The sequence below is a fragment of the Arachis hypogaea genome, chromosome 16 (assembly GCF_003086295.3).
Source record: "Arachis hypogaea cultivar Tifrunner chromosome 16, arahy.Tifrunner.gnm2.J5K5, whole genome shotgun sequence".
NCBI classification, from domain to species: domain Eukaryota; kingdom Viridiplantae; phylum Streptophyta; class Magnoliopsida; order Fabales; family Fabaceae; genus Arachis; species Arachis hypogaea.
The window spans coordinates 141,585,528-141,639,614 of record NC_092051.1 but is presented as its reverse complement, the minus strand read 5'-3'; the positions used below and the strand labels follow the sequence as shown (position 1 = coordinate 141,639,614).

General features: G+C 34.6%; 4 protein-coding genes across 13 annotated transcripts in view; 3 read left to right on the top strand and 1 right to left on the bottom strand.

Moving 5' to 3' along the window:
* The window catches only part of LOC112755399 (uncharacterized), a 6,978-nt gene extending 2,860 nt beyond the window's left edge, over window positions 1–4,118 (top strand). For 2 of the 6 annotated variants that reach the window (XM_025803466.3, XM_072221361.1), the window contains exons 8-13: window positions 103–310; window positions 1,436–1,549; window positions 2,543–2,674; window positions 2,877–2,957; window positions 3,179–3,295; window positions 3,456–4,118. In XM_025803466.3, the coding sequence (XP_025659251.1) occupies window positions 103–310; window positions 1,436–1,549; window positions 2,543–2,674; window positions 2,877–2,957; window positions 3,179–3,295; window positions 3,456–3,482 (679 nt within the window). In that variant the 3' untranslated portion in view covers window positions 3,483–4,118. Of the gene's footprint in view, window positions 1–102; window positions 311–1,435; window positions 1,550–2,542; window positions 2,675–2,876; window positions 2,958–3,060; window positions 3,296–3,430 lie in introns of all 6 variants that reach the window. The other 4 variants (XM_025803464.3, XM_072221360.1, XR_011874607.1 and 1 more) reach the window with 3 other exon arrangements.
* Window positions 4,119–7,003: 2,885 nt separating this feature from the next.
* Window positions 7,004–7,405, bottom strand: LOC112757727 (uncharacterized). The gene has a single exon (XM_025806283.1). The coding sequence runs from the start codon at window positions 7,403–7,405 to the stop codon at window positions 7,004–7,006; it is 402 nt and encodes a 133-aa protein (XP_025662068.1).
* Window positions 7,406–37,511: 30,106 nt separating this feature from the next.
* Window positions 37,512–38,359, top strand: LOC114925524 (protein FAR1-RELATED SEQUENCE 5-like). Its single transcript, XM_029293895.1, has 2 exons — window positions 37,512–37,864; window positions 37,951–38,359. Exons 1-2 carry the CDS (start codon window positions 37,512–37,514, stop codon window positions 38,357–38,359), a joined length of 762 nt encoding a protein of 253 aa, XP_029149728.1.
* A 7,357-nt stretch (window positions 38,360–45,716) lies between these two features.
* On the top strand, window positions 45,717–51,017 carry LOC112755397 (polyadenylate-binding protein-interacting protein 12). 5 transcript variants are annotated; one of them, XR_003178987.3, is made up of 13 exons: window positions 45,734–45,926; window positions 46,086–46,134; window positions 46,297–46,974; window positions 47,097–47,210; window positions 47,325–47,369; window positions 47,462–47,534; window positions 47,617–47,729; window positions 47,878–47,937; window positions 48,048–48,095; window positions 48,180–48,248; window positions 49,029–49,140; window positions 50,476–50,537; window positions 50,626–51,017. XR_003178987.3 is itself a non-coding variant. In XM_025803459.3 (12 exons), the coding sequence occupies exons 3-12, from the start codon at window positions 46,417–46,419 to the stop codon at window positions 50,681–50,683; spliced, it is 1,200 nt and encodes a 399-aa protein (XP_025659244.1). In that variant the 5' UTR covers window positions 45,717–45,926; window positions 46,086–46,134; window positions 46,297–46,416; the 3' UTR covers window positions 50,684–51,017. The 5 variants fall into 5 exon arrangements, 3 of the variants coding, with proteins under 3 accessions (XP_025659244.1, XP_025659246.1, XP_072077460.1); XM_025803459.3 differs by lacking the exon at window positions 49,029–49,140 and having other exon boundaries at window positions 45,717–45,926; XR_011874605.1 differs by lacking the exon at window positions 49,029–49,140 and having other exon boundaries at window positions 49,650–50,537.
* The last annotated feature ends 3,070 nt before the right edge of the window (window positions 51,018–54,087 follow it).

The window sequence follows — 54,087 nt, the reverse complement described above, 5'->3', positions numbered from 1 at the left end:
AAGTATTTTTCAAGGTAAATTGTTTTTCTTTTAGAAAAATGTATAGTGCAAGGCAACACGAATATAAGATCATAATTAGATATTCATTTGGATTTAATATAGAGAATCTGATTCCAACCATGAAAATGGAGCCGATGAGAAGAGTGAAGATACTGTTAGAGCTTCTCCAAAGTCATCTACTTCTTTAGTGAGACTTCAAATTTGGCCTATATTTGATGGATTGTGGCTTATACTATCATCAACTTACCTGTTGCATGTATCATTGTTCATCTGGCTGAGTGCAGTTATCTCTTCATTCTTCTACTTTCAGGTAATGTAATTTTGCACCTGTGATACAATCCTTGGTATTCAATTTCATTAACAGCAATTCTATCATAGCTGAATGGTAAATCTATATTGCTATGTTTAAATTCTACTGTCGTTGTTTTCTCCTTGTAGTTCTCTAAGATTCAAGTTTTCTAAAATTCAAGTTCTCTAGAGGACATAATAAAGAAATAGAAAAATCTGAAAGATGACTTAAAGAAGCAAACTATTATATATACTGAATGCTTGAGTAACAACATAATATTTGTTATTGGTTTTTATTATTGCCTTGTTAGTTTTCAACTGTTTTGCTGTTTAGTGTCATTTCAAAAATCATATATGTTGGGGATCTGGATTTCATGGAAGAGACTAGAGAGTATCAAAATTGTTTATAGAGTTCTAATAAATAACTAGTGGTTTCTACTATAGTGGGCTAAGCTAGTTTAGACTAGTTCACACCTATGTCAGCTAGGATAACTGCCACAGTTGGCAGTAACTGAATTATGTTGGGATTCCCTAAACTATCCCTAGAATAGTTATATGCATATTTTCAATCTCTGCATTTAAATACATGATTTTATATTTCTCATTCAGTTGATTCAATAACATCTCAGATTAAGAACGAACTCTTCTTGCAGATTCTCTCTACTCTGTCAATTTTGTCAGTTGTTTCGATCAATGTCAGTTCTGTCATGTGGTTACCACATTTTCCTGCTGCTTGGTTTGATTTAGATCTGAATTGTCTATTTTAGACTCTGATCAAATAGACTGTTGTTAACTGGATATGTCATTATTTGGCCTGGTCTTTTTGTAAGGAGCTGAAAGCTCAATCACCTCCAGCTTGACAGGGACATTTGAAATTTTTGCACTTGGATTGAGAAGCTGCAATGATATTGATTAGGCGTTTCTTAGCTTTTACTGGTTGATAACTCCATTTATCTGCTGCAAACATCCTACAAGAATATGAATGTCAATCTACACAATTCTCTCACTCATTTAAACTGAATAACTGTTAGTTTTTTTTATGTATGGGCCCTCCAAAACAGTAATTTTTGCTACATGTTTAAGGATGACTTTTTGAAAGCCATACAATCTATACTTGCTGCTGAAGTTTTCCCATCTGTGATTGCAGAAAGTAAGTGTGATTGCCACTACAGTTACAAGCTCTCTGGGAAGAAGAAAAATGTTTGCAGAGATAAATAGCTTTATTGCTACTTTTATCCTTGTTGGGCAGCTGTCCATGACGGTAAGCTGTTTCGAAAATGTCTGCTGATTTTCTGCTGGGTCTTTATTTAAACTTTCTCTTGAGTGGAGTTTGAAGCTTTTCCTAATAAAAATATGAATAATAACTTTGTTGCAATGCACCGTTTATCCTGCTGTTTTTTGTATTTATTAGGAGTGCAATTCTCATATCTTTGTGACTTAATTTCCAAAGTAGTATATTTTGTGGAATAAGATTAGAGATGGGCCCTATTTGGTTTAAAGCACATATGTGTATGATCTTCTAAAGGTCATTTATCTCTAGATATGTTAAGAGAGGGGGGAGTTTTCTATTTTGGATAGATTTCTTCTCCTAGGTAAAAACTGCTCAAACTGTGTCACCACAAGTTCAATAAACTAATATTTTAAAAATATATTATATGATAGGATAGGCTGTGCCAATTTCTAATATTCTATCAATAAGTAGCCTGTTAGAACAGTTTGATATTTAACTCAAGTGATACTTGGGCCCTCCTAGTTACATCTAGGAGACTCAAAACAACATGATGTTTACTTGATGAAAAATCACAATAACTCAGAAAAACTCAAGGAAAACTAAAGGAGTATAACATGTTAAGTCTATGTAATCTCAACCACATCACACAAGGTGATCGCAACTATTGCTTAGGCAAACTCCCATTTATTCTCTTAATCTTTAACTCTTCAATTCCAGTTCTCCTTCATTCTTCATCTTCAGAAATATAAAACTCCACCAACAGCCTTGTCTTTGACCATTCTTCTACACTTCTCATTTTCCTTTGCTAGTTCACCAAAATCAGATCATCATCGGAGTCTTGCTCAACAAAATCCTGGACTCCTGGTTCTAGTTAAACACTCTAACAGACTCATCCATGCACTCAGTCCAGTGATTCGCTTAATTGTTCATTTTTTGAATTATTTGTTTGTCTTGTTATAATGTCAGTATTTCGGTTGCATTTCTGCTCATTTTAAAAGTACATATATTTTTATTGTAATACAGGGGCGCATTCTTACTGTTGCTGGGGTGACTATAGCTATATGCTCTGCACCTTTTATTGGCCTTTTAAATTTAGTTGCTCTAGCTGTTTGGCCGGACTGGCTGGTTGTTGCCACTTGTGAAACATTAAGAAAGGTTATCCTCTGCAACTTTGAAGTATTTTTCATTACTTTAAGAGCAGAAATAAGAGTTGGAAATGCTTTGTTTCTTAGATTCATCTTGATATCTTGCAACGAAATACATAACTGCAACCTGTTACTCTATGGCAGCACATTGTTGATTAACTGTCATCTTTAAGATTATGTGAATTTTCTGTTCATATTCTATGACTCTGCAGGTTGTTACATATGTTGTGACAAGGCCTGGAAGAGAACTTTTATTTACTGTTGTTTCACAGGATGAGAAGTACAAAGCCAAAGTATGCTCTTCTCTTTTCTGTCATCTTCCCTTCTCTCCTGATTGTCTTGTTTATGCTTGTAGAATCACATTCAAATAGTCAAGTTCCATATTTTTCACTTTAGGTTCAACCAATGGTTTCCCTGCAATACCATTACAATTTACACAAAATTCAATTGGCCAACAATTGACTGAATGAATTTTGTCAAGACAAAACACTCAACTGACTATATCCTGATGCAGATATGCATCGATGTGTTGGTTCAAAGACTTGGAGATGCTGCAGCAGCTGGAATGTACAAAATACTTTTTGGTACTCTCAAGGGGAAACCATCAACCGTTTCCCTTTATGCTTTGCCTGTATGTCTAAACTTGTGATTCTTCATGTCTCTGTCTAAAATATTACTCAACTGTTTCGCAAATGCCCTTTTTCGTGTTTTATATTTCGTGTATGTAGGCAAGATTCGATGAACATTATTTCTTTCTCTAAACCAGGTTTGTATGTTGTGGATAATCACAGCATTCTATTTGGGTCGCCGGCAAGTAGAACTTTCAAAGCACCATCAGATTGCTTCCAGTTGATATAAGATTGAAAGTATAGTGAATTATATTTAAGGAACAGAGGGATAGATATGTTCAGAATGGGTAAATCAAAAACCTCATTGCACTGGAATTATTTATGGTGCTTTAATTTTGCGGAATTGATGAGTAGCAGTGTGAATAGTTGAAGCCAGTGCAGCATGCGAGCAAGTATAGAGAAAAAATTCAGGAAAGGGAAGAAAGAAGAATCCAAGAAGAGAGAATATAGGCATCGTTCTCACCAAATACATGCTAACCACTCCACACAGTCTCTTTTGATGGATTTACAAAAAGAGGACTGATTAATCATCTTAAGAGATGTGTTTTGTTATCTAACATTTTTTGAAAGTTTGTACCTTTTACTTCATGTAGTAAGGAGGATATTTAAGAAGCTTTTTGAGTTTATATTATGCTCTTTTCAACATAATGGAGATATGTAAGAAGTTCCACAGAATCTTAAAGGATGCTTCTGATGAATACCAAGAGCTGGGAAGGATGAGAAGATAGATAGCAGAGCTGGGACACGTCTCTCTTAAGGAAATCTGGGAATTAAGAACAAATTTCGTCTCGTGATATAATTAAAGCATTCATAACATTGCTCTCATGATATTTTTTAGTTAAGTCCGATTTTGTTCTTTAAGGTATAGGCTGAAATTTTTTTTCGTCTCCGACTTTTTTTTTGCATACAAAATCGTCCCTAAAGCTCAACATAGTTTTAAAATCGTCTTTTGGACCAAAATATCTTTCATCACATCATTTTTTTGAAATGAAGAAAGAAAGAAATGAGAGATTGAGAAGAGAAGGAGAATGTGGGGAAGAGAGGGAAAGAGACATAGAGAGTGCACGAGCTTGTTGGAACCGCCGCGTTGCCGCCGTTGCCTCTGTACTCTGAAATCGCCACCAAAGAAGGGAAGAAGAGGAGATTTAAAACCGTTCGTGGAGGAGCAAGTCCATGAGTGGGCGTGGTGGAAACGACATCGTGGAGAAGACAGAGTCGCTATTATCGCTACTTTTCGCTGTCATCACTGTTCCTCGCGTGTTCGACGCTATTTCACGCTCGTCGTCGTTGTTTCTGCTTCTGTTTCTTCTGTTTTTACTTCTGATTCTATTATTGTTGTTAATGCTGTGATGAAGAAGAGATGTTATTCTTGAATTTGAATACTATGTTGTTGAATATTGTGTGTTTTTGTTGTTGGTGTTTCATTAATAGTTTTTTTGTAGTTTTTTTTTTCATTAACGACTTCTATGTTCTTTTTTTTTTTAATTTTATAATTTTTTGTTAGGTATAATTTAATCCAAAATTTTAAGCAAAAGGACAATTTTAAAATTATGTTGAATTTTAGGAACGAAAAAAAGTTAGAAACAAACAAAATTTTCAATTTATATTTTAGGACCAAAATTGTATTTAATCTTTTTTTTTTATTATATTACATTCATAACAGTGCTCTCATGATATTTTTTATATAAAAAAAAAAAAAAAAAAAACAAACTGACTAACTAAAACTAAACATATGCCATCGAGGGAAATAATAAAAAAAAAGGCTAAGAGGCATTTAGACGACTCAATACACGAGAGACATGAGCTTGCCAATCCAAAGCTAAGAGACCCTGAATTAATAAAAGGCTGATTGTGTGGGGGACAATTATTAATCAAAGAGACAACAGCTCAAGACAAAATAAAAATAGGCAACTACTTCAATAAAGATGCCTTAAAAAATGTAACTTATTTGTTTGATTATATTTTAAATAAAAATAATATTTTTATAATATATAAAAATCAAGTCTTACAATTTATTATTTAATGGTCAAAATAAAATATTTTCACATGATGATAATGATAAAATTTTTATTGGAGTAGCCACCAATATAAACAATAGAAATATTTATTTGGTGATAAACTAAAACAAATTATAAAAATCTAATTTATTTTAATTTTTTAGTCAAAAAATTTAAAAAATATATAATAATAAAAAGTATAGTTATAAAAAATTAATAAAATAATAAAAAATAAAAAATAAATTGTGTCTCTCGTTAGTGTCTCAGTATTTTTTTTCTCAAGATAGAAACAAAATATACTAATTCAATGTCTTTGACACAATATCTCTATTTATTTATGTCCCTATTTATGTCTTTGGATACAAAACTACTAAATTAATTATTATAATATTATTTTTTATATACTTTAATGTATATTTTATATTTTATATAAATAATTAATTTTTAATGTATTCATAATCTGGTAGACCAAACTTATGAGAAGACCATGATAAGCACCCGAATTCAGTGACATTGTCAATGAGAAGGCTACTGATACAGTGATACCTATCCTTAAAACAATTATAAATAATACTCCATGTTTTATTTGTTTAAAATGATAAAAGAATCTCATATGTTCTTGAATTTTAATATTTTACTCTTCATCCATCTAACCTCAACATATCTGTTTTCTTCTTTCCTTTTCTTTTATTATGCTTAGCAAGGGCTTGTGAAAAGCAAAGTTCAAAACCAAGCTTGGTGATATAAAAAAAATTCAACACAACAAAATAAAACATAGAAATAAGAAAAATAGAATACCAACACAAAACTAAATACAATGAAATTTAGATATTAAAAAATATCAGCAAATTAGACCATAATTTCTTTTTCATTAGTCACCTCTTTATTTTTTATTCCTAAGTGCATTTTTTATATCAAATTTTTTTTAAAATGAAAAAATTGATAAAGCAAAAATTTGAGAGTCTAAACTCTTAAATCAATATAGTAAGATTTAATTTAAAATAATAAAATCTTTAAATGATAAAAATTATAAATTTAGTAGTGATTAATTTTTTACTTTATTATTTTATTAATTTTTTATTTTAAAAATTTTAAATTCAATAGAACTCACAAATAATAAAAATTATAAATTCAACTCTAATTAATACTTTATTTTATTATTTTATAAATCTCTTCATTTTATAAGATTGTTTTCTCACTTCCTTAATTATGAGTTAATAGTCAAAATCGTCCCTGAAATATACCTCGATCTCCATTTTCGTCCCCGAAAGATAAAATTAATCAAATTCATCCCGAAAGATACTCTACCTGGTCACGTTCGTCCTTCCATCATGTCCATAGCTGAGTTAGCAAACGTCCGCTGATGTGGGCCGTTAACTGCCAAGGTGGCAAATGCCAAGCTATACCATGTTGCTGACCAGATAAGTCTTGTTTTAGGCGTCAAATTAGTCCTTGAAGTGGATAAACCCTAATCCCAAATTCAACGATAAAGATCAGAGCTCAGATTAGTTCCGAATCTTTCATGGCTGATATGATGAAAAAACCAGGGCTATCCAGAACAAAATTCGAAGGAAATTTCAACTTTCAGCATTTCATACATAGCCTTCAGTTAAAGTAGGTTTCTTCTCTTCTTCTTCACAGTTTTTCTTCTTATTCTTCTTTGCATCATCTTCAATTCCCAAGCCTTGCAATTCATCAATGCAAGGTTCTTCTTCACCTTCTCCACAATTTAGCTCCTTCTCCAACCACAATTTCGTCCACAACCTCCTCCACTTCGCAGCTGCTACCACCAGAGACCTTCACCTCGTCGCCACCTTCTTCGCATCCTTTCTCGACGGCACATGCTCCGGGCAGCTCGTTCTCCGGCTCGATCCCAATCACAGCATCGGAGGTTCCCTCGGCTGCGGCTGGCCACGGGTCGTTGACGCAATCTCCGGCGGTCTCATCATCGTCATCGGAGAAAATCGCGGCGGCGGACTTCACGGCAGCGGTTGCTTTAAGGAATGCTTGTTGGATGGATTCAGGCGGAAGAGCACAATCTTCGAGGCCTGCATCTTCAAGGCGCGGGGGTAGGATCTGGTGCAGTAATCCGTGTTGTTCTTTGGTTGACTCCATTGGAAAATCAGGTTCCAATTCCCAATTAGATTTCTTGTGATTTTTAAATTTTGTGAAATAAAACCCTATTTGCTAAATCTCAAGGAGAAAGTTGTGCTATATTAGGCTCCGAAATGTGGTGGTGACTTGAACCTCACTGTCTTTGGTCTAATGGCAGAAACTGTTGCCTGAAAAGATTCAATTTGGGGTGATGAACCATTAATGGCACCTGCAAGAAGCTCAGAGAAAGATATAAAAGTAGAACAATTAGGCCTTGAAGCAACTGATTTTGCCATAACTACTCTCTTAGTTTCATCAATATCCATTTTCAGTCAGTACTTTTTACAAATAGACAGTCTGCAACTTCCACTCTTCCTCAGAAATAGCAGGAATTCCTCTTGATGATGGCTTCAACTCATCCTAAGATAAGGATCACCAACCTGGAACACCTAACATTATGCCAAGTTTTAATATTAGTTCTTAATACAGAAAGAAATTTCACTATCATGATTATAAGTCTCACTCATGCTACTGTGCCTGGTAAAGATGGCCAATGTAAACAAAAGAGAAGACAAAACGGGGGTAAAGTTTGCAACGTTTGAATCTCTCTTCTGAAGACAAAACGACGACGTTTCAAGGCTAGGAGAGCCTTCTACCAAAACGGAATCGTTTTGGTTGCCACATTGGCAGTTAACGGTCCACGTCAGTGGCCGTTTGCCAACTCAGCTACGGAGATGACGGAAGGACGAACGTGACCAAGTAAGATATCTTTGGAGGACGAATTTGATTAATTTTATCTTTCGGGGACGAAAATAGAGATCGAGGTATCTTTTAGGGACGGTTTTGACTATTAACTCATTTATATTCAATCGTCCAACTGAAATTTCCAATACCATCTCTTCAACGAATTCCTTTTTTAAACTATCCACCCGATTTGGGTCCATGTTTCTCCACTGAAATCACATATTTCATCACTCAAATTCTATAATAATGCATCTTATGTTTTTATTAAGATCTATTATGTTTAATTCTTCCACATCAATATTATATGAGAATCTTCTCAATTTTTTTAAATTAAAAACATAAAATGTGATATTTAATTTTTTAATATTTTTTATATTTTATTTATGAAATATATAATAAAAAAGCATACTTTATTCCATCAAATAAAAATAAAAAAAATTGGAAAGTTTCAATCTCGTATGTAACAAAGTTTTGAAGTTATGTTCATTACTAACAATTAGTTTTTGAATACAATAATGCTCTGTATCTATGTAATTTTCCTAATCAAGTTCAACCAAGTTATTTTTCTTCACGCGCTGCGCCACCTTTCAGTGTAAATTTTTTCTCTCATACTTTCATAATAGACTTTTAACATAAACATCAACGTAAAGTTTCATCTTCAACGTAAAACTTATCTTCTTCTTTGATTTTCTTCTTCATTTTCTTCTTCGTTTTTTTAACGTAAAACCTCATTTATTTGTTTTCATTGTTTTTAGATTTCGATCTGTATTTGAATAGCGTATCAAAACAATGAATGATTCAAGTTCAAATCAGTTAAATAAGAGCGATTTGGATTATTCTTCTAAATTGAATCAAGTGGACAAGATTTGGATTATTCAATTTTGAATTGAATGGAATAAAATGCAATTGCTAAATCCAGTGTTGTTTATGAACACGGATTTTCGGTTCATTTAGTATTATACAATAGTTTTGTTTTGTTAATATTTTTGGTTCATTCAAGAACGCATGTATTTCTGAATTTGAATTTATATAATGGATAATTTTTTGTTCATTTGTTATTACACAATGGTCTTCTTATGATAGTATTTCGGTTCATTCTTCAACAATTTTGAATTGAATGGAATGGAATGCAATTGAATAAAGCGATAATGAATAGAATTTGGATAGAATGCAAGAGTTTCTGAATTTACAGAATGTACATGTTTCAGTTCATTGGTTCTTACACAATGGTCTTATTATGACAATATTTTTCAGTTCATTTTATACTCCAAGTGTGTTGTTGATGAACAATTTGTCCCAAATATTGGGTGACTTTCAAGACACTTGAAGAAGCTGGAAAGTTCTACAAAGATTATTCCAAACTTGCTAGTTTTTCTACGAAAATAAGGAACACAACTCGAAAGGAAGATGAAATTAAGAATAAACTAATTACATGTAATACAGAGGAGAAGTGGAAATTCAAGATATTTCCAACTCTGAAGACAAACCCCTAAGCAGGAATAAACTGTCCAGCCAGGATTTATGTATATATATTGAAGGACGTTGGTCTTTGGATAATTTCTAAAGTTGTTATGAATCATTTACACCCTTGTTGTCCATATCGAGTAGAGATGCTTAAATAACATAGGGAAATGAGCATGTTTGTTTGTCGTACCATTGAAAATAACGAGGAAGTCGAAATCAGACTGAGTAAAACATATCAGTCATTTGTAGCAGCAGCGGGCGGTCATCACAAACTAAGTTTTCTTGAAAAAATGTGAGGAATTTCATTACAAGGGAAGTACAGAATGTTTTCGAACAAGATGATGCCAAAGAATTTGGCAAGTACTTATTAAGAATGAAGAGAAGAATCAAAATTTCTTTTTTGAGCTTAACCTTGAAGTTGATCACTCTATCAAAAATGCATTTTGGGCCGATGCAAGAAGCAGGGATGCATATGAGTATTTTAGATATGTTGTTTCATTTGATACCACTTACAACACAAACAGGTATTCGGTTCACTGTGATAGATATAGTATTCGGTTCATAAGGCTAACAAATTTTGGTTCATAACTGTTGGTGTCCATTTTGCAGATACAATTTGGTTTTTGGTTCTTTTGTCGGTGTGAATCACCACGGTCAGTCGACACTTCTCGGATGTGCTTTGATGAAAAATGAGGATATCCAGTTATTCAAATGGTTATTCGAATGTTGGCTTCGTTGCATGGGAGGAAAGGCATAAAAATGGATTCTTACGGATCAATACGCATCAATGTAAAGGGCTATTAAGACCTGTATGCCAACAATAATTCATCAGTGGTGTATTTGGCATATCATGAAAAAGATCCCAAGAAAATTAAATAGCTACAAGCGACATGAAGAAATTGAACAAGAGATGAGTTATGTTATTTGGAACTCATTTACAAAAGATGCATTTGACAGAAATTGGAATGATTTTCTCACGAAGTATGGTGTTGGAGGCAATAAGTGACTTTCAGGTAACCGCGGTTTCATTCAAATTAATTGATATTGTTATTTTTCGGTTCGAATGGGGTATAACTATCGATTCATTTTCACGTTTGATTTTTGAATTGTGTCCCATTTTGCAGAGCTATACGAAGATCGTCATTTATGGATTTCAGTTTATCTCGATCACCACTTTTAGGCCGGGATGAGAATCACACAAAGGAACGAGAGCATGCATATTTTTTTAACAAGTTTATCACACGCAATAGCTCCTTGATTCAATTTATGAAGCAATATTATAATTTCCTAGGAAGCAGAGAGCAAAGAGAGAGAGAATTTGATGCTGTAGATTTTCACACCGTGATACCATGTGCAACAAAATCACCAATAGAGGCTCAATTTTAGTACGTGTATACTCACGAAAAGTTAAGGAAAGTTCAAGCACAATTCAAAGAAAAGGTGAATTGCATCACAAGATCAATGCATTCCACTCTAAGTTTTACGGCATATGAAGTTGTAGAGCAGGTTTCTAACTTAACATTTGACAAGTTTGTTGTTGCACAACGCAATATCATGCAAAGTAAAGTGCCAGTGCTTGTTATTTGAGTCAAGGGGTATATTGTGTCGTCATTCTCTGAGTGCCTTAAGCTTTAAGCGAGTAGATAAAGTGGCACCGAAATATATATTAGAACGCTGGAGTAAGAAGTAAAGAGGATGCATACACATATCAAGAGCAGCCAAGACAAGCCTCTATTGGAGCCAAGAAACAAGAGGTTTGACGATTTGATGTTTCAGTCGCACAATATTTATGAATTTGAGTCATAATCTAAGGAGTTGATTGAAATTCTGCACCGAACTTTTGATAATGTCATGGCTGAAATGCAAGAATATCAAGCGAAAAGTAAAGGTAAATGTTCGTTATCTCACGAAGATGCTACGTTGAATGATGTTAACGACCTTCAAAGCCCCCATGTGTTAGAACAAGAGGACATCCCAAGAATAGACTGTGATCAAATATGGAAAAAAAAGATCACCAAATGCAATCAAGAAAAAGAAAAAACCAGCTCTAAACAAGGTAACATTGATTTGCTTTTGATAAGTGAAAAATATGTTGTACATTTTGCTAATATATGATTTATTTTCTTTTTTTAGTTGAACCTTTTAGATGGTGGATCAATGATTCAGTCAAGCTCCAGTCTTTATCATGCACGGGATATAAATTATCCCGAAGAGGATTATAGAAGTTTTGGTGTTTATTAGAATACATTTCGATTCATGTATGACTAAATTTCGATTCATTTGAGTTATAGTCATATAATGAGAGTTAATTTTTTATTTATGTTATGCTTTATTGAATAGTCACTTTTTGGTTTTTCTTATTAGCTTCTGCAATTGTGTTATGGCAAATAGTTTAGGTGTTTTTGAAATTGAATAGTCATATAATGAGGGTTCATTTTTCGGTTCATTTTGTGTAAAAAATTTTGTTCATTTGTGTTTTTTGTCAATCTTGAGGTTTGATAAATACATTCAACCTATTCAGTGTGAATCTAGATTCATTGAAATTAATGTGATCTCAATACAGTGGGGGCATTTCTAACAAATGAATCAAAAGGAATTTAAGAAAAGATTTTCAAATATATATATTACATTTACAACGAGTCAAAGAAGTGTTTGCCTCTTTACAATTTCTTACAAATTAGTGTTAATTAAAATTTCTTACGACGAGTCAAAGATTGAACCTATTTACTTTCTATATCCCAGATGAGAATTTACAAAAAGGACTTGAGAGGGCAGCGGATGACTTTGAGATTCTTATTGCTTTAGATGCCTCAATGACTTTGTCTTAATTTATTTACCTTGTCCAAGAGAATGATTAGACCATATTCCCGCCTGAAGACATCTACTTCTTCCTACAATTCGATTGAAAAAAATTACTTAATTTGAACTCAACTGAAATAAGAAATGAACTAAAACTTATTAATTTAGAAATTACTTACCTGTTTTCAGTTTTTACATTTATATTTTCTATTTTTGATTCTTTCAGGATCAATTATTTCTAGTCATTTCATCACATATATCCCGTAATCATAACTAAGAAAGAAATAAGAAAGTAAAATATGATTAATAGGAGAGGCACAGAAAATTATAGTAAAACATATTAATAACAGTTCTATAGCAAAGAAAGATTTCTAGGATGTTCGTTGACTGCTGATCGTAATATATGGTACTTCAACACCCTCTTCGTTGTCCACTAAAGGTTCTGTCCTAGCATAGACCCTCATCTAGGATACTATTAAGCCCTGAAAATAATACAAAAGGTGCACTTCAATTCAGTAATAATTGAATGAAACCAATCCCACAAACAATGCTCAATCAGGCACAAGGAGTGATTGATAATGGCTAGAAATAAGAGATAATTTACAACAAAAATATGTATTATGTAAATAACTTACAACAAATTTGTTCAAAGCTATTCTTTCTTCAGGTATATCTGATGGGGTCAAGCACATGGAAGGCCTTCTTCTTAACATCACCAATCCACAACCATCAATAGCCTCCATGGCAAACTAATGCAAACAGTTGAAGTTTGAAAAAAGGATAGAATATTTCAGTCTAAATGATAGCAAACGACAGAATTATTAAAAAAGTTTTAGAAATCACAACTTACAAATAGATGCGATGCCAGTTTTTTTTTTTGGCAGGTAGTCCTCAAATTCATGGATCCGGTAGGCCTTCTTAGTGTTTGGATCAATGTATTTATCTTTGTGCTTCCCCAACATTAAATTCTGCAAAATGAACCAAAATAAACAAATAAACGAACCAAATTTCTTAAGGAATAACAAATTTGGTTAATACTTATTAGCAGCATCAAGTGAACCTCAGTTAAATCACAAATAAATCGAAATTAGTTCAGATTTGAACAAGAAATCATAAAGACTCTATCATCAACAAAAACACATCAAATTTATTTCTGGATTCAAATGAATCAAAATTAGTTCAGATTTGAACAAACAATCATGAAGACTCAATCATCAATAAAAACACATCGAATTCATTTCTAGATTCAAATGAACCTCAATCAAACTAAGAAATGAACTGAAATTAGTTCATATTTGAACAAGCAGTCATAAAGACTCAATTATCAACCAAAATACATTAAATTTATTTTTGGATTCAAATGAACCTCAATTAATCTAAGAAATGAACCGAAATTACTTAAGGAATAAAAAATTTGACTTACCATAATATCTGTCAGCATGCAATATATTTCTTCATCAAATTTGCGACATTTTCTGTTGTTGAGAACCATACGCATTGCAAAGACCACCTATAGGACAAAAATTTATTAGATATATAAGAATATAACTTTTTAGAAAAATCATTAATGTTAATGTAATAGCCGAAGAATTTAGAGCTTGTTTGGAAACCATTTAACATGAGAAAAGAATTCTATTTCCTTTAAGAAAAGAATTAATTTCTATTTGAAATTCAATTTCATGATTTGGAATAACTATAATATATTAATAGAATATAATTCAAGTTTAAAGAGTGTGAGAGTTGATTTGGAAATCAGACCCTTTTTTGTCTGATTTACAAATGGAGGAAAAATGGAAATTGGAATTCTCAAAGGAATTCAAATCATTCATTTTTAGTTGTTCCAAAGCAAGAACCATAATTCAACTCTTGAGTGAATTCTAATTCCTAGCATTCCAAACAAGCTCAGTATTTTCTACGTCTTGTCCGAGTGTTAGAGATAAGAAGTCGCATCTACCCCCCTCTAAATGTGCTTTGTGGTCCAACATGAATATCGTTTCAAATTCATTGGTTGTCTCTTCTTTGTTAACCTTTATTTGCATCATTCGCTGATAATATTTCTCCCTCAACTCCTCTGTTATTTTTTTTTCACCAGAGTCTTGTACCTTTCAGGGGTGCTCAAACTCGACTTTGCACTGGTTTTCTCAGCATATTGCAATGCTGTTGTCACCTCAGTATCCATCACTGCCTCTACCAACATTTCAAGTTGTGTTACTGTTGGTTGAGAGGTCGGAGAACTTATGCCAAGGCTGAACGAAGGTGCATCATATTTCCAATGTCGAGGACAAGAAGAACTGCAAGATGACAGAGGAAAGTTTTACGTAATAATCAAAAAGCATTATGATATAACATCAAAAGTAATAAAAAAGATTTTAAGTAAAACTTACACATTTAGTGGAGCTTCTTGCTCGGATTGCCTTGCCGAGGTTTCTTCGCAGACTTGGTATTGGGGTTCCGGAAGGCAGCTGGATTAAAAAGAAAAGTGTTTAATAATGAACCAAAATTATTATTATATACTATCAAAACTAATAAAAAGAATTTTAAGTAAAACATACACATTAAGAGTTGCTTCTTGCTCCGATTGCCTTGCCGGAGTTTCTTCGCAGGCTTGGTATTTGGGTTTTAGAGGGCAGTTGGATTAAACAGAAAAGTGTTCAATAATGAACCGAAATTATTATTATATACAAAACTAATAAAAAAAATTAAGTAAAACTTACACATTAAGAGGAGCTTCTTACTCCGATTTCCTTGCCGAAGTTTCTACAGGGGCTTGCTGTTGGAATTTCGGAGGGTAGCTGGATTAAACAGAAAAGTGTTCAATAATGAACCAAAATTATTATTATTATTATATACCATCAAAACTAATAAAAAGAATTTTAAGTATTAACAGAAGCTTCTTCTGTTTGAGTTTTCGAAGGGATAGAGTTAAAGGTTTTTTGTTGTTTTATCTCTTCTACAAGAGAACTTGGAAGAGCAATTGTAATAGGAATTCTAATAAAGGTAAACAAGAAAGGAGTTATTGTTGAATGATTAGAATAGGGAAGTAAATTGGAAATCTGCACTAAATGAAAGCTGTATATTGATTAGAATAGGAAAGTAAAATGAAAAACTCACATATCCAAAGGTTGAGACTGAATTTCTTCTCGAACTACAAGAATTTGTTCTTGAGGATCAGGTGTTGGTCTACTGATAATTAAACAAAAATTCTATATCAATAATTAAACAAAAATTATTATCTAAATTTAAAAAACTAACGTAAGTATTTCAACTTATATAGTTGGAGGTTGTAAACTCTGTTTTTTCTTTTTTTTCACACCATTTTTTCCTGCTAAAAATTGTAACCGGGGGTTTAGGGGTATTTTTCTAATAAAAAAGATACGAAATTAAAATCATCAACCAAGGTATTCTAATTAAAAGTAGAAGAAGTAAATAAATGTTAAGAGAAATTACTTGGTATTGCTCAGTGCATTTACAGACCGTGCCAAGCTCGTCTGTGTTTGTAACACAGGTTCACTTTCACTGCCCAAATTTACAGTCAATAGTCTGAGAAAAAAAAAATATTATTTAGTAAAACCAAAGAAATTACATAAGGTTTTAGGAAAAGTTAGCAGAAAAAGAAAAAGAACTTTATATAAGAAACTCAATCTTACATCAGTGATAAATCATATCGTGCGTTCGTCGAGTCACGATAATCCAAAGTAACCTTTATTTTTTCAGCACCGTCATTTTTTCTCGTCATTCTTTTTTTTTCTCCTCTACTTCTTCACTTATAACAATTCATACAAAAGGTTTTGATTTTAAAATCATGACGAACCTTAATTAAAAAATAAATAAACCGAAATTTTTAAATGATTTGAACATGCAATCCATGTTCGGAAACAAGCAGTCAAGTGAAGCATAGGTATATAACTAACTTAACAAGCACACATGAACAATTTTAGCAAATCCAAGTGAAACTAAACCAAATGAACCTCAAATAAACTTAGAAATGAACCAAAATTATCAATATTTATCACATCATCAGGTGAACCTTAATCAATTCACAAATAAACCGAAATTATTTCATATTTGAACAAGCAGTAAAAAAGACCCAATCAATAAAAATAGAATATATATTTATAATAACAAAATAATCATTTCTAAATCTTACTCGTCTTCGGATTTAGTTTTGCTTTCCGAATCCGTCTGAAAAATCTTCCTTTCTTTGCTTTGTTTTATCACCACTCTTTGTGGTTGTTTTCTTTTTTTGGTGATGTTTTCTTTATTTCTTCTTCTTCTTTGAAACACATACAAAAATTTTGTTAAAATAACAATATAAAACTTTAAATAAATAGATAGTTTTTGATAAGTGATGGTGAGAAGTATACTCAGATTCAGAAAAAGTTTCTTCTTTCGAAGACGAATGCAACGTGACAAGTTTCTTTTTTTCTTTCTTCTTCTTTTCCTTCATTTCTCCTTCTTTTCTTCTATCTCCCCCCTCCTTAATTCTGCTCTTTTCACAATTCCTAAAATAGAAACTTATTTAGTTAGCACAATAATTTAGAAGCATCTGAACCAAAATTTCAAGGGAAATGATTTGTTTATTTACCATTTTATTATTTGTTTCAAAAGCAATTCGGTCGACCAGTCTCCTCCGTGTCTAGTATGCCACCCATGGTGGCTTACGAGCGTCATCTGCTTCTAGATGAGGGAACTTCGTTTCATGGAAATATATTAACATTAACACAAAGACGCAGCCATCAACGAAAAGTTTGTGTCCTGCTCTCTGGGCTTTGATCCCCTTGATCAGGAAGCTTAGCGCATGAGATGCCCAATTCCATTGTCGGACTATCTCTACATGAAGGGCAGGTGGCTTATGGACCGAGGAGATTATGCTTATTGTTGTCAGCAATAAGAAGCATTTCTGGACGAAGACAATGAAGTCGTCTTGAATTTCAGCAAGTTCTCCTCCCCTTCAACACTCATATCAATCACAAATTTTGTCAAAGGTGCCAAAGTAGCACCTTTGAAGGTGTCAACAATCTCCTTCTGCTACTCATTTAGTTTGTTGTACGCAACTTTTTTAGGAAAATGATCCCCTACAATATTTTAATATAAAAAAATCAATAAAAAAGGCTCAATCATCAACAAGAACACATGGAATTCATTTTCTATATCCAAATGCACCTCAAATAAACTAAAGAATGAACCAAAATTACTTAAGAAATAAAATTTTTTGTTAATACTAAATAAATTAACCGAAATATTTTAATATAAAAAAATTAATATAAAAATAACAAAAAGATCAAAAAGAAAAAATACAAATGTAAAAGACAGAAAGTATAATACCGCCTGAATTTAGGCCCAACGCATCTCCTATCTTGGCAGAGGTTATGTAGATTTTTCCATAGTGAGTGTCCAAGAATCTATGATAGAGATCAAAGCAAAGAATCAATTCCCTCAAGAGCTTGTGCGAGACATTCAATTCTGGGATACGTCTTAGTGCACCGAATCCCATTTCTTCAACAATAGTTTTCTTTTCTTCACTCAATTCAGTGAACACCCTAGCTATCGATCTTGTTGAGCATCTCAAATCGTGAGTTTTCTGCAAGGATTTGAAAAATATGTTATGATATATTTATAATACAAAAATAGAGTTAATTTAATATGTATATGCTTTCATTATAATGCGGCTTCTCCTTTTTTGAGATAGTCATCTTTTTTCTTTTCGCTGTAAAAAATAAAAATTTTGGTCAATACTTAACAGGTGAACCTCACTCAATTCACAAATAAACCAAATTTGGTTCTGATTTGAACAAAAACTAACTAAGCAACCTCACATGAACAAGTTCAGCAAATTCAAGTGAAACCAAACCAAATGAACGTAAATTAAACTAAGAAATGAACCTAAATTTCTTAAGGAATAACAAATTGGGTTAATATTTAACAGCAGCATCAAGTGAACCTCACTTAATTCACAAATGAACCGAATTTGGTTCATATTTGAACAAAAAAGTCATAAAGAGTCAATCAGCAAGAAAAATACATTCAATTCATTAATTTAATAGCAGCATCAAGTGGACCTCACTCAATTCACAAATGAACCGAATTTGGTCCAAATTTGAACAAAAACTAACCAAACAACTCCACATGAACAAGTTCAGCAGATTCAAGCAAAACCAAACCAAATGAACGTAAATTAAGCTAATAAATGAACCTAAATTTCTTAAGAAATAACAAATATGGTCAATATTTAACAGTAGTATCAAGTGAATCTCACTCAATTTAATTACAAATGAACCGAATTCGGTTTAGATTTGAACAAAACGTCATAAATATTCAATCAGCTAAAAAAATGCATTCAAGTTATTTCTGCATGTAAATGAACTCAATTAAACTAAGGGATGAACTGAATTATTTATCAGAACCAGTAAACTAACAACACAGTTTCATTCGATGTCCTAGTTACGGAGAAAAACAAGAAAAAATAGAATCAGAGAAACTAGATCTACTAAGTGAACGAACTTCATCTGCTAAACCTTAAATCGAACTAGTAGAAATGCAAGATTTGCGAGAAATTAACTAAACATAATAACAATAGTTTTCTGAGTACCTTGCGAAATCTTTGTTCTTGTGTTTTTTTTTTTTGTATTTTTTATTAATGAGTTCAAACGTAACACCAGATTTTGTAGTAGTTTCCACAGAGAATTTAAAATATTTTTAAGAGATTTTGAGTGAAATTTGAAATTTTTTTGTTGCAGTTTTGAGTTTGAGGAACAAACCGTTTTTCATATTAGAGCGCAAATTGAAGTGGTAACGTTTGGGGTTTCTGGGCGCGTGTAACCACTCTCTTTAATGAGAGTGGGTTTTTTTGGTGTTGAACCTACTTGGTTGGACTTGGATACAAAAAGGCTTGGATGTGTAGCCCAACTGTTTTGAATATTAAGCATCCCAAACAAGGAATATCTAATATGTGATTTTGTCTTGGTGGTGGAGGCTAAGGAAAAAAGAATTTTTTAAATAAATAAAATAATTTTTTTTATTACGAAAATATATAATTTGTCGCATTTTTATCGATTTAAATTCTATGTCTTATCTCGTTTACAATGTAAATGACATACGCACATTTTTATTTTGTTTACACTGTAAACGAGATAAAGGACACGTTATGACATTTACACTACAAATAAGATACGGTGTGACAAGTTTTTAGCAGCTATAAAAGGAGATACAACCATTTGTATTCTACACAAACATTTTACTTCTTCTTCTCTTCCGTTTTTCTTCCAAAATTTAAGCAAAAATGTATAGTAGTAGTGAATATGTAGTTGTAAGTGTGTATCCCAATTGTCATATGAGAAACAGTGTCACTGGGGTGATATTTGAGTGTGATAATCTCATTCTATTGTGCACTCAGCGAGTAAGTTTTTTGTCTGAGCTAAAGAGTCTGATATTGAGAAACGTTTGTGCTAGCGGAAGAAAAGAGGTTGGAAGAGTTGGGTATAGATTGCTAGCACTGATAGAAAATAGAGGTTTTCAGTTTTGTCTGTTTTGACTCCATGGCAACGAGTTTGTGTGCCTCATGTTTGACATCCATAGGAGAATCATGGCAGAACAAGTGATGGAGCTTTCTACAGAGGTTGGTGATGTCGATGATGGTAGATCGGGCAACTCGAATTTTGTGCAAGATGATCCACCTATTGCACCACCACCACTACACTGTGATAGTTCAGTGGAAGACATGGAAGTAGATGGTGAGGAGTCCGATGAGGAGTATGTTACCGATAGCTGATGCGTGAACATCTTTCCTATTTTTTTCTAGTGAATTTGCATTTGAATTTGTTAAGTTTAATCAATATTTAAGTATTTTTGATCCACTATGAATGCTACTTTGAGTTGTGTACAATTTGGTTTATTTCAAGCAGCATTCGAACGAATTTGATAGGGTTTGTGTAGAAGAAAAGGAAGAAAGTGGATGATGCTGTCAACCCTAACCTTCTCGCAGTCTAACAGGCATAACTTCAGCTATAGAAGTTCAACTGACGCGGTTCTAATGGCATTGAAAAGCTAACTTCCAGAATTTTCCAATGATATATAATAGTCTACATATTTCTTATGGAATCACGGCCTTAGTGGCGCCAAACTTGGGATTCTCCAAGTTTGGCGCCATGATCACTATAATATCCAAGAATCATACTGCCTTAGTGGCGCCAAAGTTGGGATTATCCAAGTTTGGCACCAAGCTGAAGAACCATGGAGATTTCATTGCCTTGAAGTGAAGCCAAACTTAAGATTTTTCAAGTTTGGTGCCATCCTAAGGAAAATAAGTGGTCCCCATTCGTCCTCAAGGAGCAGCACGAGATCTATTAATTTATTTTGATTCCCTAGTCTTCTCTCTGAGCCATGAGCAACTAAACCTCCACTGTTAAGGTTAGAAGCTCTGTTTATTGTATGGATTGATATTATTACTCTTATATTTTAATTAATGCATTGATTTCACTTTCAAGAATGATTTTCGTTCTTCATCTTATGGATTTGGGTAGATCGGAAGAAAAAACCCTTATTCTATTTGAGTTTTTATAAACCTTGGAAAAGTAATTTACTTGAACAACAGGTTGAAAATAATTTCTCCTAAATCACTAATTATCTGAACTTAACGGGATATGTGACATATAATCCTCTTATATTTGGGTAATTAGGATTTTGTGGCTAATAAACTAGAATTGGACTTAATCCTCTAATTGAAATTAAGTGACCAAGGAATTGGCGGTTAACTAGGTTAGAGGAGACTAAATTACTAAGAAATTAGGGTTTAGTCAAATATAGTTTGCTATGAATTAAATCTTGTATGATTAAAATAGTTGGTAAGAAATAGAAATTCGGAAGATAAATAACACTGAAACCTTAACTATTTTCTCATATGTATTTCACAACCCATTTACTGCTTGCTTTCTAATTCTCTGAATTTACTATTTAATGCTATTAAACTCTCAAACACCATTTTCTGCTTGTCTGACTAAGTACATCACTCAACCATTGTTGCTTGATCCATCAATCCTCGTGGGATTGACCCTTACTCACCTAAGGTATTACTTGATACGATCCGGTGCACTTGCCGATTAGTTTGTGGACTTTAAATTCCGCATCAATTTTTTGTAGGAGCTCTGTTTATTGTATGGATTGATATTATTACTCTTCTATTTTAATTAATGCATTGATTTCACTTTCAAGAATTGTTTTCGTTCTTCATCTTACATATTTTGGTAGATCGAAAGAATAACCCTTATTCTATTTGAGTTCTTGTAAACCTTGGAAAAGCAATTTACTTGAACAATAGCTTGAAAATAATTTCTCCTAAATCACTAATTATCTGGACTTAACGGGATACGTGACATATAATCCTCTTATATTTAGGTAATTAGGATTTTTGTGGCTAATAAACTAGAATTGGACTTAACCCTCTAATTGAAATTAAGTGACTAATAAATTGATTGTTAACTAGGTTAGAGGAGACTAGATTACTAAGAAATTAGGGTTTAGTCAAATATAGTTTGTCATGAATTAAATCTTGTATGATTAAAATAGTTGGTAAGAAATAGAAATTTAGAAGATAGACAACTCTGAAACCTTAACTATTTTCTCATATATATTTCACAACCCATTTACTGCTTGCTTTCTAATTCTCTGAATTTACTATTTAATGCTATTAAACTCTCAAATACCATTTACTGCTTGTCTGACTAAGTATATCACTCAACCATTGTTGCTTGATCCATCAATCCTTGTGGGATTGACCCTCACTCACCTAAGGTATTACTTGGTACGACCCGTTGTACTTGCCGATTAGTTTGTGGACTTTAAATTCCGCATCAAGTTTTTGTAGGAGCTCTGTTTATTGTATGGATTGATATTATTACTCTTCTATTTCAATTAATGCGTTGATTTCACTTTCAAGAATTGTTTTTATTCTTCATCTTACGGATTTGGGTAGATCGGAAGAATAACCCTTATTCTATTTGAGTTCTTGTAAACCTGGGAAAAACAATTTACTTGAATAACAGCTTGAAAATAATTTCTCTTAAATCACTAATTATCTGAAATTAACGGAATACGTGATATATAGTCCTCTTATATTTTGGTAATTAGGGTTTTTGTGGCTAATAAACTAGAATTAGACTTAACCATCTAATTGAAATTAAGTGACTAAGGAATTGGCGGTTAACTAGGTTAGAGGAGACTAAATTACTAAGGAATTAGGATTTATTCAAATATAGTTTGCCATGAATTGAATCTTGCATGATTAAAATAGTTGGTAAGAAATAGAAATCCGGAAGATAAACAACTCTAAAACCTTAACTGTTTTCTCATATATATTTCACAACCCATTTACTACTTACTTTCTAATTCTCTGAATTTACTATTTAATGCTATTAAATTCTCAAACACCATTTTCTACTTGTTTGACTAAGTACATCACTCAACCATTGTTGCTTGATCCATCAATCCTCGTGGGATCGACCCTCACTCATCTGAGGTATTACTTGGTACAACCCAGTGCACTTGCCAGTTAGTTTGTGGACTTTAAATTCCACATCAATAGCAATGATAGTTGTTCTTCTAAAGATGATGATGAAGAGAAGTTTGTACCAGAGACTCCAGTCGACACATCAGTTCGGTATCTTCTGCCTGTCTCGCACCCAATTCTGGCCTTATCAGCTGTACCCAATCACTATCATGCATTGGATCTGGATGCGATACACGAGAAAACTCCATTTCTAACATGAGACGATTACAACCAGGATGGTGGTGTGTAGTTTTGGATAGACCACAGATTCAAAGGCAGAGAGCTAGGCAGTAATGCAAGGTGTGAAAAATTACAACATTAATAGAAATGTTGAGTATCGAGTCGTGGAGTCTGACTGATTAAAGTACTATGTGCATTGCTAACAATTTACAGCTGGATGTCCTTGGAGTCTCCTCTGAGAGAATCTCGGTTATTGGTGAGTTCAAGTTTAATTGGGGTGTAGTTTCTTATTTATCATGATTATATTTGTTATAAATACCTATCATGTATATTTTATGTCATTAGGGAGGTGCGCGTATACATGTTTAGCACCGACCATGTCTTAGGACCATCGACAGTTAGACAACAATCTCATCTGCAGTGTCATCATGCCCTTAATACATTCTATCACATCCATCAGTATCTCTATTCTACAAGGTGTAGTTAGGCAAAACCATCACCTTAAACCCTCGTACAGAAAGGTATAGATGGAGAAGCAAAAGGCAATTGCACAGATATACTGGTGATTGGGAGGAGTCATATAATAAGGTGCCGAGGTTGCTCCAAGCATTGCAGGGTTGCTGTCCCGAAACAGTATGTGATTTCAGGACAGTACCATACTATGATGGGCACTTGGTGGTTCGCGACTGCAGCCAATTTTATAAGGTATTCCATACCTTTCCTGCATGTGTAGAGGCTTTCAAGCATTGCAAGTCCTTTGTCTCCGTCGATGGCACGCATCTATATGGCAAATATGGTAGGAGTGAATATCCAATCCGGCCCTTGGCAATTTTCTCGAAAAACAACGAGGCCCCTAGAAAAAAAAAACACTTTTCGGCCCCTAATATTTTTTCCCGTGAGACAAATTAGCCCTTACGTCAATAATCTGTTTCTGAGGTTAACGGAACATGAATACATGGCAAGTTAAGATGGTGATGTGTCCGTTAAGTGCCAGCTTGGATTAGCATATTAATGAATCACCCAATCCGGCCCCTGACAATTTATTAAAATATAATTTTGTGTTTTATCTGCACAGAACATGAGCAACCCTAAACACCTCTTCTTCCTTCCTTCTTGTGTAGAACCTTAACTGTCTACCACCATGAGCCATGAAGATCATTCTTCAAAAACTAGGGGACGCACTCTGCGTGGTTATAGTGTTGGCGAAGAGAGTAAGTGCTGCACCTTTTCTTCTGGAAGTGTTGGGCAGCCAAGAAAAAAGAAATTCATGTCTCCAAAATGTCACTGTGGCTCCTATGCTATTCTCTTTCAATCTTGCACAAAACTTAATCCAGATAGGTTTTTCTTGGGATGTCCTAATTACAATGTAAGTATTGATTTATAAATTTTGCATGAAATTGATTTTTTTTTGTATATTTCTTAAATATGAAAAATTTATGTAATTTTGATTTTTTTACAATAAAATTTTTTAATTTTCTGGCACCCATCCTACATTGCAAGTATTTGAAGTGGCTAGATGAATTAGTTCACAAAAATATTGATGAGGACATTACTTCTAAGAATGCTATTTTAATAGAAAAGAGATTGAAGGAGGTAGAACATAGAATGAAGGAGTTAGAGATGGAATTGAATTTGAAAAATCAAAACGAAATTGGATCTAAAGGTGGTAGATATTACTTCAGATGTTTTAGGCTTATAATTTTGGGTATAATTAGTATCATAATTGCTTTAGTCTTTAGGACATGTCCTAAGTAATTGTCATAATCTTAATTGTGACATTTTGTGATAATTATGTTGCTTTGTAATGCTTTTAAGATGTAACTAAACCTATGTAATATTATATTTTATGTTAATGAATTTGCTATCAGTTTAATCTGAAATGATATTGTATTGAAAGAAATTAGATTATATTACAAATGTGTAATCACATATTTTGATGGATGAAGATATAAAAATCTGGGTATACAAAATATTGTAAGCTAAATATATGTTTCATCAATCTGAAAAAAGTCTGTACAATATGTATTTCATATGTGCTATATGATAATAAAGATGGAACTATAAACACAATCCAAAATAGTTCCATAATCTATTATAATAAACTTAGCACCAAAGTATGATTGTTTGTACTGTGCAGTAGCAAAATAATGTCTCTAAATTGCTGGTTGTATAACTTATATACTAGAGAATTCATTTATAACTATGAAGGAACCAAAAGATAATTAATTGAGTTCATAAGATACATATGACTCTTCATTTATAGACCAGTAAAATACATATGAGTCTTCACTTGGTGCTTGCAATTCATTAATAAATCTCCTCAATGTGAGTTGGAGGCCTAAAATCAGGTGTTGGCATGAAGGTAAACAAGCTGCCGGATGTCCCTGAGGTAGCTGGTCTAAGTGGCTCTAGATGGTTTTGAGTGGGTGGTATTGGCGGCCTCATAATGGTTTGCTTCATTCAAAACCCAACAGGAGGTTCGGGAATTTACTGAGTAGCCTGCACAAGATAAAATAACCATTTAAAAACAAAAAATGAGCAACACTAAAGTCACCAAATACAATCCTATACTCACAGGTTCATCATTATGGGGGTGCAGATTGAGATAAATCAATCTTTTCAACAAAGTCTATATTGGGCGAGGCTCTCACTTTTGGCATCTTTTTCTTATTCTTTTTTGCCTTTGCCTGGAAATGATGATGCAAATATAAAATACAGATTCAGCAATTTGCAATCAACAACACATAACAGACCTAGTAGAATTAACATAATTAAAAAAATAGAATACAAAAAATAACAAATGCAACCATTGGATCATGTTGTCTTAGCTTGTTTGTTGTTGCTCCAACAAAAGTTCTTGATTGAGTCTTGCTTGCCTTCTTTGTCTTTTTAGTCTTTGACTGCCAATTTGGATCCTTAGGTGCACCTTTGCAAGTCTTGTGATAATGACCTTTCTCTCCACACTTACTACAAGTTACTTGGTGCGAATTCATAACTTTATTGCCAATCACCATTTCAATAGGAGCTTTCATCCTCCTAAGTTTTGGTCGGCGAGCTGGACGTACGATTGGGGGACGGAGGATTCCTTGACAATCTGTGGGGATCCAATATTCCTGACTGTTTATTGGTTGGATCACATAGGAGTATGCTGCTCGGACAGCATCCATTATCAGTGACTTATCGACAAAGTCTTCTAATTTGTATCCCAGATTTTTCAATCTAAAAATTGCAGCAACTGCATGCTTGCATGAAAGCCCTACATACAATTTTAATAAATCAAAGACCATAATGATGGAGTAGATAAACTTGATATAACTAATGATAGCATAGTATACATGAATTACCTGTGAGCTGCCACACATTGCATGTGCACGTGTGCTCTTTGAGATTCACACCAAGCTTGTGGAAATTTTTTTGAAATTCATAGATAGCTTTGTCATTATCTCCTATCCATACTGCATTCCATTTGTTGCTTTCAGGCATAACAATCTGTTCCAGCTTAATTTGTTGCACAGGAGCCAATTTACCATTGTATTTAGCTAGTTTTCTCTTGTGATTGGCCATTTTTCGCATAACATAGCATCTGAACTCCTCACACATGGTTAATATTGGTTTTTCCCTATAACCAACAATCTTAGCATTCCATACTTCACACATATTGTTGGTTATGTTGTCCACTTTTGGTCCATGACTGAAGTGTGATTTTGACCAACATGATGGAGCAAATCTCATCATATGCTCCCATGCATTACAATTTATCTGCTTCAACTTATCCATGTTGTTATTGAACTGCATCTTAGTAGTTGACTTTGCACACCTCCAAACCATGCTTTTGGACTCTTTGTCTTTAAATTTTTTTGTGAAATTCTTCCAAATGTGAAGTACACAGTTTCGATGATTTGCATTGGGCATAACATTATTAAGGGTAGCTGCTAATCCCTAATTCAGTCCATAAACAAAATTCACAAACAAATCTCACTAATAAAATAAACTAACAAATAGCACTAAAAATAAAATTCACTAATACAAATATATTACATGCATTAAGGAGAACATCCACTAATAAACTTCACTAATAAACTCTTATACTAGAATTCAGCAAAACCATAATCAAAGTAGATAAACTTCAGTAATAAAGTCCTATACCAGAATTCAGGAAAATCATAACATCATAACTAAACTTCCTCAATCATACTCTTATAACAAAATTGATAACACATTAAAACAGAATTCATATAACCATAAACACAACTTAAATAAACTTAACTTAATCATACTCTAATAACAGAATTCAAAAATATCATAGAATGCTCTTTAGCATGTTATAGAATGCTTACTTTTTGTTGGTCCGAGATAAAATTCAGTTCTTCATTGCAAACATCACCTAAGTCTTCTTTCAACCTTGTTAGAAACCACTTCCATGTCTCAGTGTTTTCACTGTCCACCACTGCATAAGATATAACAAAGAAATTATTGTTTCCATCTTGTGCTATTGCGGATAGGAGCTGTCCACCATAATATCCTTTCAGAAAGCATCCATCAAGGCCAATCAACTGCCTGCAACCAGCCTTGAACCCAAGCTTACAAGCCTCAAGCAAGATATAAAGCCTATCAAATAATGGCAAACCCTCTGGTTGAGGTATTGTCCACATCATTGCAGTAGAACCTGGGTTGCTCCTTAACAGCTCATTCAAGTAGTCTTGTATTTTACCGTATTGTTCTCCCTCCTTTCCAATTACTTGTTCCCTTGCAGCCTTCAAGCCTCTTGCGACTATCTTGTCATGCAGTTGCATATTATACTCTTCAACCATGTGCACCTTAGCCTCTTTTGGTGTCAAGTCCAGCCGAGTTTCCAAAATCTTAATCAACTTGCTTGCAACCCACATGCGGTCGGCCAGATTAGAACCAAAATCCCACTCACATGTATGGTTATCTACAAAAGTTTTGACCTGATAGCAACAATATCTAGAATTATATGAGGTATAGATTAACCACGGACATCCTTCATCAGCACACGCGCCCTAATTCTTTCTGGTTCGTTCCTAATATATCGGCATTCATTTCCCTCATAAACAAAGTAATCCTTCAAGAACTTGATTCACTCAAAAACTGTCTCTCAACAATTTCCTACCGACAAGTGCACCGGATTGTCGTCAAGTAAAAACTCACTGTAGAGTGAGGTCGAATCCCATAGGGATTGGTTGGTTGATCAATGTTAATTGGAGAATTATTCTAGTTGAACGAAATCAGAATTGAATTAGTGTTGCGGAAAGTAAAATTGGCGGAAAACTTAAATTGTAGGAAATTAAAGGAACAGAAATTAAATTGCAGGAAATTAAGAGCAGAAACTTAAATTGCAAGAAAGTAAATAACAGAAACTTAAATTGCCAGAAATTAAAAGGAAATGGGGATTGAGCATGAAATTAAAGAGCAGAATGTAAATAGAATGGGTAGATCATAGATGGGGATTCATTGGGCTTTAGGAGATATTGAATTCTCCAGATCAAATCATTTTCATCTCTTCCTCAATCAATACATTCATTGACATTGCTTGGCAATCTTAGATGATTAGATCCCAATGTCTTGGCTCACCAATCTCTCTAAGCATGAATAATTGCCCAATGTCTTGATTTAATTGCTCATGGGAAGAGATGAAGTCCGGTCACTGATTAGACCACACAAATTCATAGATCAAAGTATTGGTAGGATTAAATGTCACAATATCCATCCAACCCCCAATCTAATCCAATGTGAGAAAGCGTTTCTAGCATGAATTCCTCATACCTCTCTCAAGGATCAGAGGAATTCCAATTATGAGTAGCTTCTCTGTCAAGACAACTACCCAATTGAATTAAGATCGAAAGCTTTCTAACAAAAATCAAGAGAAAAGAAAGAAGAAGAAGATGAAAACTACTATTGATCCATTGAATTACAATAGAGCTCCCTAACCCAATGAAAGGGGTTTAGTTCATCATAGCTCAATTCAAATTACAGAGAAAGAAAATTGCAGAAAACAGAAACTAAAAGAAAAGTGCAAAAAATAAAATCTGGGTCTGAACTCCCAGAGCCCCCCTCAGGGCGTCCCAAAGCTTTTCAATCTTCAACAATCCTTCTATTTATAAACATCTTCTCATCTTCAATTGGATCAAGTACTTGGATGTGGGCCTTGGCCTTGATTGTGGATTGGCTCCCAATGCAGCTGAGAAGAGAGAGGTGTCAATTATGCAATTCTGATATCAACGTTTGAGTCCACATTTTTGGGCAGACGTTGAGTCAAACGTCCCTTTGGAAAAATGGGTTCTGGTTACTGTTATTGACGTTTGACTCAACATTGGAGTACCAACGTTCTTCTACCCACGCGTACGCGTGCTTTGCGCGTTTGCGCATTTGGGTCCAAAATACGCATCCACACGTGCGTGTAAGCTACCCGTGCGTGTGGATGCAAAAATTTCTAATTCCATACTTTGCCTTCTCATCGCGCATGTTGGCCTTAGCGTTGGACTATAAACGCCCCCTCCAACATTGGCACATCCATGCATGCGCGTCACGTACGCGTACGTGTGGATTGTCTTTTTTCAATTTCCAGCAAGCAAAACATTGGGGGAAATTGCACATCAAGCTGTTACTTTGTCCTCTTGTCAACATTGTCAATTTCATGCCCACTATATACTATTATATATGGTTGGAAAGCTCTGAATATCAGCTTTCTAACTCAACTGAAATCACTTCAATTGGACATCTTCAACTCAAGTTATGCTCCTTTGAAGGGGACAAGGTTGCTAGCATTGGTGTGCAACGTTGGAGGCAACGTTGGCACACCAACGTGGTCAAAAATGCCAGATTCTGGAGCACAAACGCATTATCCACCCCATACTATTATATATTTTTGGAAAGCTCTGAATGTCTACTTTCCAATGCCATTGGGAGCGCGTAGTTTGAAGCTCTACAACTCGAGTTATACTTCATGGAAGATGTCGAGGTCAGCTGGCCTTACTACATGTTGATACTATGTTCATCTTTACACTTTCGGGGCAAGTTTTCTCCCTCAAATTAAGTACCCATCATGTAATTCCATATATTGTTAGAAATCCTTGAATGTCTACTTTCCAATGCCTTTGGAATCACCTCATTTGGAGCTCTGTAACTCAAGTTATTCTTGTTTGAAGTATACCCCCTCCCTTCAGGCTGTGAGGAGCAACGTTTCCAGCAACGTTGGAGCACCAACTTTGGCTCCAATGTTGCTTCTCTTTGCTTCCTTTCATGGATTTCTTGTTGCTTCTTTGCCTTCCCTTTTCTTAGCTTCTTCTTACCTATCATCAACCAAACAAAATGCATCAAAGTATTGCCTTAATCACAAGATAATGCATCATTCATAACATCAAACAATTCTTTGCATAAATCTCATGAAAATGCATCAAATTAACAATGTTTGATTGAATCAAGACAAGCATAAATTTCTCATCCAAATACTTACTTATTGCCTAAGAAATGCATGAAACTACTCTAAAACAAACTAAAAATGGCTTGTGAAACTAGCCAAGATGCCCTAGCATCAGCACTCCTTGAACTCAGTCATTGTGTCAAACTCCATACTCAACTCAAAGTACACTTCTCCATAGCCATAATCGGTTTGGTGCTCTAGCCATTGGTGTTTATTACCTCCCTCATCATCTGATAAAATAGGGGACACAAATGCTTCACTCTCATAAACATACTCCTTCTCTTCTTCACAATCAACTTTTTCAATAATGGGCTCAACACCCTTAGTGTGACTTGACCCACTTTTATCTTCTCTAGAACCAGGTTGGGCCTTAGAACTACTAAGCCCAGTATGTTGTCCACCTATATTGCCCCCCTGAACCAACTCTAACATTACCCCTTCTACTAGGACTAAAGTTGGGCCTAGCATGTTTCTTTCTTTTCCCCGCATACTTCTTTGAATTCGCCTTCTTCTTGTCCATATTCATAGTCCCAGCAGCCTTCTTGTCAGCACCACCCTTTTCATTATCACAATCATCTTTCTCATCAGTAGCCTTCTTATTAATATGCGTCCTCAACTTCATTCTATCTTCGTCACTATCAGTGTCACTACTCTTATCATATGCATCTGAAGGAGGATTGTATGCCTCATCCTCAGAACTTCCATCATCTTCAGCAGATGAGGATGAGGAGGAAGAATCCTTAACTTAGGCGGCAGCCTGACCTAAATCCTCGTTAACATAGCAAGGCTCACCAACTGGGTGTTCAAAGTATAAATTAAATTCTGAATAGTCATTTGTTAATAAACTGTTTCTTAAATCATTTATCTCAGAATCTCCCTTAATCACACGAAGACCAAATTCTAAATTTCGAGTTGTGGGTTCTAACCAATACATTGCAGCATAATAAGCATATCCTAAACTCTTTAGTAGTTCTTCTAGATGAAAAAATTCACTAAATCTAAGTCCATTGGAGAAAATTTATGTACCTTTCTATCCAAATACCGCAACACCCCATTACTATCATTCCCAAGTCTCCCACCATGGTGAAACACGAGTACTGCAAAGTTAGACATCTGCAGCACCAATAAAAGACAAATTCAGCAACAATAACAATAGTTAATAGGTAGATATATTTGAAAGTAATGTATATTATTTATTAATTTTAATGATTGATATATCAAATTTTAATAGATAGATTGACAAATTATAATGTAGATTATTCACTAAACAGGTCAATGTGAATTGTATATCAATTTATCTAAAATTCAAATAGATTAGTTCATACTAAATGATTTCAAGGTATACTTGTTTAAACTCTTGCAAAAATTTAAATAAAACTATGTAACAAGTTAATGAAAATCTATGACCAATGGAACATTTTGTGTGTGCGTATATGTGGTAGAGCAAATACAAATGTGATTTTCAAGAAGAGCATGTAAGATTTAGAACAGACACAATTTTGCATTGCAGTAGACTAAAATGCAAACTTATGAATAATAAGGAATTGAAGCATCAACTTCAACAAAACACATAAGTTTTTCAGTCAAAATATACAGAGCATATTTGTTATATTGATCCTAAGCCATGTTCTAATTCAACCATTTATGCAAAATTTGAATATAAACTATACTCCAAATCATAGGTTTCAAAGCATGTTCAATGGCAGAGAGTGTGAATAAAACCAGCTTCAACTTGATCATACACATGCAATGGCAGAGAGAGTGAGTAACTAAGCTTACCTCTCAACAGACAGTTCCTCTGTCATGGCGCCGTCAAAACACCGTCAATAGCTCCGTCGAGACCAACGTCTTCCTCCAAGTGAAGCGTCTTCAACGAATTTTGGAAGGGAGAGAATTAGGATTTTTTGCAATTCTAGAGAGTGAAAGAGGGGTTCTGTGTCATCACAATAGAATCCTCTTTTTTTAATAGAATTGTTAGGGGTCGGGTTGGGTGGCCCATTAATCTTCCCATCCAGCTTGGCATTTAACTGACATATCATTAACTTAACGTGCCAAATAGGCATGGTTAATTAGCTCTAGAGATAAATTATTAACGGAAGGGCTAACTTGTCTAACGGAGTTAAAAAATAGGGGTCGGAAAGGGTTTTTTTCTCTAGGGGCCTTGTTGTATTTTGATGTTATTGTTAGGGGCCGTTTAGGGTTTTTTCTCAATACGGTAGTGTGTTGCTTATTAGAATGACACAAGACGGGAATAGTAATATCCTTCCAGTGGTGTTTGCAATTGTTGAGTCTGAGAGTACGGAGTCATGGCAGTTCTTCCTAACCAACTTGAGATGACATGTGACTCTACAAGAAGGCCTGTTGATTATATTTGATAGATCTCAGGCGATTAAGGCTGCACTGAGAGCCGACGATAGTGGTTGGCACCCTCCCAAAGCGTTCCATGCTTATTATGTCAGACACATGGCTGCAAATTTCATGTGATGTCTCATTTCAAGTTTGTCCAAGGAAAGCGATATCTCGTTAATGCTGCTTATAATCAAAGCAAGGCTGGCTATGCGTGGTACATAGATGCATTGAGAGGTTTGTCGTGTGAGATGGCGGACTGGGCCGGTAGATTTAACAAAGAAATATGGTTAGAGCACTGTGATATTTGACGCGGCAAACCTGTCGGAACTAGGCCTAGTACTCCTGCATCGGTCGGTAGTCTGTGAACGGCTGAATAGAGATCTAATGTCCATCCTCAAACTGAACCCTCTAGCTATCATACCACTCCTGATGACGAGTAGGCCACCACACCTCCTCGCCCCGTCCAATGGTGGTCAGGAACCTGTCGACATTGACCGGGGTCCCAAGCACTGGCTGGTCGCCACCAAACTGACATTTTACCCAATCAACGTGGTGAAACTTGACAATGTTGAAACAGATGAGGGGAATAGCAGACATTCATGTCTCCTATTTTGCCTCCTCCTTCAGCCATAATGGGCACAGGGCATGTAGTGCAAGGTCGTCATGCGGCATCCATAGGAACTACAACGTAAGATGTAATATAATCATCAGTATTAGTTACTTACGCTGGATATGTAAGGTATTTAGTTGTAACTGAATAATAGAATTTCACATATCTCATGTAACTGTAACTGATCCAATATCAGACGCCATCGGAGGACTCTCTATTTGTGCTGGTGCCTACTCTGCTGGGTCATACCTATCAACCTGTGGACATATGCAACAATAACAGTGTATTAATTTAGGCAAGACAAATCAATCAATTAGATAAATGAAGAAGAAGAAAACCATGAGTACTACTAGTTACCTCGCAACCATGGGATACATCAGAACCTGTCTCTCAGGTGGACACCACTGAGAAAATCTATGGTATATCCACGAAACTATCAGTGGAGTGCATCCGACAATGTATGTGGTGTCTCGATATGTTGCAGAGTAAAAGGAGTGGTAGGTCCATGTAAGCACATCGGACCCCCAAGACAGACCGCGGCACCTCTGAAAGTCATCCAATAGTGGCAGCTACCGGAGATGGAGCTGATTATTTGACTTGTCAATCATTAGGTAATCCCCAATAGCAACAGTATGTCACATCTCGTGTACTATCGTAGGATGGCTGGATCAGCGGTATTGGGCATATGCCAAACTCGATCCCAAAGCCATGTCAGCTTGATGGATAAGGACTCTTTCCTCTGCGCACCCTACTGTTGACCATGAGGCTGCTTGGCACCAAGTAGCTGCTACATCCAATCCCAGGTCGAGTGCCCATATCACGTCTGAAAATCACGAAATCATCCACTCACTGGCTTCCCATGCATGCGTAGTCCGAGGTGGTATGCAACATCTTGCAGGGTGATAGTGCACTCATCCCATGGAACGTGAAAAGTGTGGGTCTTCGAACGCCAGCGCTCAATGAATACCGTGATCAGGGAGTTGTCAAACACGAAGTCCATGAGCAACACCGTGTCGCCGAACCCAGCCTCCCTCAAGTAAGGGACAATGGGATCCGGTGGTGCAAGCATGTGGCTCACTTGCCTAGGGAGAAGTAGGCGAGGCTTTTGTTAAAAAAATTAAAAACTGGAATAAAAAATCTATTTTAAAAGTAAACATTTAAAAGTTGAAATAAAAAATAAAGAATATACTAAACAAGTATTCCACGTTTCATAACTCAGTTATAAATAGAATAATTAATTTTTAAAGATTGACAGTTCAAAAAAAAATATCGATTATTCGTAAGTCTCATTAAAACATTGAACAACAGTTAAAAAAGGTAATATACATAAAAATTAAATTAATTAAAAACAACATGAAATAACAATTTACTTATAATCTAACTAATAACTAAAATTACACATATCCATTAATTGGACTGAAAAAAGATATCTACCAATTTTTCAAAATTAAAATAAAAAATATAGAAATCAAATTAAATAAATAACATAAAACAATAAACATTTAGTTCATAAAATAAGTTAACTAAACCTTAAACCATACCTATCAAGTAACACTTAATAATAATACATTGTATCACCTAACATATATTAATTTATAAAAGTACCCTCACAATGACTATAAATATATGCTTATTTAACTTAACTTCAAATAACAATACTAACCTGGAAGTTGATTGTCTCAGCGATATGCCACGTCGCGTTCACGCGGTTGATGTCCTCATTTGCGCACACCATAATCTCCGAATACTTTGATAATATGATTAGAAAATGTTAGAAGTGGGAGAAAAGTATAAGAAATGGATGGAAATGGAAGTCAAACAGCGCTGCAAACGAGTTCTATATATAGACATGCCTATCACTTATCTCGTTTGCTAATGGCATATGACTACCTGATGTCGTGCCTCATCTCGTTTACAGTGTAAATGAAATACGCACATTTTTATTTTTTTATACTGTAAACAAGATAAGACATAGAATTTAAATCGATAAAAACACTATAAATTATATATTTTCGTAATTTAAAAATTTATTTTATTTATTTAAAAGAATCCAAAGAAAAAAAGGGGAGAAAGAGAGATATAACTATTGTTGTTGGTGTTCAATAATAAGACAAAAAGAGAAAGGAAAAGTATATGGAACCAACTAATAATCAGCCAAGAATGGAACAACATAGTTAATTATAATTAATTTAATTTTATTAATTTATAATTTAATTTGTTTTTTAAATTATTGTTGACAACATACAAAACATGAGGGAAGATACGATAGTCATAGGAGAGAATCACGGAAACAGATGCGCTGAGCATTCAGTTTCACTACCCTGGGTTACCCTTTCCAACTAGCGCCGTCATTCTTTTTCTCTCCCCCAAGAAGCATAGCCGCCTACCTCCTCCATCGTCTTCACCCAATCACTCAAGTTGTGTCACCGTCGTCACTCCTCAACCGTGGGGGCCGCTTTTCATTCACTAAGAAGCCGCCGTTGGTGCAACACGTCCCCGGATGCCTTGCATGCATGTCACGTTGATCATCATCACTTGCTTGAGACCGTCCACATCAAATGATATAAACCGGGGCTCCGTCCTTGCTTTTCCTCGGTGAGTGCCGCTTTTACTCTAAAAGGAAGAAGTGGCCGTCGCGGCGCAAATATTCGGGAAAAAAAATTCTCCATGGAACGCTCACTTTCGGAAGGGGAACCGAATAGCACAGTGATCAATGCTAGTGAAAGCAATGATGAATTGAATGATGATGGCGTTGTTAATCAAGAGGGTTCATTGGTATGTTGTATGTTGTATATGTTAGTCTTGAATTGCATGATGTTATATGAGAACCTGAAGTGTGAATGTTTCTTTTCCATGTTTTTAGATGTTTTTTAAATTTATTTCTTTGAAAAAAATGTGGCACACCGACATTGCTAGTGGACATGTTAATAAGATATGATTGCAATTGAATACATTGGGTTGTGGAGAAGGCTATGCTTAGCTAATGTCATTGATACTAAAAATTCCAATAGAGATAGACATAGATAGTGGATATGGAAATTAATTGGGTTGTGTGGAAGACATGTAAGATCTATGTTGGAAAAGACAAAATTATTGGTAGTTTATATTGCTCCTAAATGTGCGAATAGTCCAAGATCCATTTCAATCTCATTGTGTTGTCCGTCTATGTCACAATGCATGCAATCAATCACATGTTGTTAATGATTCATTGATTCCTAATAGAATTTTTTATTAAAATGTGTGTTGTGAAGGCTTCTTATTCATGGTAATTAGATGACTAGTTTTTGGAAAAATTTGGAGAAATAATTTGTTTACTTGAGATAGTTATAAAGTTTGATTGAGTGCTATATGTGTTTCCATTTATTTGTTGATATGTTTTGTTGGATTGCTTCATTATATAGTAATGGTCATAAGTAGATTAAAGTTTTGTCCCGATTGTCTTTAATTGAAGGTCGACGAAATCACCGACGCAATGGTGACGAGAAATGATGAGTTGGATTTAAGACACGAGGTTTGAAGTATTTCTTATTGTGTGTTAGCACGTTATAGTTACCACTTTGATATTATCTTTAATTTGTATTTGGTTCTGTGAATTGGCTTTATAGTTGCCAAATCATAGTGGGCTCAGTGAAGAGGAAATCTCAGTTATAGGAATGAGATTTGATTCGCTGCATTTGGCACAGGAGTTTTATGCAAGTTATGCAAAGAAATTGGGGTTTGTAACTAAAGTCAGGAACACGAACTTCAACAAGATGCGGAAGGACGCAAAGATACCCATTAATCAATCTCTTCACTGCACTCGAGAGGGTTATCGAGAATCTTGTGTTAAGGCAGTAACTAGGTCAAACAGAATAACAGCCACGAGATGCAAAGCAAGAATGTATGTCATGTTGGACAGGGAGAAGGAATGTTGGGTTGTGTCCAGGGTAGAATTGAGGCATTCTCACCCCTGTTCAGCTGAGAAAGCTGTGTCCACTATCATGAGTACTGGGAGCTGACCATGCATGCCAAGTGCATCATTACGGATAACGACGAGGCTGTCATAAGACCCAACAAGACATATCTAGCACTGACAAACGAAGTTGGTGGGTCTTCAAACCTGGGTTTCTCAGAAAAGGATGTCAGAAATTACATTACAAGCAATCTCCGATGCTCCGATGACAATGCGGACTTCAATGGGATGATGAATTATTTCGTTCAAATGAAGGAAATCAATCCCAACTTCTTTTATGCCATAGATGTTGACGATGCTAATAAATTTAGGAGTGCACTCTGGGTAGATGCAAGGTGCAGGGCTTCGTATGAATATTACAGAGATGTGGTGTCATTCGACACCACGTACAGGAGAAACAGGTCTGTATAATTATTGGTGAATTGCAGGAGCAGTTATCTGTTAAATTTGTCATGTTACCTTACATTTTCTTTTGATGTATTCTCAGGCATGGTCTACCGTTTGCATCCTTTGTCGGTGTAAACCACCATGGGAAGTCTACTCTTCTTGGCTGTGCTTTACTTGGCAGTGAGGAGATCCCTAATTTCGAGTGGGTGTTCACGCAGTGGGTGAGATGCATTGGGACTGCGCCAAAGGAGATCATCACTGACCAGTGCAAGGCGATGGCTGGTGCTATAAGGAAGGTCCTACCTGATACTGTCCACAGATGGTGCATATGGCACATAATGAAGAAAACACAATTCAAGCTTGGTGGCTACGCTAGGTACGGAGAGTTGAGTGCAATGATGAATCACATTGTGTATAACTCTCCTTCGAGTGAATCGTTTAAAGTTGATTGGGCTGCTTTCATAAAAAAATTTGCGTTAGGCCAGAACAGATGGTTAGCAGGTCTGTGATCGTTAAATTAAATCCTGTCTGTTGGTTTCATGTTGCCTATTTATTCATTTAATTTTATTACTGCCGGGTGTTTCCGTTATTATGTTTTTTTTCTTAAGAAACGTAACTGAATTTTCTACCTTGTTATGTCAGTGGATGTTCTTTTCAATACACATACTGATGTTTCTTTTCATAGTGTGTCTGGATATTTTTTTTATTTGTTTTATCGATGCTTTGTAAGCTGTCATCCTGTTGGAGGTGGAGCTGTTGTGCGTCCACTTGGTCGTCTTTCCTTTGATACCTGCCTACTCTCTCCACAGACTGAGCCCCCCTGTTTGAAGTGATAGCATGAACCAAATTAACTATAGCGAAGTAAATTTGTTAACATGATAAAGCATCGTGTTTACCCTCGGCGGCACCGAATCCTTTCGCCCACGCTTCTGTGGTACTTTTTTTCCCGTTTTCCTCCTTGCAGCTTGCGGTGAACGACCCTTTATGTCCTCAACTTCACCCTGTCTAGTCAAAAGATGTCCCTGGTTTAAGAAACGAAGAGAATCAATGATCTTAATCGAATCCCAAGGCACCTCCAAAAGAGAAACCCGAAACAGAATGATAAAACATCAAGAAACATACTTAGAGTCAACGAAAAAAGGAAAAAATAAAAAAACATATTGACTCATCTGATAGGCATTTTCGACCTTCATAGTGGCATAACTTAACCTTTTACGAGAGTGAAATGAGTATCTCGGATATAATATACTGCGCCTTCTTTTCTAGCCTCTCCGAGCTCCACGCATCGAGCCATGGCTCAGGCTCAAGACAGTTGTCGAGCAGACCGTATTGCAACCGCTGAAAATAGAGGATCTACACAGAGGACGGGCACAAGTCATTTTATACATGAAGGAAAACCAAGTTGAATATACTATTAAGTTGCACAGTTAGCATGAGATATGGTACAAGATTCTATAAGGCTGGCAGTCAATTGGAATATAGCAAGCGACATAGAACTAGTGACAAGAAACATTCAGATGAAATCATACACCGAAGCATCCAAAATTAGTAGACAAAGATTCAAGTAAATCATCAACATATCAGTAAATATCATACAAATAACAGTACTAGAGACTGAACTCTCCAAACTAATGTAAAGCAAATTACTATTATACAGTTTATTTTGTTCATAAAACAACGGCATACTGAATTTGGTAATGGTTATTGCGTCATACCAGCATGACAAACATGCAGCCTTCACACGTTTTTTTTCCTTTCAGCTTATACTTTTCGACTGCCTGGTCAAACCACTTCATAGTTTCCAACGGCCAATTGAATCTCCGTGGATCAAAAACATCTAACACGGCGTAGATGTGCCATGGAGAGAGAACCTGTTGAGTGGTGGGGCACATGAACATTTTCATCACCACCAGTAGAAAGTATCTCCTGAACTCTATTCTATCTGATTCTGTGGCCATTGGACAACTGTAAACTAAATCACAAAGCTCGGTTGTTGTCCGTCTATGGAACCTTTTTTGAATGGCCACGTGGGACTGATTACTCTCATCGAGAGCTGGAAATGGATCCCCTACAACATGTTCATGTGTTATTGCATGGTAATATTTCCATGCCCAAAGATATTTATGCCAGCACGCCTATGCAAGACTAGGTAATTAAGATATCGGAACTTACCTTGAGACGGAAGGCCGAAGACCTTCCCGATTAACTCAGCATTGAGGCGGATGTTGCCTATGTCGAGTACAAAAGTTCTCTGCTTTACTTGATATGACTCAGCCAGGTGAACCATGATGGCTTGCTTTACAGACCAATTTGGAACACGCCTCAAGAATCCGAATCCGATCTCATCAATCTCCGCAAGCTTCTCAACAGAGTTATTTTCAGATAGTGTTCTCATCATGTTATGTATGTAGCTGGGCGAGCATCGGGACTCTAACAATTTCTGTTAATTGTTACACAAACGGTAAGTCACACATACGATAATATGAATGGTAATCTGCGAATGGTAAACATCATGTTACCTTTTTCCCCATGTTGGTTGGTTTTGCTGCAAATCAATCCTGCTACGGTCTCACAGAAAACAGCCCCTAAACATTTAACGGAAACTGCTGTACAAACATCATAGGCAACATCAGAAGAGTTCTCAATAAAACATGGTTGATGATGCAACATGAAACCCACATCAATTAATACCATATCAAACCAACATTCGAAGTAGTAATTCTAACTACAGAAATATCCATTCGCTAGTTATAGCAATTTAGCAACATCCAACAAAGTGGTTCCTGAAGCTAATCATAGATTACAAAACAAGAATAAACCATTTCAAATTCTACGTTCTAGGTATCTAATAAACACCAAGAGATGTAGTAACACCACCAACAAATATTGGCGAAGAAATCAAATTTACTTGCTGGTTGTTTATAAAATCAGTTCAGACCCAATCTCAGTTCGAAAATAAATCACAATTATTGTTCTTTTAATTAGCTTGAGTGACTAATATTTCAATATACATATTCTTAATTTATTAAGTGCACGTACATATATGGAAATTGAATCCTTGCAAAGAACCGCTTACAGTTCAATTTGAAAAATGCATACCATAAGAAATTTGCAGTTGTGTCTATTTCAGGTACAAATGATCAGTGCATATAAATTTAATTTCTACGATAATAATATTTGCAAATGAAAATTAAGCTGTACTAAACAAATAAAATCATATTTAATATCAGTCATCACAGAACTCAGCTCGCTATGTTCCACCAACATCATGAGCTCACTGTATGTATAGTAAATAAAGCTCATCATCTATAATACAAGTACAAATTATTTAATCTTTATATAGGCTTAACTCTGGCAATTGATGAATTGCCTAAATTTTATTGGTGAAAAAATCAAATTTTCTTGCTGGTGGTTTATAAAATCAGCTCAAACCCAATTCCAGTTAGAAAATATATCACAATTACCATTGAAGTACCTATCTTACCCCCCAATGAATTTAAAAAAAAAAACACTTCTTAACCAAAGATTACAAATAAGCCCATAGCATAAAGCTCCAAGGAAGAAACACCATTCAACAATAAAACATGTATAAATAAAGACATGGTCTTTAAATATATGTTCCACTTGGTAAAGAACTACATACACCCAAAAAGGGTCAAACAGTAACAATTTCAGAAACAACAATAGCACCATTCACGTGTTCCTCATCAGCTTCTTTGGATTATCATCAAAGTTCTAATTTTATGTTTCTTGAAAACTTACAAACTCCAACAGATTTCATCTAAAACCTCGTATAAATGTGTAATCAGAAAATCAAACTTTTTTCGATTGGGTTTTATCTATTAAGAACAGACCCAAATTCAATTAGGGATCAAGAAAAAAAAAGTACCTGTAATGAAACTTCCGAATAATAGGAAAAGATACAGCTAATACTCTTGACAACCACCAGTGATGCACCGAGGTTATATTACCTGAGCAAAACCAACATAGAAGAAACACCCACTCAATTAAAATTCACCATTACCACTACACAGAAAATCACGTCCAATTCTGTTTTCAAAACATGCATAGGAAATCAGAGGAAACATCTACCATACCTGATAATTGGTGAGACGATCAGAAGATACTGGGCTGGAGAACTGGAGGAACACCGGCGGAAGGCGCAGCTGCAACAGGAGGCTTCCGATGCGCCGAGTATACTTGCATGCAGCCGCAGAGTTCCCGAAGGCGCGGAGGCGCGAGGCGGGTTGAGGCTTCAGCACGGGGTTGCGGCGGCCGGAGAGGACAGGGAAGAGGGTTCCGCGATTTTCCCGGTGGTGTGGCGCGTGTGAAGATGTTTTTGAAACTTCTGGTAAAACGGTGAAAGTAGGGTTTTTGATGAGGGTTATTCTGGTTTACCGTGGGTTAATTTTTGGGATGTTGGAGTCAATTGGGCTTCCGATTCCAAGCCCAACTGCATTTGGCTGATTCTTGGCTTATAGAGAATTGGTTCCCTAGCATTATTGGAAGAGAAATGAAACATTATTTAAAAAAAAATTGTAATTTTAAACAAATAAACCATAATGGGTATTCTTTATAATTAGTTTAGACAATCGTTACACTACAATCTAATAATACATACACACTTAATAGCAAAAAGAAAAAAAATTTATTGGTAATTTAACTTTAGATATTTCTTCAAATATTATTATTTTTTAGGAATTATGGACATATTGAGAGCTAAATTATTAGAGCTTAATTTTAATATATTAACAATATAAAGAATTTTGTATAACTATCTAATTATATTCATATATTTAAATGACTTTTGAAATTATAAGTTTAAAAATTAATTATTTTTATAGATATAACAATACTAATTAGGTGTCTACATAAAACTATTTTATAGTGATAGAGCATGAAAATTGAACAAATTATTAATATCATAAGTTTTTGTAGACTAAAATTGTTAACTGTAATTCAATAAATTATTTGAATAAAAAGTGTTTCAAAGCATTTATTAAAATTATTATTAATTCATTATTTTGTATTTTTTTAATAAATATATTAAAAACTTAAATTTTATAACTTTGATACTAATTATTTATTGATAATTTTATTATTAAAATAAATGAAATAAACACACTTATTAGCAAAACTTTTAATAAAGTATAATCCATATATATATATATATATATATATATATATATATATATATATATATATATATATATATATATATATATATATTATATCGTTATGTTTAATTTGATAGATATTTTAGATTGGCGTAGCCTGATATAACGTTGTTATGATAATGTTACCCTTTTCCTCTTGAAGCATATGCTTATCAAATGGGCATTATGGAACTTATCAAATGAAAAATAAAAACAATAAAATAAATTAGGTAAATATTCTTTCTCATCTCCTGTCATCTATTCCAAAGAAAAAGCGTCTTTTTACAATTGGGAAATTCTAAATTAAATTTTAATTATTTAGATAATAAATTTAAATAACTTTTGTTATTAGTTTAAGCAATTTTGATATATTAATAAGTCATTATTTATTTTTTCCTCTGCCGTGGGCATGCTGATTTTTTTTTTTTAATACTTCTTTGCAAAATCTGGAATCTGAATGTATTTTTACCTTTTTTTTTTTTGGAATATCTCCTATTTTTCACTTATATATTTTTTTATTTTTCTTAAGTTGTGTTTGTTTATAAAGATAGGATACTGATACAGAAATACAAAATCGTGTTTGACAGAAGAGACATGAACAGAAATAATGTGTCCAGAAACACTGAATTAATATATTTTGTGTCTATCTTGACATGAAGGACACAAAAACACTAACAAAGAACACAACTTATTTTTCATTTTTTCTTTTATTATTCTTGTTAATTTTTCATAATTATAATTTTTATTATTATATTTTTCGTCTGAAATTTTTTGAATGAAAAAAAGAGCATAAATTGAATTTTTATAATTTGTTCTAGTTTATCACCAAATAGAATACAAGAACACAAAATTTTATGTCTCTGTCATTTATGTCTTATTTTTAGTATCTTGTCTTGTCCTGTTCTCAGAAACAAATGCAGCCTTAACTGACATCCATGGACCAAACAAATTTTCTACCTGATTCTCTGCTCTAACAGCAACGGTCGCATTATTTAAAGCATATTCCTTTCCTTTTTTGGAAGTATTCTGAGATTTTAATGTCCAGATTCTGATTTTGTGTGATTAATTGCTCTTTCCTGTTTTGTTGATTCTTACTATTAATGGTTTCTTGACTTTGCTCCTTTCCCTTTTCAGCATTTGTCGCTAAACCTCAATTTCCACCGACCGCTGCCGCTGCCACCGTGGGGCTGTCACCTGGTGATTTCTGATATTGATTCAGCTTGTGACCGTATCTCCCGCACTTAAAACAGATTTGGTGAAGGTCCTCGTATTCGATGTAAAATTCTTTGTCTAAAGTTGAGAAAAAGGGAACTAACGTGTTCCTTAGATCAATTTCGACGCAAATATGAGGAAATTTTTTTCTAGAGTGGATGGAGGTTAATTCGTCAACCTTAAGCATCGTACCCAAAGATTTTTCAACCTTCCAGAAAAAATATTGATTGTACAACTCTACTAGCAAATTAGGAATGCGCACCTACACAGCAATTTCTGCACTTGTGTTTCCATTGGCATAAAGAGGCGTCTCCATCTTTGCACAAGAAGATAGTGGTTCACGATCATTCATAGTCTCTCAAACAATGCATGATCACAGTCTTCTTGACTTCCGAAGCTCACGAGAAAGAAGTTTCCTACTAGATCCATGACCCGGATAAAGCCTTTCTTAGCCCACTGCACCCATCGGTCTATAGCTTGGAGATTAACCAGTTTTTCAAGAGACTTGACAATCAAGGAGAACTTCCATGGTCGACACCATTCTTCATATTCTTCTAGAGACACCTCAGTGTTAGGCTTTGGATTGAAGGAGTCTGATTCTCTATATTTATATCCATGGAGTCGAATTCAGCGATATAGTCTTCTGCCATAAGTTCAACAATTTTATCCGGATTTAATTTTTCAGATTTATTGTTGACTACCATGTCACGATATGATTTGTTCTGCTGTTGGCCAGTTTCTAGGACAATAATGTCCCTAATATGCTGATTGGTTATAGGAGCTTCATCTGACTCCATCTCTATTTTTGTAGACTTGTCCTCTATGTCTTTCATGAATCTTCATACTAATTAGCCCCATTCATCTTTATTTTTTTTGTGCTCCTCGTGATGAAATCCTCTTTTTCCGGCGATCTTTTGTCGACTTCAATAGATTGATTTTCGGTGTTTATAGGGAGAGAGAAACAAAGATATATTATTTTTTTTGTCTTTAAATCTTGGGTCCTCCTACAAATAAAAAAAGTTATTATTTATATAAAAAATAAAAAATATTATTTATATATTAAAATTAATTATTATATAATTATATATAAATATATATTTTATTTAATTTATTTTTAATATATATTTTATATTTTAATATATTTTATATTAATAACTAATTTTAATAGATAATTTTAATATATTATTTATAAAGACAGCTTAAATTAGTAACATAAACTATTTTCATAAATTATTTAGATGATTTTTGAATTATAAAAAGATGTTTTATCACTTAAAAAGAAATAATAAAAATTATTAAAAATTATTATTTTTAATTATTAATTTAATAATTTAATAATATATTTTATTTTATATTTTTAAATATTAATAATTAAAAATAATAAATTTTCATCGTGGTTGGATTTTTTTGTCACTCGAACAAAAGGTCAGACAGCAAAGGAGTATTTAATAAAATAAAATAAAATACAATATAATATTGAGGTCCATAATAACTCTTTGTTTCACACATACATATGCATTGATATGTGCATCATTCATGATTCATCATCAAACGTAGTCGTTCTCAGCAACACGGTCCAAAAAGTCAGTGCAGCGAAAACGGACGATCCGAAGAAGAATACTGAATACCCTTTTTCATTTCTCTCTCTCTCTCTCTCTCTCTCTAGAATAATCTTCTTCTTCTACCATTTCTCACTAATAACTCATCAGTAAGACAAACCTCGTTTTCTACATTTCACCATTTTTCTCTTCAATTCACTCTCACACAACCTTTTCTCTCTTCAGTAAATATAACGCTTTATTATTTTTATTTTCTTATTATTTTTCACTCTCTTGTTTTTGTATTTTATGTACTCGGCGATCTTCAGGATCAGCTTGATCTTAATATAAATGGGAATCTTCTAGAACAAAACCCAGGTATCCCTTGTCTTTTTGTTCCAAATGCTGTTTTATTTTTTTGATTTTTTTTTCTGATTTAAAATTCGTTAACTTTCTTATATTTTGGTCTCGGTTTAGCTAAATCTCTTGACAATTCTCATGTGATCATTTTCTTTTTTGTCGTTCCTGTTTTGGTTTCAGAGGAAAAAAAGAAATTGAAGACCTGAAACTCTGACAGGTGAAATAAAGAATAAATAAAAAAAGATAAAACTCTTTTTTTTATTCCTCTCCCCAGTTTTTTGTTGTTTCTGTTATTGGATTATGGCTGTTGCTGAGAATGCCGGGGCCAAAATCGGTGCTTCAAGTGAAGATTTGGAAAAAAGTGTAGTGTCATCTGACTCAAATGCCCCAAACGAAGAACTGGAGAATCCGAAACCCCGAAATGGTTCTGTTGGAAACGGTGTAGAGACCGATCAGAATCTCAACGGTGTTGATGGCGTTGCAGCCACTGTCTCAGTCCCTAACGGCAATCACAAACCCCAAATGGGTCAGATGCAAAATGGTTTGGACACAAACGGTGGTGGTGTCCAGGGGCAGCAGGTTGTGGCGAACAATGGTGGCGGCGGAGGTGGGTTCAAGATGGGCCATCAGATAGGTAATGGAGTGATGAATGGAGGAGAGGACGGCGAGAGCTTCAAACGCGAAATGAGGGATTTGGCTGAGCTCTTGTCAAAGTTGAACCCTATGGCTGAGGAGTTTGTGCCCTCTTCACTTGCAAAGAATCATGGGTACTTGCCCGGAGCTGGAGGGTTCGGTTTCCCTAACAATTTGCTACTTCCTGCAAATTTTGGCAATGCTAATGGACAGCCTAATAGAAGGGTATGAATAGAATTTTGGTTGTTTTGTAATGTTTCTTTAGAACATTATATTGGTTATGAAACTATGCTTCTAGCATAGAGGTTTGTTTCACTATGGTTTATTAAGATACTAACATGTTGCAGAGAAAGAATGGCTACAATAACCAGGGGAAGCAAAGAGCAAATCATAAAATAGAAATGGAGAGACGGGAAGAGATGATTAGGAGGACTGTTTATGTCTCCGATATTGATCAACAAGTGAGATTAGAACTCTATTTGTCTTGTGGATTCTCTTGTTTTAACTAGCTTGCAATGATTGTCGGGTGAGGGTGGTTGTTTTATGGCTTTGTTTTACCCGTTGTTTGTAATTAGGTCACTGAAGAGCAACTGGCAGCTCTCTTTCTTAACTGTGGCCAGGTAAATGTTTTGTTTTGTATAATAATGTGTTTTTTCATTCGCGATAATGGAGGACCATGCTAGTGAAATAACTCATTTTTCATGGTGTGAAGGTCGTTGATTGCCGTGTATGCGGGGATCCAAATTCTATTCTTCGTTTTGCCTTCATTGAGTTTACGGATGAAGGTAAGACATAATTGACAAATATGTTTGCTTCATATGGTGCAAATATAGACATTTCACTGTACTTACAGTCCTATTCCCACAGATGGTGCAAGAGCTGCTTTGAACTTGTCTGGCACCATGCTTGGATATTACCCGGTGAGAGTGCTGCCATCTAAAACTGCCATTGCACCTGTTAATCCGTCATATTTGCCCAGGGTAAGTTTTTCGTTGAAATGACTAACACGTGATTTTTAGATTGGCATTTAAAGCTATTTAAGATATTGAGAGTCACGTGAAGATGATCGAATGAGCTAACAATCTCTCCTTTCCTATATTGGATTTGTAATGGTTTTATACTTTTCAGTCTGAAGATGAAAGGGAGATGTGCTCAAGAACTATTTATTGCACAAATATTGACAAAAAGGTAGTTTAAGGTTTAACCTTGTCTTATTATCTTGATAAGAACAATTAATCAGTCTTTGCTTTAAATGTGGCTCATAATTCTTGAATTTTCTATTGTTGTTATTAATGCAGGTTACTCAAGCTGACGTTAAACTCTTCTTTGAATCTCTTTGTGGAGAGGTTTGTAGATTTTCACCGCAACATGCTTATTTGTTTTTGGTTCAATTATCTTATGATTTATATGATTTTGGTATATTTATCTAGGTTCAACGCTTGAGGCTTCTTGGGGATTACCATCATTCGACTCGAATTGCATTTGTCGAGTTCACAATAGTAATTACTCGTTTACTTCTTGATTTCTATGTTTTACATTTTATTCAAATTATAACTCTTTAACATTGAAAGTTGTTGGCGTTGCATTTATCATAGTGGAATGCTACCCTTTTTTTTTCTCTCTCTTTCTCTAAAATTGGATTCTCTTTGTGCTGCAATATTTGATATCTCCTTTCGTTATTTCTTTGCCCAAACTCCTTTTTTCTCAAAATAATCATTTTTCCAGCATATGAATGACTAAAATGACTTAACATTGCTTTTATATGTATATATATGAATATGATACATGATAACCTTAACATTATAAGACTTGAATTACTTACACCACTCAGTAAATTTATATCAAATATATTTTTTGTCAATCCAATTTTTGACGTAGAATTATCTATCATGTGCCTTTTTTTGTCAAAAAATGGAAAACCGGTTTTTTTTGGGGGGGGGGGGGGGGACTAGCTCTTGGTTTTTATATGTTTTGAAATATATATTGTCTTGATACATAATAAATGTATTGAACAATATCATATTGATATAATTTTTGTTGGCACTCTTTTGACAGTTAATGTGAAACTTAATGAGAATGATCAATATGATGTAAACTTCGATTCAATAGTAGATTTCATGAGAAGCACATAAAGTTATTTATTGGTGCAACTTTGTTACAATTTTCTGCATATTATCTGTAATCTAGGCTTACAGAATTTGTCAGTTGCTTGTTTGTGACCGCTTGCTTTTCTATACGTGTGATAGAGATTGAAAATTAGACCTTTGATGTCCATGCAGTCGACATAAGTAGTGGTGTAACTGTGTAAGGTGTCATTAGAGCTACCACAGAATAGAAGAGAGATTGGGAGTTGGCGAAATTAATAATGTGCTATGCAAAAGGTTTCAAGAGGTATAGATGGTCTGGTCTGTCACTATGGCATTTCCCTTATTCTAAGATAACAAATAGATAAGCATAGTGTTACTTTATTACTCATTATACTGTGTTTACTGTGCTTCAGTATGATGCTTTGGTGAAATTTAACTCTGGGCCATGAAAGAATGGTGCCAATTAGTCTTACTTCACAATAATCTGTTTTAAAGGATGAACCAATTTGAGCAGACAGATTTCACGGAAGTGTGGGAATTGCACTGTAAAGCAACTATCCCCGCCGTCCATCTGCACAAAGTTTATTTTATGAATAGGCTTATATTTATGTCTTGTTGTTTGCTTAGTCAGAGCTGATCTTTAGTTGCTTGCATATTGGTTCGATATTGTTGCTTGCCCAATGAGGTTTTTTTTTGGTTTCATCCCTATCTTGTTTCTACAATGATCAAAATTTTTCTTCTTGCACCATAATAATTTAAATGCATTAAAGCTCCCACTCATCAAAATGGTTCTTCTCTTACCTTTCTCTTTAGGTTCCTTTTATCATCTAGGCTTTGTACGGCTCAACTTACATTTTTTCCCCCCACGTATGATGCATCTTTGGAGTTGGATTTTGTTTCTCGCTTGGGTGTTCTTGGCCTATTTGTCCCTAGTCAATGTAGTATGTGCATAAAGATTGTAAGCTTTATATCACTGATATTGTTTAAATGTAAGTATATAACATCATTTATGTGCTTCAGTCTAAGTGTCTAACAATTGAAATTTTCTGGACAAGTGATTCATGGCATGGTATTGCAGTCTCTATGATGAAGTGATGTAGAGTACAATCTTTGTTGTCTCTAATTCTTATAAATAAGAAAGATAAATTTCAGCACAAGATAAGGATGCCTATACATTGTCCACTCTTGAATCCTAAAGGGTTCTTATTTGAGGGGACATGTTAACACATAGTCATTTATATTTCTCTGTCAAATACCTTCAGCTTTTTGAAAAGGATGGCTGAAATTATCACTTGATTTGCTTTTCTATTTCTTGGTTTAAATAGTTCCATGTTGTAGTTTAGAGAAGCACCAGTTGTCAAAAAGGATTGGAATCTCAATGATGCCAGTAGATTAGTTCAGGGTAATCCAATAGCTAGAGGTAGAGAAAAACTCATCAAAACTATAGATGAAACTAATAAAGAAGATTGTGGACACGACAGCAATATTTGATCAATGTAATTTGTCTCATCCAGTGGCACAATGCTTAGGTGTTGTTATTGTAGTAGTATTTCCATGTGGTTGCAGCTAAAAATTAACTCCTTTCTTTCAAATACGGATTGTTATTTGACTGTCTAATGATTTTCCGTCATATTCGCAGGCTGAAAGTGCAATTGCTGCTCTGAACTGCAGTGGTGTGATTTTGGGTACGCTGCCGATAAGGTTCGATTAACAGACTAACCTTAATTTTATCCATAAACTCTTGATCTCCTTTCATATTACTTAAACTATTTTTATGTTTAATATGCAGGGTAAGTCCATCGAAGACACCAGTCCGTTCTCGGGCACCTCGTGGCTCAGTGCATTGACTCATCACTCATCATTCCATGTCTTTTGGTGTTCATTGCTGCTCAGATATCTTTACATATATACATACAACAAATATTTCCTAAGGTACCTGTGGCGATTAGTTGTGGTTAAAGTCCGGCGTTATGCTATCCTTGTTTCCTGCTTGGGAGTTATGGATATTGTGTTTAGTTCGTAGAGTTGGATGGGGCCTCAAGAGGATCTTAATGGCTTAATTTATGACAATGTGACTGTTTATCTCGAAATGAGACACTTTTGTTGTTCGAAGTTCCTCGCGCACTGGAATTTCTTGAAAAAGAAACTAGTTACAAGGCTTTGTTCCTCGTTAGCGGTTAATGTGGTTACCACAATCTTTTTTGGAGTTTTTTTTTTTTTTAATTTCATTTCTTTCCTGTATGCTAGTGTTTTACCCCTTTGTCTACATTAAATTAGTTAATTAGCTTATCCCTCTGTTGGTTGCTTTCCTATATTGCATGGTATTTCATGCCTCTACTTGGATAGATGTTACCAATAGAAATCAGTCAAAGTGGTAGGTATATTTCTTAGTAAGTTTCAACTTGAGTTTCAGAAATGGAAAAACGTTGTGTTTGGAGACGCCTACCCGGCTACCCGTCTTCATAGGACTTAGTTCAAGTTGTTGGGTTGGGTTAGTCAGGTTCTTATAACCTGGATATTTGATAGTTCAATTGGGGACCAAATGAAAAAGATAGATTGTCTCTTTTTTGTGTTGAAACCTTGGGATTTATCACACCTCTCACCATAGGACAGAGGCATATAGCTAATATGAATATACAAGATAAGTTATTCTTCTATCAGTACTTTTATAAGCAGTGCTATTTGTTATGAACTATTTAGTGGAAACCATGTATGGCATAAGTGTGCATAATTGAGTTTGTTGAAAGTAGCAGTAATAATGGGTTGAGCAGTAAATGAAACCTATTGCCTCATTAGACCTAGTTGGGATTGTGAGGTTTCATACCAAAGTCAAAGTGTGTTATTTGACTTATTTCTACATGTATATTGTATAGCTCATGCGTTTCTTTCGGATACGCTAGGATGCATTTGATAATAGAGATAGAAAGATAGAAAATTTGTGTCTTTTCTATGCAGAGTTTAGAGAGAAGTACAACATTTGTATCCCAGGATCCTAAGATGTATAATTGTCTTGAAATTTAAACACATTTTTTTTAATCTATCTATCTATCCATGTGTCTTTGTTTTTATGTGTTTGAGGTTTAGGGATTAGGATGTATGACAATGAAAAAACTTGTAAAAATGAAGCGATGGAGTTAAAATTACAGAACACCACCACACAACAGCAAATACAACTGCCACAACTACCACCACCACCATCACCAGAGAACAACGAATACAGTTGCATCCGTAATCGCCATTATCATTGTCACCACCATCATCATCACTACACCAGGAAAAAAATCCTAAATTTATAAAATGAAAGAAATATAAATTTAGAAAAGGAGAAGATAAGTTGGCCACCACTATTGCCATTATAAGTGCATTGTTCGGAGGGAGCAGTGGGATTATGCTGTGTGTGGTTCAAGAGGGCGTGGCCACCAACAATCCTGCATAGGGTTAGGAGGGTGGATGCAAGATCGGTGTCGGGAATAATGGTGGGGGAGAACAAGAGGAGTGTGGACAGAAACATGTTCATCAATTTTTAGATGGGGATTTGTTTATGGCATTGGAGTTGTGTTTGGGGTGGCAATGGCATTGGATTTGTTTTTGGCATTGGATTTGTTTGGGGATGGAAAATGATAAAAGCGAAAATAAATTTCGACTAATATTTAACCAACAAAAAATTGACAAAAGGATAAAATTAAAGGTCAAAACTTACGTACAGCTATTTTCAAATAAAATTAATAACTAAAAATTATTAGATATGAAAAAATATTTATATTAGAATTAAATATCCAAAGTGATAACTATCAATTTTTTTCATATAAATTAGTCCTTATAAGGAATGTAATAAACAAGCCTTTGTAATTTTAAAATGCTCGATATAAAAAATGAATTAGTCATTTATTACTTAAATTTTTAGACAATTTAATTTGTTTATTAAGATTTTTTTTATATATAAAAAACCCAATTTATCATGTTTTAAAAATCGTAGAATTAAATCTTTTCATTTTTCTAGGAAGTAATGTCTGAAATTTTAGAGGAACTAATTTGATGTTTAGGTGCGAATCTCTTTTATGAGATCTTTGTTGCTTCAGGTTTAGTTGATTAGGTTTTTGACTTTCTGTTAACATTATTCTATGGAGATAAAAAATTAATCTAATACAATTTTTTAATACATTTCTAAAAAAAATTTTAAATATTGATGTATTTTTAGAGATTTTTTATTTAAATAAATAAAATAAAAGTAATAATTATCGAAATAAATAATTTTAAAAATATTTACCGTTTTACATTCTCTAGTCGTATCTCGTTTACACTGTGAATGAGATATGACACGTCAGCCGAACCATGTCTATCTCGTTTACACTATAAACGAGATAAGGTTGTACTGCACCTATAAGTATAAGTTGTTTACAGCGTGTCTCTGGGTCCCATTTTGACTTAGTCAACCTCTTTCTCCCCTCTTTTTACTCTTTTTTTTTACCATATTTGAGACTGATACGGTGATGGCATACTAGGCGGGGAATGACGGGGACATCAATAGACTGAACGAGACGTCGCATTACGCCGGGGCGGCCGACTTCGAGGTTAGTTACGTTTTGTTCGGTTAATCTAAGTATGTGGACATTGTTAAGGTAGTCCCGTAGTGACAAGCACTGAGTAAAATGCTTTAGGAATTAGTCTGTAGGATAAATTTAGAATTGTATTTGCTTGTGTAAGATTGTTATGACTTAATTAAGATTTGCTTACTGACATATGTAATTTAAAGACATGTGTAGACTAGAGACATGAAAGTATGTTCTTAAGTAGAAGTAGCTCTATGTTCTTAAGTAGAGTACAAAAATTTATGATTATCTCTTTATAAATTAAAATATTTTTTTTATTCCGCAGGGGCCTCGCCTTCTACTGCCTCGGCGAGTCAGCCATACCCTTCCTCCATCGGATGCCATCGTCCCGTTTTGGCTGAGGCCGGATTCGGCGACACGGTGCCCCTCAGGGACTTCACTTTTGACAATTCCCTGATTTCGGCACTCGTTGAGCGATGACGTCCGGAGACGCACACGTTTCATCTCCCGTGGGGTGAGGTCACTATCACCCTGCAGGACGTGGCATACCACCTAGGCCTACGCGCACACGGGAACCTCGTTGGGGGTGCCTTCGTGACTTCGGTAGGTAGTACGGCATGGAGACGTGGGCCATGGTGGAGCAGCTGCTTGGTGCCAGGCCTCCGGTGGCGGCATAGCAGGCTGCGCAGAGGAAGGAGTCC

What these genes read in the sequence shown, in the direction of transcription:
- LOC112757727 (XM_025806283.1), bottom strand. Translation starts at nt 7,405, where the DNA reads ATGGAGTCAACCAAAGAACAACACGGATTACTGCACCAGATCCTACCC.
- LOC114925524 (XM_029293895.1), top strand. Translation starts at nt 37,512, where the DNA reads ATGCATGCCAAGTGCATCATTACGGATAACGACGAGGCTGTCATAAGA. An exon ending in ACCACGTACAGGAGAAACAG is followed by an intron (nt 37,865 to 37,950) that starts GTCTGTATAATT and finishes ATGTATTCTCAG; the next exon opens with GCATGGTCTACCGTTTGCAT.
- LOC112755397 (XM_025803459.3), top strand. Translation starts at nt 46,417, where the DNA reads ATGGCTGTTGCTGAGAATGCCGGGGCCAAAATCGGTGCTTCAAGTGAA. An exon ending in TCTTTCTTAACTGTGGCCAG is followed by an intron (nt 47,370 to 47,461) that starts GTAAATGTTTTG and finishes CATGGTGTGAAG; the next exon opens with GTCGTTGATTGCCGTGTATG. An exon ending in CATTGAGTTTACGGATGAAG is followed by an intron (nt 47,535 to 47,616) that starts GTAAGACATAAT and finishes CTATTCCCACAG; the next exon opens with ATGGTGCAAGAGCTGCTTTG.